Source organism: Lycium barbarum, chromosome 4, assembly GCF_019175385.1.
Source record: "Lycium barbarum isolate Lr01 chromosome 4, ASM1917538v2, whole genome shotgun sequence".
Taxonomy (NCBI): domain Eukaryota; kingdom Viridiplantae; phylum Streptophyta; class Magnoliopsida; order Solanales; family Solanaceae; genus Lycium; species Lycium barbarum.
The window spans coordinates 128,956,730-129,024,565 of record NC_083340.1 but is presented as its reverse complement, the minus strand read 5'-3'; the positions used below and the strand labels follow the sequence as shown (position 1 = coordinate 129,024,565).

Here is a 67,836-nt window from a genome sequence, read left to right as displayed (position 1 = left end):
TTCAGTCTAAATTGTCGCGGCTTTGGTAGGTTCACCACTACGGCTTTGTTGTTTAGTCTGCTGAACCTTAAAAGAAAGAGTAGTTTTTAACAGAAATGGATTTGAATATCAAAATCATTAAAAGGAATCATCTGGTTACATGGACTACTTAAGGCCTGTCTTTCAAAATGTAATTGATTGCCTGTCCTTTGCTCTTTCCTTTGATTTACAGCAAGTGTAAGTCTTGAATTTACCTGCGCACCTCCAATATCATTTTGAATCTATCTAGAACTTGATGTTGGTCCTATTATCATGCCAGAATAATTGAACATGTCTGCCTCTGACCAGTCTTGAGATGTTGAAAATTAGCTATCATCCTGTTGTACTCATTTGACCTCTGTTGATTCGTTTGGGTCTGTGACCGTAGCTGATGATTTTTGCCTGTGTTTATCTTCAGAAACTGCGCACCTCTCCCTTTGTTTGCTTATAGCTGCTGCTATCACTTGTTTCCGCCCCCCTCCCCCTCTAAATTGGTTTTGCTCACCCATTCATGCCTAAATCTTCGAAAGCTCGAATCTGTGACATCCCTTTCTCGAACTTAATTGTCGTCACATGCATATCTATGGAAAGAATTGATTTGTAACATTGGTTTTCTGTTGGTGGTATGATATACTTCAAGGTATATATGTAGTATATGAATCTTAGTATATACTTCAAGGTATATATGTAGTATATGAATCTTAGTATATATCAAATGTATACCGAGATCATATATCAGTGTATACCTCTTAGGCCTATCCGATATATTCTGAATACTGCGCATATATTAGTCACTGCATATGATCGAACTCTATATAAGTCTAATACCCAATGAAAGGTTATACAGCTCGATTCAGTTATATTCGGTCATTGCTCCGTTATATTATAATAAGTATATGGTGGCTGAGTCACGTATACACAAGATATACTTAATATACATAGTACATACATAATCCATCAAATTGTTTGAATTCACATTTTTACATGTTTAAGCCTCATTCATCGTATACTAATCTTTTTCTCTCATATCTTTTGTGCATGAACCTCATACGCGAGTCCGAGGGACTTGTCTTCCGTATTCGCCGATGTTGGGCCAAGGCCCAACGAAGCAGCCTTTTCTCTCGGTCCATCCCTGTCTACAGCAAAAAATAGAAATCAATATTCTGGGCCAAAGCCCGATACACAGGAACAGCAACAGCAGCCCAGAATCATAAATTAAAAAAAAAAAAGAACACTGCTGGGCCGGCCCAACAGTAGCAGATCAGTCATCCCTCAAAATGGGCTGAGCCCATGTCCGACTGCAGCAGCCCCTTTCTTACAAAAAAATGGGCTGAATCCATCTGAATTATTTCCCCCTTTATTTATTTATGCATTTAATTTGTATTATGCAACTAACTCTTTGTTTGTTTTGTTTTCTTAGTTTAGATAAATCCTAATAAATTAGGAGGTTAGTTTTAGTGATGGGTAGTTAGTTTAAGGAATACTAACAATTAATTTCATAAGTTAATACTATTCTTTTCATGCTTCATTTTATTTGGGATAATTAATTTGCAAAATGGCATGACTATATATTTTAAGTAAAGGGAATCATGTTTTCATTATAGATGTTTCAAAAACGTCACTAATATGCAAGTATAAATTCAACTATATTTTATAGATAACTCTTCAAGTTTGAATCAATCATGCATATTTTTAACTAAGCATAATTAATAAGCAAATTCACTTCCCTTTGAATTCTATTTATAAGCTTAGATTTTCTACATTGCTACCTTCACAGAAAGTTCAAAATTGCTAAATCTCTTTCTTGAAAGCTATTATTTACAGGCAAAAATTGTTATATTTCCTACAAGTTTTATCTTAAAATGCATTTATTATATTTCATATAAAGTCTTAGCAACATTTTAAGCCTTGTTTAAATAGCATCTAAAATCCTCTTTTATGCAAACCATCTTTTTATAAGTTTTATTGTTAAATTGCATTTGATTTAAAGCCTTAGTTATATTTATGAGTTTTATTTAAAATGACATCCAAAGTCCCTTTTTTTTTTATATGAATTTTCATCTTAATTAATTAACCTAAGTTGGTCGGATAACCGTAAGTTAACGGATCCTAAAGGATGCCTAACCCCTTCCCTTTAGGATAATATAGAGCCCTTACCTAGAATTACACTGGTTAAGCAGACTATTAACTGAGGTTTAGTTTTAACTTTGCCTTAGTTAACCTCTAGGTGTCCTAATTCACCGTTAAATTAATTAGGTGGCGACTCCTTAAAACAAAATAAACGGGAATCACCAATACGTCATACTCCTTAAATCAACCCGGTTAAAATGGGGTGTGACAGCTTGGCGACTCCACTGGGGACTTTAGGCTCTAACCATAACAACTTAGGTTAATAAATAATTTGTGAGATATTTTGTTTGTTTTATTTTATTTTGCCTGTATTGTAGTTTTATATGATTTCAAGTATTATTGTTCCATTCCTTATATGCATTTTTTTGTTCTATGTAATATGTATATTACTGCTTTCCTTAAACTGGCATTCCGTTCATATTTTCTCCACTTTTGGAAAATTCACACTATCACACATACACGCGAGGTGTGCTTAGCGCACCCGCAAATTTCTTCATAGAATCCAAATTTTAAGGGAGTTGGCGCATGCGCGGGGGTGCCCGAATAACGGGGACCGCGTAGCCTTCTCACTCGAGCAGTCCGCTCGGGAACCTTGTGTCTAGCAAAACCACTCTTAGTCTACCTAGGGTAGAGCGAAACCAAAACCTTGTAAGGACATGCATCATTTTAAACCTAGGAAGCTTAATACCCTTGGTGTATTAAGTTCATTAGTCAACCTTACCAAATGTCCAAATGAGTCTATGACTCTAACTGACACTACTCACTATCTATGTGCATTATTTGAAGGACAAATATGTGGAATATGTGGACCTAATACTCTATAGATAAATATTTCAAGGAAACTGACATTTTGTTGCAGGTTGCCGTGAAGCATTAATTAATGCCGGAGGTTGAAGACAACCAAAGGAAATTAGTGAAGTTGAAGTATTAGATATCTTAGGTTGATTTTGAGATGTATTATTGGCATGTAATAATTTTTATTCTTGCAAATTACTTTTAGGAGGAGTTGTGGAATGATACATAAAAGACATGTTTGTCCTTCAAATATTCGTTAGGCCTATCTCTGGCATAAAGAGGTCCCTTGCATTATAAAAACGCGATGTATTATGCGCAATAATGTGTTTATATGCAATAATATGTCCTTACCGTATACTGACTCATTTTCTTTTTTTCTTTTTCTTGTTTTATCTTTTTTCTTTTTAAAATTTATTTTCAAAAAAAAGGTTGACTTGTGCTAAAAGGGAACTGGCGGAGCATCCATATTTCACACGGTCTAAAGCCAAGAAATCAGATTCTGACTCATCACTAATCACCTGGTTAACTAAAAGGACTCGTTCTAAAATGGAGCAAAGTTTGATCAATGCAACCACTTCATCTGAGCCATCTCTTAGTTTACCAATCACGAGTGATCCCACATCCTCTAATGAACCAGAAACACATTTGGAGACCATTGCTCGTCTGGAGCGACGAGTTGCCGAACTAAGTCATATGGTACTTCACAACCGGTCATTTTCTCAAACGCCACCACATATGACTCCATCTCATGGGGTTCGTCAGACTTTGCCTATGCCACCTCCATTCCCAAATTTGGACGAATTTAACCAAGCAAATTATTTCACCACTTCTCAGCCAGTTCGTTCCGAACACCTCACTCAAAATGCTCCCTTTTTATTTACAACCACCTCTTCAAAAGCTCAATTCATACCGCCGGCACATGATACACATCAAGGTCCGCCAGTGTATACTTATACCACAGCTCCACCCATGACACAAATCCAGGGACAATGTCGCACAGATGTTGATCATTATGTCGAAGTTGAAAATGAGGCACGGTCAGTTAATGATGAAATGATAAATAGAAAGCTCAAAAGTTTGGAAGATGCCATGAGAAGTTTGATGGGTCAGGAAATCCTTTCTTTCATTTGAAAGTCTATTGTGAAAAGTTGATTGGCGTAGGAAAGAATGAAGGGATAAGAGTCAAACTATTCAATCAAAGTTTGAGTGGGAAAGCCTTGGAGTGGTATTCCAAGCAAGATACAACCAAATGGCGTACTTGGGATGATTTGGCAAATGCTTTTGTGGATCACTACAAGTTTCATGTTGAGATTGCTCCTGACAGAATCTCAATTACAAAGTTGCAGAAAAAGTCGGTCGAATCATTTCGAGAATATGCTATACGGTGGAGAGAAGAAGCATCTAGGGTACACCCACCCATGGAGGAGACAGAAATGGTTACTTTCTTCATTCAAGCACTAGAACCGGAATACTATGAACGTTTGGTGACAATGAGTGGAAAAACTTTTGCAGAAGTGATCAAAGCTGGGGACATGATCGAAGATGGCATTAAGACAGGGAGAATAACAAGTCTAGCAGCTTTGCAGTCTACCAGTAGGGCTATACAAACTGGTACTCTCGGAAATGGAAAGAAAAAAGAGAAAGAAGCAGCATCGGTGATGGCCTTGGGAAACACATCATACCGCCATCAACGGCCACCGCGATACCAGCCTAACGCTCACCACTCACAATATTTCCAATATTCTCCACATCCCTACGACCAAGCTTTGTCATCTTACCAACCTCAATCACCACAAATATCCTACCCTGTTTACAACACAAAACCAGCATATCGAGCTCCACGACCACCAACATATCCAGCTCCACCATCACAAACTCATCATCCAAACAATGCATCCGCACCTCGCCCAAATAAACCGTTCCGCAATTTCACACCATTGGGAGAACCACTGAGCGTTGTTTTCGAAAGACTGCAAGCTTCAGGCTTAGTATATCCCGTGGAAGGTAGAATTCCAGATCCATTACCCAGAAGCTTTGATCCCACTAAAACATGTGCATATCATTCGGGGGTAAAAGGCCATTCCACTGATCGTTGTTACGCATTGAAGCATAAGGTTGAGGATCTTATTGAAGCAAAACAGATCACGGTCAAACCACCAACACCAAATGTGGTTAACAATCCACTCCCGACCCATGATGGGGCCACGATAAATATGATTGGAATAGATGAAAATGTTGACGACCCAGCCGAATTTATAGTGCCTGTGGATCGTGTGGAGGATCATGATTTTGTAGCCGTTGCTTCTCCGGCTGTAGTGATAAAGGGTTGTGTGCCTGTCGAGATATTAGGAGCTTCATCAATACCTGTGGAAGTAGTTCGAGCACCAAATCAGTTGCCAGTGCTCGATACAAAAGCCGTACCATGGAATTATCAACAAACTGTGATGGAATGTCGAGGAAAGGACACGATCACTGACAAGGTTAAGACATCAGGAATGACAAGGTCTGGAAGATGCTATTCTCCAGAAGAGCTAGTTAGATTGGGACAAGTTAAGGAAGCCAATGTACCTCCCAAAAGGGTCGTGACTGAAACCGAAGCAGAAGAATTTTTGAGGAAGATCAAGGCTAGTGGGTACTCAGTTGTGGATCAGTTGAAAAAGACCAATGCTCAAATTCCTATTCTCTCTTTGCTTTTGAGTTCAGATATGCACAGGAATGCACTGTTGAGGATTTTGAATGAAGCATATGTTCCAAGCGAAACAACTAGTGAGGCGTTAGCTGGGATGATTGAGCGCGTGCTTGACAGTCATCGAATCAGCTTCGATAATGAAGAATTGCCGCCGGAAGGATGCATGCATAACAAAGCACTCCATATAACTGTCAAGTGTCGTAACATGTTTGTGGCTAAGGTATTAGTTGATGGGGGTTCTGGACTCAACATCTGTCCATTAACAAGTCTGAAGAAGATCGGATATAATGTTAGCGAGCTCAAGACCAGTGATATGAATATTCGAGCATTTGATGGGGCTCCAAGGCGTCCTATTGGGGAAATAGAGTTGAAAGTGTTGATTGGCCCTGTTGAATTCATTATGGACTTTCAAGTACTTGATATTTCCACGTCATACAATATGCTGTTAGGTAGGCCGTGGATTCATCTGGCTGGGGCTGTACCATCTACTTTGCACCAAACTGTCAAATTCGAGTGGGATCAACAACAAATATGTATACATGGAGAAGGAGACACGTCTTTCTATATAGAGCAATCCACTCCATTCATCGAGGCAGAAGGAGGTTTCGACGGAGCAGCTTACCACGCTTGGGAGGTTGTGAATGTCACTAAGGAGAGTGAAGTATGTCAAACTCAAGAGTTCAAAAGATCATGTGCCGCAATTATGGTTGCAAAAGAAATGGTGAGAAATGGGTACCAACCTGGATTTGGGCTAGGGGAAATACTAAATGGGCGGGTTGAGCCAGTCGTTCTCCCTACGCAACAGTTTACATTCGGTTTGGGATATGAGCCAACTGAGGAAGAAGTGAAGAAAGCACGAAAAAATAAAATGAAGGAGATTGCATTGCCAAAACCTATTCCTACCATTGATCAAACTTTCTCAAAACCTTCAGATCTGATTGTTGAAGTTGCCTATGATGATATCGTGGAAGGAGTCAAAAACCTGTTCGTGGAAGATGAAGATGATCATGCTATGATAATCAAAGACTTTGCTGAAATATTGACTTTATAGGCTGGTGAGCCAGGACCTGAGTTGCAAAATTGGACTTCTATCTTAGCCCCGGTTCGCCGGGAGCTTCAGTATTTTAAGTTTAAATTTCCTTTTGTAGTAGGCCGGAGGCATCAACTAGAACATTTAGTTCCTTTTGTCATGTTGCCTCTATGTTTGTTACGGCCTTTTTTAAATTAAGATTCTGTCATTTTGTTTGTAACGAACTACGTTTGGCCTGACTTCCTGTTGGATACGTAGGCAGCCCATATCGGGTTCGGCCACTCTTTTCAAATCATTCCAGTATCTTTGTTTGTGGTTGGAACTACGTTTGGCCTGACTTCCTGTTGGATACGTAGGCAGCCCACATCGGGTTCGGCCACTTTTTCAAAATATTTCAGTGTTTTGTTGTATGAACGAACTACGTTTGGCCTGACTTCCTGTTGGATACGTAGGCAGCCCACATCGGGTTCGGCCACTTTTTCAAAATATTTCAGTGTTTTGTTGTATGGGTGGAACTACGTGTGGCCTGATTTCCTTTTGGATACGTAGGCAACCCATATCGGGTTCGGCCCCCCCTTTAGTAAAAAACAAAACAAACTCAAAAATCTTTATGTTCATCACGAACTACGTCTGGCCTGATTCCTTTGGGATATGTAGGCAACCCGAGGCGGGTTCGGCCCTTCTATCTTAAAATTTTTATCTTCAGTTTGTTCAAACATTTTGGTTCCTATAAAATATATAAGGATTTTTATACAAAACTTGGTCTTCCCCACCGCTTAAATTCATGTGTCTTAATATCTTGAAACTGAGACAAATTTTTGAAATCGGTCAAATCACTTTCAAAATTTTCATTACAATTTTCTCACTTTTCGATCGTTTAGAACCAAGCGTTTCCAGGACTTGAAACTGGGACAAATTTCGAAGTCGGTCAAATCACTTTCGAAAACTTTCATTATAAGTTCTTATTTTTCAATTGTCCAGAATCAAGCATCTCTAAGACTGAAACTGTGATAAATTTTTAGAAGTAGCATAAAAGTGGTTTTAAACAAAAGTCCATCCATATTTCTAAAATGTGAGTAAATTCAAAAATCGAGTCTTCTTAATCATGTTACATATCAGAGCCACTAAGTATTTCCTTTCAAAGTCATCTAAATCTCATTACTTTTATTTTCAAAATACATTTTTTTTATAACTGAAACTCCCCGGCAAAGCAAGATATATGGTGAGACATCGAAGAACGTGGACGCGACCGAGACAAAAGTCAATTCAAGGGCCAAGTTCCCCGACATGCACAAGTCAACCAATTTTCTTTTAAACTCACAATTTTTCTTTGTTGAGACAGGTCCAATTAACATGAACACGGTGCATGTATTAAATTATGGGCGTGATCAAAAAGTTAACTTTCTTCAAAATGCAAATACTCTTCAGCGTGGATGCAAAGGCAGCTTATGCCGAACGGTGGGCGTCGTTCCACTCATCACGAAATTTCAATTGCAACAGTGGACACAAGTTCATCTTCTCAACCAAGGGCTGTAAGTATAATTCTTTTAGACCCAGCTATTGATTCTTATCACTAACAGTTGTTTTAGCTCGTGACATTCATCGATGGATCGAATACATATAATCATGGACACTGACCTTGATCACCTGTTATTGGTTAGAATTCCTCAATTTCGTCATCACTTCATACATGTTCAAATCATTATCAAATTCTTTTAGAATGAAGTATGTTAATAAGATAACAAGATCGAAATATTGTATCGTATATCAAATTGTGGGGGTTAATTGTAGATTTAACCCCCGTCACAATGGGACATCGAGTAAGATGTGGATATCTTTTTACAATATTATCTCTAAAGTGGACGTGGATTTACATTTATATTGTGGATACGAGTATGGGAGTGGGAGTAGAATTATATTACAAAAATATACATATAATTGTAGAAAGTGGATACAGATTTATGTTTCGAAAGTAAAAGTGAATTTATTTTTGCGCCGTATAATGCAGACGTGAAAGTAGATGTAAATTTATTGTTGTACCGTATAATACGGACGTCAAAGTCGACGTGGATTTATATTTTGTACCGTGAAATGCGGACATAGATTTATATTTTGAACTGTGAAAGTGGACTTGGATTTATTTTTCTACACCCTGAAAGTGGATGTGGATTTACATTTTTTGCACCATGGGAAGTGGACATGATACAGGCACCCACCTTAGAATGCGGGTATGTCAATTTTCAATTTAGGCACCCACCTTAGAATGCGGGTATTTCAATGTTCAAATTAGGCACCCACCTTAGAATGCGGGTATTTCAATGTTCAATTCAGGCACCCACCTTAGAATGCGGGTATGTCAATTTCAATCCAGGCACCCACCTTAGAATGCGGGTATGTCAATATTCAATTCAGGCACCCACCTTAGAATGCGGGTATTTCAATGTTCAAATTAGGCACCCACCTTAGAATGCGGGTATGTCAATTTCCAATTTAGGCGCCCACCTTAGAATGCGGGTATTTCAATGTTCAGTTCAGGCACCCACCTCCGAATGCGGGTATCTTATATTTCAAGTTCAGGCACCCACCTCCGAATGCGGGTATCTTATATTTCAGTTCAGGCGCCACCTCCGAATGCGGGTATCTTATATTTCAAGTTCAGGCACCCACCTCCGAATGCGGGTATCTTATATTTCAAGATCAGGCACCCACCTCCGAATGCGGGAATTTTATATTTCAGTTCAGGCGCCCACCTCCGAATGCGGGTATCTTATATTTCAAGTTCAGGCACCCACCTCCGAATGCGGGTATCTTATATTTCAAGTTCAGGCACCCACCTCCGAATGCGGGAATCTTATATTTCAGTTCCGGCATCCACCTCCGAATGTGGATTCAACTTTCGAAGCAGGGGTTGCAAGTGTAACTTCTCCAACCCTGCCTTATTTACATATATTTCTTTATTGCTAACATTTGTTTTTAGCTGATGGCTTTTGGCAATATCAAAGTTGGCATCACACATCAAATCGTGGAACTATTTCTTCGGCAACGAACTGGGGCAATTTGTCGGGAAGGATAGTCAAACTTCCCGACACGGGTCAAAGATCTACCTCGAACACTCGCCTCTAATTACAAGTATTCTATTGCATTCCAGCAATTCAATTTTCAGAATTCTCGAGTTTCTATCATAATACCCAGTGTTATCATAATTCAATACTGGGACAATATTTTGCAAGTTTCATGCCAATCGGGGTTCAGGTGTCGTAATTGTCCCAGAACTACACTCGACCCGATTCTCGTACAACCCGAGATATGTAGGCAACTCAGAGACCGGAGTTCGGTCATAATCCCCTCAAGTTTCCTTTAGCCGGGACAAAATAGGCTATTGAGTCAACGTCTTTGCCCGACAACTCTTTTCATCATTACCGGGCAAAGAGGGACAAGTTGTTGACACCCAATTTTGTCCCGCCTCTCCTCCGAAATACCTATTTGTGCTTCTAATATTTTTGAGAAAAATAAAATAAATATATATTATGTTACTATAATTATTAGCCTCTTATTAATACCGCCATTGCATTATTCTATCAATTATTATTATTACTATTACCGCATTTATTATAATTCACAATTTTATCATTTCGGCATTTTATCAGCTTACGCACACGCATCGCATTTACCTTTGCATAATTAAATAATAGTATTTATTTCACTGTGGATTTTCAAAAAATATTGTTGTACTGCTATTATAACACCATATGACTTTATTACCCGAGTCCTAATAATCACACATTTTGTATTAAACAATATTTTGTCACCCTCGGTATATCATTAATTAAAATGGGTCTTTTATTCAAATTTAAAGCCAAACTATTTCTTGCACTCGGTCCGCATTTTGACTTACCGGACTCCAAATTAAAGCCCGATTGACTCTTGGTAATTTTAGGACTAGTCCGTATCCCTTGTCTCAATTTTTTAGAATAATCCATGTTTAATTTACTAGTCCGTTCTTTTAATACCCAGTCTAAAATTTGACCCGGTCCACAAATGGACCGGGTCCAATTCATTTTTCAGCTGAATAAGGAAACCCTTTTAGGGTTTCCCCATCACTTTCCTCCATACCACCGCCGCAACTCCCTCGTCTCCCTCCCCATTTTCATCGTCATCTCCACCATCGCACCTCCCTCCGCCTCCCATCTCCGCCGTCTCCATCTATCTCTCCGTCGCCACCCACCTCGTCATCACCCACCTCCATCGCCATCGCCCTAACTCCACCCACCTTCCACCATCTCCACCGCACCTGTACCCCCCACGTGATTTCCACTTCCTCTGACTTCGCCCATACCTCTGCCATCCATCTGTTCCACTCAACTTCATCACTGACACCATCACGCCCCCCATACCCCCACGCTCCTCTGCCACTCCACTCCTTCTTGTCCCCGCTCCTCTCAAATTCAAACAAAAATTAGTCTATAAATATTGGTTTCATCATCCATGTTAAGGAGGATTTTTTTGAATTCGGGAAAACCCCCACCCTTTTCCCTTCAACATACGATATTTTGGAACCCAGGAGACCCCCTGAAAAGAAAGATTTTCGGATTCAGGAAATTCCCCAAGAAACAAAGTCCTCAAATCATCAAAATTTCCCTTAAAAATACGAGTCTTTGATTGTTCCAGTTCTTCTTTTAAAACATCGATTTTTAATTTTCTCGATATCGGCACAAGAATATCAAATCTGGTTCTGTTCTTGCTTCGAGTGTTCGTTCAAACTTGAGCACCCACGATTTCGAATTTCGAAGTGTTTCGAGGTATATCGGAAGCTCGAGTCCCATTTCGCTGCACCCGAAGGAGGTAATGCTCCATTTCTTTTTTTTCCATCTCTGTTGCATTTTTCTTTGCTCTGTGTATTTTAGTTATTGTTCCATGATTCAAGTATGTCAGTTTGAGTTATTCTAGTTTGATATATAAGTCGCTTTGCATGTTCTTCTTTGTTAACCTGTTATACGTTTAAGTGTGCTTATATATGATAATTTGGTTTAGTTTGCTTGAGTATGAAAACCACTTTTCTTTAGTCAATAATTCCAGTCGGGTAGCTAAGTAGGTGTTTCATGTATCCATTATTGATTGTTATTTCAGTGGCTTATTTTCAGCATTAGCTTGGCTTGGCAGCATTATACATATTCCTGTTTTAGTTAGTCTGGTTTCGTTTTAAGTAGTTAAATTGTTTAGATACTCATGTTTAATGTTGGTTTAGTTTCTAGACTGGCAGTTGATTTGTTGGTATCATTTGTTGTTCAGCAGACTTAGGATACGTTAATAAGGATGATAAACATCTTAGATTCCGTTTTCAGTATCTTCAGATGTATGTTGGATCTCTGCTAAATTCCGAAAGTACATTTGAGTTTCCTTATGGATAAAACATGCTAATTGTGTGCTATGTGATCATTCCCTGTGGAGTTGAATCTGTCTAAATTTGCTTCGGAGCATTGTTGAATCATATGAGTATACATCCTTAGGGATGTTCATTTAAACTTGTATGAATGTTGATATCGCTGCATCTAGCTAACATGTTGAATGGAATGCCAAATGCTTGTTTGTTGGATTACCTATTTGAAACATATTAAGACATCTGGGTATCCTCTCTGTTCCAGTTAGCTGTTGCTCGCATGCTTCTAAGAATCGTAGTAAATAATTCTAAATCTCTTTAAGTTTCAGTCTAAATTGTCGCTGCTTTGGTAGGTTCACCACTACGGCTTTGTTGTTTAGTCTGCTGAACCTTAAAAGAAAGAGTAGTTTTTAACAGAAATGGATTTGAATATCAAAATCATTAAAAGGAATCATCTGGTTACATGGACTACTTAAGGCCTGTCTTTCAAAATGTAATTGATTGCCTGTCCTTTGCTCTTTCCTTTGATTTACAGCAAGTGTAAGTCTTGAATTTACCTGCGCACCTCCAATATCATTTTGAATCTATCTAGAACTTGATGTTGGTCCTATTATCATGCCAGAATAATTGAACATGTCTGCCTCTGACCAGTCTTGAGATGTTGAAAATTAGCTATCATCCTGTTGTACTCATTTGACCTCTGTTGATTCGTTTGGGTCTGTGACCGTAGCTGATGATTTTTGCCTGTGTTTATCTTCAGAAACTGCGCACCTCTCCCTTTGTTTGCTTATAGCTGCTGCTATCACTTGTTTCCGCCCCCCTCCCCCTCTAAATTGGTTTTGCTCACCCATTCATGCCTAAATCTTCGAAAGCTCGAATCTGTGACATCCCTTTCTCGAACTTAATTGTCGTCACATGCATATCTATGGAAAGAATTGATTTGTAACATTGGTTTTCTGTTGGTGGTATGATATACTTCAAGGTATATATGTAGTATATGAATCTTAGTATATACTTCAAGGTATATATGTAGTATATGAATCTTAGTATATATCAAATGTATACCGAGATCATATATCAGTGTATACCTCTTAGGCCTATCCGATATATTCTGAATACTGCGCATATATTAGTCACTGCATATGATCGAACTCTATATAAGTCTAATACCCAATGAAAGGTTATACAGCTCGATTCAGTTATATTCGGTCATTGCTCCGTTATATTATAATAAGTATATGGTGGCTGAGTCACGTATACACAAGATATACTTAATATACATAGTACATACATAATCCATCAAATTGTTTGAATTCACATTTTTACATGTTTAAGCCTCATTCATCGTATACTAATCTTTTTCTCTCATATCTTTTGTGCATGAACCTCATACGCGAGTCCGAGGGACTTGTCTTCCGTATTCGCCGATGTTGGGCCAAGGCCCAACGAAGCAGCCTTTTCTCTCGGTCCATCCCTGTCTACAGCAAAAAATAGAAATCAATATTCTGGGCCAAAGCCCGATACACAGGAACAGCAACAGCAGCCCAGAATCATAAATTAAAAAAAAAAAGAACACTGCTGGGCCGGCCCAACAGTAGCAGATCAGTCATCCCTCAAAATGGGCTGAGCCCATGTCCGACTGCAGCAGCCCCTTTCTTACAAAAAAATGGGCTGAATCCATCTGAATTATTTCCCCCTTTATTTATTTATGCATTTAATTTGTATTATGCAACTAACTCTTTGTTTGTTTTGTTTTCTTAGTTTAGATAAATCCTAATAAATTAGGAGGTTAGTTTTAGTGATGGGTAGTTAGTTTAAGGAATACTAACAATTAATTTCATAAGTTAATACTATTCTTTTCATGCTTCATTTTATTTGGGATAATTAATTTGCAAAATGGCATGACTATATATTTTAAGTAAAGGGAATCATGTTTTCATTATAGATGTTTCAAAAACGTCACTAATATGCAAGTATAAATTCAACTATATTTTATAGATAACTCTTCAAGTTTGAATCAATCATGCATATTTTTAACTAAGCATAATTAATAAGCAAATTCACTTCCCTTTGAATTCTATTTATAAGCTTAGATTTTCTACATTGCTACCTTCACAGAAAGTTCAAAATTGCTAAATCTCTTTCTTGAAAGCTATTATTTACAGGCAAAAATTGTTATATTTCCTACAAGTTTTATCTTAAAATGCATTTATTATATTTCATATAAAGTCTTAGCAACATTTTAAGCCTTGTTTAAATAGCATCTAAAATCCTCTTTTATGCAAACCATCTTTTTATAAGTTTTATTGTTAAATTGCATTTGATTTAAAGCCTTAGTTATATTTATGAGTTTTATTTAAAATGACATCCAAAGTCCCTTTTTTTTTTATATGAATTTTCATCTTAATTAATTAACCTAAGTTGGTCGGATAACCGTAAGTTAACGGATCCTAAAGGATGCCTAACCCCTTCCCTTTAGGATAATATAGAGCCCTTACCTAGAATTACACTGGTTAAGCAGACTATTAACTGAGGTTTAGTTTTAACTTTGCCTTAGTTAACCTCTAGGTGTCCTAATTCACCGTTAAATTAATTAGGTGGCGACTCCTTAAAACAAAATAAACGGGAATCACCAATACGTCATACTCCTTAAATCAACCCGGTTAAAATGGGGTGTGACATTTACAACACTCAACCTCACAACCCCAATCCCAATTACACTCAAGAATTTTACCACAGAAAATTCTCTCAAAGACCTTCTCTTACTTAGGCCTTTCACTAAGAGTATTTCTCTTAGATTTTTTCTCTCTTGGGATGTGTATAGCAAATGATCTTAATGATAGCTTACAAATGAACCATAAGCTACCTATTTATAGGAGTGAATTTCCTATGATGAGGTAAGCGCTTACATCACGACTATCATGAGGTAAGCTCTTACATCACGACTATGTGAACAAAAGAATTGACTTGTTTGGCCAATTCCACACCCAACAAATCTCCCACTTGAAGACTAATTTTAATTTGTCTTCACACTTTGATCGATGCAGCAGCTCTTTCCTAGTTTCATACTTCGTGCAGGCCAACTGAAGCTGAGCATAGCTTCAGTTTGTCTATCGTCACTGCCTTTGTCAGCATGTCTGCTGGATTCTGACTCCCTGCGATCTTCTCAAGCACTAGCGCTCCATCTTCCAAAGCTGAACTAATGAAATGGTACCGGAGTTGTATGTGCTTCGTTCGAGCATGGTAGACCGGGTTCTTTGCCAAATGAATGGCACTTTGGCTATCACAATATAGCACACTTCCCTCGTGGTCCTGATCCAATTCCCGCAGAAAAGATTGTAGCCACATCATTTCCTTTGTGGCCTCCGTCACAGCAACGTACTCAGCCTCACAACTAGAGAGAGCTACTATCTTTTGCAACTTGGAAACCCAAGAGATTGCAGTACCTCCGAAGGTGTAAACATACCCGGATGTGCTATTTCTGCTATCAATATCACCACCGTTGTCAGCATCAACATATCCTTGCAATCTTGTTTTTGATTTTCGGAAATACAGAGCTGAACTCGAGCTGCCTTTCAGATATCTGAATATCCACTTCACAGCCTCCCAGTGTTGCTTTCCCGGATTGCTCATAAATCGGCTGACAACTCCCACTGCATGTGCAATGTCTGGCCTTGTACATATCATTGCATACATAAGACTACCGATTGCAGATGCATAAGGTATCTTGTCCATCTGCTTCTTCTCATCCTCGGTTGTCGGCGACTGATCCTTTGACAACCGAAAGTGTCCAGCCAAGGGAGTGCTGACTGGCTTGGCATCATGCATGTTAAACCTTTTGATAACTTTCCTCACATATTCTTCTTGTGAGAGTTTGATGCCCTCCTTGCTTCGGTCGATTCTCATCCCAAGGATTTGCTTTGCTACTCCCAAATCCTTCATTGCAAACTCTTCCGATAACCCTTTTTTCAACCAATCAATCTCCTGTAGGTTTGCTCCTACGATTAGCATGTCGTCGACATAGAGTAGCAGTATCATGTACGAGTCTTCAAATTTTTTGAAGTAACAGCAGTGATCTGCCTCGCACCTTGAAAAATCAGCTTTCTTCATAAAGCTGTCAAACTTTAAATACCACTGTCTTGGAGCCTGTTTTAGTCCGTACAGACTCTTTTGAAGTTTGCACACCAGATTCTCCTTTCCTTTGATTTTGAATCCCTCTGGCTGTCGCATGTAGATTTCCTCGTCTAGATCACCGTGAAGAAATGCAGTTTTCACGTCCATCTGTTGCAGATGTAGATTTTCCTTTGCTACCAGCCCAAGAACAGTTCTGATAGTCACCATCTTGACTACGGGAGAGAAGATCTCCGTATAGTCAATGCCTTCTTTCTGTTGAAATCCCTTTGCAACCAGCCTTGCTTTATAACGCTTGCTTCCATTGGGTTCTTCCTTTATCCGATAAACCCATTTGTTTTGCAATGCCTTTTTATCCTTTGGCAACTCGGATAATTCCCATGTATGATTTGCCGATAGTGAATCCATTTCATCCTTCATTGCCAGCTCCCACTTAGTCGATTCATCGACTTGCATTGCTTCTTCATAATATTCCGGCTCCCCTCTATCAGTGAGTAGAATGTAGTTGAGGGATGGAGAGTACCTGTGAAGCGGCTTCCTGATCCTGGATGATCTACGCAGCTCTGTGATTGGCGTCTGTTCATTTGTTTCAGAATCAGCACTTTCATCAGCACCTTCTCGGATTGTTTGTTCCTCTGCCTCGGTTGTACCTGGCTGCGGCTCAGGTGTCGGAAAGTCCCTCAAATCGACTATTTCCGATTCCTTGTCCTGACATTCTGAATTCTTTTGCAGCTTGTCTTTGTACAATACCTCTTCGTTGAAGACAACATTCCTGCTTCGGATGATCTTCCGATTTTGTTCATCCCAAAATCGGTAACCAAGCTCGGTGTCACCATAGCCAATAAAGTAACACTTCTTTGATTTTGGATCAAGCTTGCTTCTAGCTGTATCATCATTATGAACATATGATAAGCAGCCGAACACTTTCAGAAATGAAAGATTTACCTTCTTGCCACTCCAGACTTCTTCTGGAATTCTGAAATCCAAGGGAACTGACGGTCCTCGGTTAATTAAGAAGGCCGCGGTATTGACTGCATCTGCCCAGAATGTCTTGGGCAGTCCAGAGTGTATTCTCATACTCCGAGCACGCTCGTTCAACGTTCGGTTCATTCTTTCGGCTATTCCATTTTGTTGCGGCGTTCCAGGAATAGTCTTCATCATCTTGATCCCATTATCGGCACAGTACCGTTTGAAATCACCATCAGTGTATTCTCCGCCGTTGTCGGACCTCAAACACTTCAACTTGAGGTTTGTTTCATTCTCGACCATGGCTTTCCATCTTTTGAATACTCTAAACACATCGGATTTATTTTTCATAAAATAAACCCATACCTTCCTGGTTGAATCATCAATGAAGGTCACGTAGTAGTGTGATCCTCCAAGGGAGGGGACAATGGTAGGTCCCCACACGTCTGTGTGCACCAATTCCAGCTTCTCGACCTTCAACTCCCTGCCTGCATTTGAGAAGCTTACTCGTTTTTGTTTTCCGAGAATGCAGCTCTCACACGTATGAAGGTCCACCGTCTTCAGCTCCGGAATTAAGCCATTTGTCACCAACAGCTTCATCCCCTTCTGGCTGATATGCCCCAGCCGACAATGCCACAAATCTGTCTTCTTTGTGTTGTCAACCACAGCAATAGTATCACGACAGCTAGTCGTCATGTAGAGAGTGCCAATCTTCTTTCCTCGGCCAACTACCATAGCACCTTTCGCCACCTTCCAAGACCCATTACCAAAATTGAGATCATATCCCTCATCATCAAGCTGACCTACTGAGATCAGGTTTCGCATCAGCTTTGGAACATGTCTAACTTTTGTAATCTTCCACGAGGATCCATTTGACATCTTCAAATTAATGTCTCCCGTGCCAACAACATCTAGCGGCTCTCCATCGGCTAAATAAACTTTGCCGAGATTCCCAGCCACGTAGTTTGTCATTATATCATGATGTGGGGTGGTATGAAAGGACGCTCCTGAGTCAAGCACCCAAGAGTCTATCGGGCTGTCAACCGATAGCAACAACGCATCGTCAATGCCTTCCGTAGCAGCGTTGATTCCAGCCCCCTTGTTGTCCTCCTTCTTTGGCGCCCTGCAGTTCTTCTTGAAGTGACCTGGTTTTCCACAGTTCCAACACTCATGTGTTCGTCCTGGTCTGGATTGACCCCTGCCATTCCTTGACTTCGATCTGCCCCTATTTCGGTTGTAGTTTCTGTCATAATTTCTGCTTCTGTTTTCAACATTAAAAACAGAACTCGTCGATGCCTCTCCCGAATCTGTCCTGCGCACCTCCTCAGCAAGGATACGATCCCTAACATCGTTGAACTTTAGTTTGTCACTGCCGACAGAATTACTAACCGCTGCTCTCATTGGCTCCCAGCTATTTGGTAGGGATGCCAACAAAATTAGAGCTTGCACTTCATCATCGAAGTCAATTTTTACCGATGACAATTGATTTACAATGGTATTGAATTCATTTACGTGTGCAGCAACATGAGCATTTTCCATCATCGTTAGATGAAATAGTTTCTTCATGAAAAATACCTTATTATTTGCCGAAGGTTTCTCATACATGTCAGACAATACCTTCATCATATCTGCGGTGGTCTTCTCCTTTGCCACGTTGTGAGCAACGTTCTTCGACAGCGTCAGCCGAATGACTCCCAGAACTTGTCTGTCGAGGAGATTCCAATCTGCTTGCTTCATCTCCTCTGGTTTCGGACTCAGAGGTTCATGAAGCTTTCTGCCATATAAATAATCTTCAATTTGCATTCTCCAGAACGCAAAATCTGTACCATCGAATTTACCGATGCCGTGCGTCGTACCATCTTCGCCTCCCATCGTTTCTAAATCACAACACAACCTGTTGCTCTGATACCAGTTGTTAGGATTTAAATCCCAAATCCGACCTTTGTAAGCAGGTTCCCAGGAAAGATTGGAGGGTCACAGCTGGACCACTTAAATACCAACCTCCTTAGACAGAACCTACTTACGCCGTGATGTAAGCGAAGAATAAATAGCACACACAGATTTATAGTGGTTCACCCTCAATGTGAGAGCTACGTCCACGTTGCTGCTGCAGATCTTATTAAAGAAGAAATATTACAAGTGTTTACAACACTCAACCTCACAACCCCAATCCCAATTACACTCAAGAATTTTACCACAGAAAATTCTCTCAAAGACCTTCTCTTACTTAGGCCTTTCACTAAGAGTATTTCTCTTAGATTTTTTCTCTCTTGGGATGTGTATAGCAAATGATCTTAATGATAGCTTACAAATGAACCATAAGCTACCTATTTATAGGAGTGAATTTCCTATGATGAGGTAAGCGCTTACATCACGACTATCATGAGGTAAGCTCTTACATCACGACTATGTGAACAAAAGAATTGACTTGTTTGGCCAATTCCACACCCAACATGATATTCATCGTTTGAGCGAAATCGTGCATGATATTCAATGTCTCTTGGAAGAAATTTTGGCAAGAAACTTACCTCTTGCTGATGTTGCTTTCAATTTATACATGATTGCTTTGTGTTTAGGGGGAAACCTTATTGATACTGCTCGGCTCTGCAGGGATAAGATGGCAACCCTTTCTCTTCAGCTTTCACCGTCCGCTTATAATTCCTTGATCATGTGCCATTACCAAAAGGGACTAGTTGAGGATGCCAAGTCCCTTGTTGAAGTTATGCAAGATGAAGGTCAAGTCCCAAATCAAGCAACATTCTTGATTATGATAAATGAATGCTGTAAAAAGGGTGACATACAATCAGCATTTGAAGTTCTGGACCAAATGGATGAGAGCGGATTGAAGCCTAGTATTGCTATATATGACTCCATCATTCGGTGTTTGGGCAGAAAAAAGAGAATAAATGAGGCCCACGACATTTTCTGGACAATGCTAGAGGCTGGAATTTGTCCTGACAAAACTATGTATGTGACAATGATTAATGCTCTATCAAGAAATGGGCAAGCTATTCCAGCCCTTAAGCTCTTCGACGAAATGTTGGAAGCTGGAGTTCAACCAAGCCACTATGCTTATACTCTCTTATAAGTGGGCTAGTAAAAAAAAAACATGAGAGAGAAGGCATGTGCATACCTCGATCGAATGATAGAAGAGGGTTTCAAGCCAAATACTGTTCTTTGCACTTCTCTTATAAAACACTTCTTCTGGAATAGAGATCCCGAATTTGCATTTAGGTTGGTTGATTTGATGACAAGAAGTGGGGTTGAGCTAGACCTGGTAACTTATATTACGTTGGTCAGTGGTGTTTCTAGAAATATTAGCTCACTTGATCGGAAATGGCTTCTTCCACAGGGACAGTACGAAGAATCTAAGGAAAGGTTGTTCAGTCTACTTCAGAGTGCTATGTTGCCTGAGAAAAAATTAACCTCAGTTATCTCTCAGGAAGAAGTTAAATCTCGTGCACTTCGGCTGATAAACGAAGTGAACAACAGTCCCCTAATGCATAATTTGTACTTGTATAATGGCATAATTTCTTGCTTTTGCAGGACAAAGATGATGAAAGACGCATACAACCGCTTTAAGTTGATGCAAAATGAAGGCCTCCAACCAAATCAAGTTACTTTTACTATTCTAATTGATGGGCATTTCCGAAGTGGGGAGGTTGATTGTGCGGTTACTCTTTTCAACATTATGATTGAGCGGAATTGTCCTCCAGATAACATTGTGTACAACACTTTAATAAGAGGTCTATGCAAGCATGGAAGGCTCATTGATGCTCTATCGCTCTCATACACACTAATGCTAAAAAAAGGATTGGCCCCTTCTAAGGCATCATATGAAAATCTTCTCAGTTCTCTTTGTGCTAATAATTGGAGTGGTGATGCAGTGAAGATATGTCAAGATATGCTTGCAAATGAATATGTCCCTTGTACCCGTAATCTTGAGTTGTTGCTTTGTATACTAAATGAAAAAGAGAAGTGAGACGAAGCTCGTTTTGTGCATGATTTGCTTCTTAAGAAAAGAATATTTAGGATGAAGACAAGCAAGAGGCTGGATATGCAATCTCTCTGATATTGCTGGGATTCCTTCCCTTTCTGGTCCGTGTGTATCAACAAAATATGGACTTTTGTATGGAGCTTCACATTATAGCTTGTGTACCCTTGGAATTCCCTTTGGTATGTTGATAATATGTCTCAGGATATTTGAAATTCAAAAAGATATTAACTGTATATATAAGTTGCTAAATGGCAGAACTTTGAAAGGAGTGACTTCTTAACTATATTCATTAGGTAAAAGAGTTGAATATATATCTTTTTATGTAGTCATGGTGACCAGAATCTATCCATATCCAGTCACATTCATGACAACTGTTTTCCTTTTCTCCTCGTCCTGTGTGTTTTGTCTTCCGTGCTTATGCATTTCGCCTTGGATTCTTGATTCATTTTGAAATATCTCTGCATGTGAATTTGGCGATTGTTTTTCTCTGTTTCTTCGACATGAGCATATTAATGTTCAATTTAATTTTTTGAACAGATTATTCATTTACAATTATTTGTTAAACCTCTTATAGGGGAATACACTGAATTGCTATGGGGAACAATTGAACAAAATATTAGGTTGCGGGGGAGGGGAAGAACTTTGATGCATCAAAATTGTTTGACTATAACCTGAAACAACTTTGTATTCCATTATGTTTTTTAATTATTCTGTAACACAAACGTCTATCATTCAGCAAAACTGAAGGTACATTTTACTTCCACAAGACAGAATTATTGAACAATATCTTATGCATTATATATACTCTTGTTAATTCACTATGAATTGAAAGCCAATTAATGTCTCGGAAAAATCTATTTGGTTTTTTGCTAGCAGGTAACTATAGGGAGTTCACATGACAAAATGACCCATTTAGAAGTAAGTAGCCATACATTGCTTAGGTGCGATCAACAGCAAACCAGTTAATGTGCTTAGAAGGGTCAGGACATGAGCTTCACTTTATTCTTGTGTTAATTTCTATTTATAATATCACTTTATTTGCTCTCATAATTTCTTATTCAGTTAAATGAACATGCACTTTTTCTAGGAATTTGGCTTCAGTAAGGGAAAACCTGGACTTTTTTAACAGGAAAAACCTCGACTCTTGATTTAACTTTGGTTTATCTGCCTTTTCTACAAATGCTTTGTTGATTTATCTAACCGGGGTAGGATTATCATTCAATTTTCTCTTTGTTCTTACAAAGTCTTAGGCTGATTCATTTCCTTTTTACTCTCTTTTCATTTGAGGGTGTGGGAAGATTTCACTGTAGTTCTGGGATTATGAAGCTTTATTTAGACTATTTGATACTCTGTTTATCACATAAATTGGGATAGAAGGAGTATATTATTCAGACTAATCAACCTGAGATTATTATATCTATGGTTGCAGGCTATTTCAGGAGAACTGCAGTTGTTATTATGAACTGCCATAGTTATCAAGGAGTGGACTTGGTTCCATCGTTAATAGGTAATATACATGTCAGTGATTTTCTAGAGAGCCAATATTCCTTTAATATCTTTAACACATTATTCACTTCCTTCAAGTCACTTGCAGCTTAAAGTAAGAAGCAATATATATTCCTATGAACCTCTATCCTAATTCACAGGTACATTGCATTTATTGTTCACTTTTTCCCTCTTTAGACTAGAAAAAGAGCTAGCTTGGCCAGATTTCTCCTAGAGTATTGTATCTGTTGCATCGCAAGTTTGATGACATTCTTCAAAAAAAATAAAAAATTCCAGCTTCTTCAAAGAAAGCATTATTATTATAAATCTTCAACTAATAGTGTGGAAATAAATTCCTGTTTAGAAAGGCTAAGCTGTTAGGAAAAGTAGATTGTTATGATAGTTTAGATGATTAATATATGAGGTGGAAAGGTAAGAGATCTACTATTGTGTGCTTGTCATATCAGAGTCAACACACTGTTTAAAAGTAAGTTTTTAATAATTTTTGCAGCTTGAAATAGAGCAGACAGTTCGTTTGACCGTTACGGGTATGTGAACAATTAGGTAAAGCAACCTAAAATGTATAATATACAAATATTGTAATTAACTAAGAAAAACCTGTTTACTGTTGCATCACCCAAAAACTAACCCTTACTAGGTAGGGGATAAAAGAAAAGTAAAAGACTACAAAATTTGCATGAAACCCAAGTGAGAACTCATGCCTTTTGATTTGCTTCATATCTTCTGTTCCAATATCATCTACTGGTAGGTAAATCTATAGTGAAGAACTCCTACCTGGTTTTACAAAGTTTTTTCCTGGAGGTGAAATCGAGTTTGACTTGTTCTATTGGTTTAATTATATGTAGGATTTTCTTGATATCTTTTTTAGCTTATTAGCTTCTGTAGACTGTCTCTATTTGTTGTCGCACATGTTTTAGTACAGAGACAAAACATGACTTGATGGAGGTACAGAGACATTATTCAGTGGTGGTGATCAATCATTATAGAGTAAAAGGATGATTATGCTGATTTGGAGAGCTCTTGATTGCTTTAATATTTTGGATTTACAGGTAAAGCAATGTGTCATCTTCTTTTAAGTGGTTTCCAATAATTTTTGCCTTGATCATGCGGGGCAAATTCATGCATATTGGATGTGAATATCAGTTGTCAGGTATGTTAACTGTGATACCAACAATTTTTTACTTAACAATATGGGGCCAATTTGTTCTAGTAAATATCAGGTAAATATGTTAACTGTGTTGGTGAAACTTTGTAAAGATGACCCTTTTTTGCAGATGTACTGATAAGCCACGTATATTTCATACTTATTCAAGGAGGAAGAAGCAAAAAAACATACAAGTCCTGGAGGATTGAGCAGTTACTTATAAGTTACTGAAAGTTATCTGCTAGGCAATTTCTTACAGATACTAGAAGATATACCTATACCCAACATCGATGAACTACTTGACGAACTCCATGTGTCAACCATATTTTCTGTCTTCTGGATACCACCAAATTCGTGTCAATCTGTCACGACCCAAACCCCGCGGGCCGTGACTAGTGCCCGAATTGGGCACCCGAACACAATCACAAATCCGAGCGGCAAACAGATGACTTATACCGTTACAAATATCAAACGCTGCCTCAGATTATATCAAACACATCCAGGTATATAACAGAAGCCGACAAGGCGGTGTTTCAAATTTACAAGATTTTCAAAGAAAATTTCGGCAGAGTTTCCTTTGTTTTTCGGACTATCCAAAATAACCCTGTACACAGCAAATACCAACAAAGGCCACACAGTGCCAACAGAACAACATATACATGTGCGAGCCGACAAGGCTGCCATAACGAAAGAGATCATATGGACATAACTGTACAGTAGTAGGCACACACACCCACAAATAAGTCTACAGACCTCTAAACAGACCAAACGAATCATATGGCGGAACAGGGCCCCGCCGTACCCATGAACGAATATATACAACATAGATAACGAACAAAAGTATATACCAAAAGTGTATGCTCTGAAATGAGAAGAGCACTCCAAACAGCTGAAGGGGATATCCTAAACTGGGGGATCACCGAACTGCGCGTCTGTACCTGCGGGCATGAAACGCAGCCCCCGAAGAAAGGGGGTCAGTACGAAATATGTACTGAGTATGCAAAGCAGAATGTACAGAAAGCCAATCTGAGACATAACGAAATGGGAGTATCAAACATAAGTGCAAATCCAATCTTATCAAATTATTTAGTTTCAAATATGTGAGTCATGCATAGGGTATAGAAGAATATGGTCGTCCGCCTGTCGATGGCGCCATAAACACAGCATAACACCAGAAAGATTTCAAATCTCCGTATCCCCGTCACATATCACATCACAACATAACGCCATATACAACACATCACCAAACATAAGTGGAACCCGACCCTCATTAGCGAGTAGCTCGGAGAACCATAACACAGCATAACTCCGGAGTATATCAAAATGCGCACGATAACAGAACCGGCCCGGGACTCGGCGAAACGAATAACAGAATGCACGAATAGAGTCGTGAGCAGTCATATGCATAAAATCATTATCATAAATTCAAACATAAGTAAAATGATCATATTTGGAAATCGAAATAATAGTCTTAACAAATTCTTTCAAAAGTTTCCGAATTTCATAAAGGAAAGTCGCGGGGCCCACGGATGGTTATTTACCCGAGTCGGGCTCGCCTATAGAAAACATACATATCACATGCCATATAGGCTCCTACAAAAGTATTGAGGTAATCCGAGCATTTATGTGCAAGAAATGGCATTTAAGAATTACGAAAAATCCTTAAAGTGAAACCTTTCTATACAAAGTTCAAAAAGCGATTATTTCAAAGACGTGAAGGTTCATACTTTTATCAAATCATGCATAAGAGTGCCAAAGAATACATATGGATCATATCATGCTCGGATTTCGAATCATAGGAATTTCCTTAAGGCTTTAATCTAGCCTATGTAAAACTAAGACATGCCAAAAAGAAAGGAGGTTGCTTTACATACCTCGAACGCACTTCCAAGCTAGCCAATCTAAAGCTACTCCAAATCTACGCCTCGGGCTCCCCAAGGTCTACAATACGCCAACGAATACCAAACATTAGTTAAGGCACTTAAGCCATTCTTTCCAACTAACCATTAAATTCTACAAAAAATTCGGCAGCATTTCCCCTGTAAATAGGTCATCCCGAGAATTTGTCTCGCTCAAAATCAACAACAACAACCACAATAACCAACCTAGTACATTGATAACCAATTCGAAAGGCAAAACAACATTAATAGCTTTCTTTTACATCTTTCAACAACTTTCCAAATATTCGTTTCGACGGCTTGCATTCAAGCCACATTATCGCTCATACATTCGATTATTAACCCAAACCCATACTAACAACATTCAAGAACATTCTAAACAATTCACATAATATTTCCAACGATCCGAAAATTTTTCCACTGTTGGCCGAAAACAGTCCCCTTTAGCCGAGCAGCCCTCTTTTCATTTTTCCTCATTTTCAAGTCATGTTTTGCGTCACAATCCACAATATAACGATATGATTTTCATAAAATATACAAATTACGTCAACGCACAATGACTCTCCAATCAGCCCGCACAATCTTAATATTAATCTTAAGTCATTTAAAGCTCATTTCCAAACTAGAATTCATATCGACGATAAGCGATATTAACTCATCCTTCGTCACGCATTAGAGGCTATATACACGGCTAATCCACACATACATATATATGTTGATGATTTTTATTCTCTTCCCCACTCTACAACAATTCTAACATGATATAAGAATTAATTCATCAATTCAATCACAACACCCATTTACACAATCACACCCACACTACACGGCTAGCACACCCATCACACAACCCACTTCCAACATTTCATATTTCATGATTTTTATCCATTTTAGCATACTACAACATGAATAAAATGTCCACAACACAATAAACAAGATCAAACTTACCTTTCTTCTTCAACTCCACAAAGGGGTTAGGGTTTGTAATCTCTTAAATGAATGACTTGATCGCTCCAACAATGCTTCCACGCTACTTAGGGACCTCTAAATAGTTGATTTATACCAAGGAAAAAATTTTGGGGTGGCTTGATTTGGATTTGGTTTTCTTGGTTTCTTGGCCGAGAATGGTTGTTGAAGTTGTCTTCAACTTCTTGATAGTTTGCTTAGTGTAAATGAAAGAAGATGACTTGAAAGTCATTTTTAAGTCCCACTAAATTTTGTCCATGTGTCCTTGGGCCCACACATGTGTTGGACCAATTAAATTTGGCCACACAATGTGGGGACCCTTTTAAATTCACACGGCCACATGGCCCTTTTTGCACAAGATTTTTAAGTCCCAATTTTATGAATTGTGGTCCCAATTTTTCCTAAGTGTTCAATGTCATCAATTTCATATATAACTTGTGTCTCAAAATAAAATCAAATGGTCAAAAATCCCGACTTCAAATCCCGAAATAATCTTGACCTTAAATTATCATAGTTAATCCGGGTTATTCCAATGTATAAAAATACGGGACTTAACACAATCCTTCCGATATTCCTAAAACTGCTTTTCGCACTCATTCTGTCCATTATGAGTATGTTGTCATGCCTTTTGGTTTGACTAATGCTCCGTCCACATTCCAAGCCGCCATGAATGATCTTTTCCGCCCCTACTTGCGAAAATTCATCCTTGTCTTCTTAGATGATATTCTAGTCTACAGTCCTAACTCCCAGCAACATTATGGGCATCTTCGGACAACCCTTAGCCTTTTGTCTAGCCATTCTTACTATGCCAATCCAAAGAAATGTTTATTTGACCAACCACAAATTGGGTTTCTGGGTCACATAGTATCACGTGAAGGTGTGGGGGTTGATCCTGAAAAGGTTGCTGCTGTCTTGGAATGGCCATTACCTAAATCTATTAAGGAGCTACGTGGTTTTTTGGGCTTAACCGGGTATTACCGACGCTTTGTGCCTAATTATGGCATGCGGGCTCGTCCTTTGACTGACTTGACTAAGAAGGATGCATTTCATTGGAATGATGATGCTATTGATGCTTTCCACCAGTTAAAAGAAGCTTTGATTTCAGTTCCTGTTTTATGTCTTCCAGATTTTACCCAACCTTTTACGGTGGAATGTGATGCTTCTACAACAGGAATTGGTGCCATTTTGTTACAGAAGGATCATCCCATCACATACTTCAGCAAAGGCTTGTCTTTTTCCAGCAGAATCATATCTGCCTATGACAGGGAACTCTTAGCCTTGGTGTTGGCTTTACAGAAATGGAAACATTGTTTATTGGGGCGTCATTGTTTTTGTGAAAACTGATCATTATAGTCTGAAATTCTTATTGGATCAGCGGATTACCACAGCCGAACAACAACGCCTTTTGTTGAAGCTTCTGCCTTTTGACTTCACTATCATTCATAAGGCTGGGCGTGAAAATATAGGAGCAGATGCTCTTTCTCGCAGGCCACATTCCGCCAGTCTTTTGGCTTTGGTGGTTCCTATTTCCATGGATTTCAGGAAATTTGCAAGCCAAGTTGCAATCAGATCCTTATACAAAGGAACTTCTTTTACAGAAACTTGATGATCCCACTTCTCTACCCGACTTTCAGATATCATCTAATCTTTTATACTACAAGTCCCGTCTGGTCATTCCTGATGATTCTTCTCTTAAAGCTAAGATATTAGCCGAGGTTCATGATTCTCATGTTGGAGGACATGGTGGTTTCTTAAAATCTCTTAAACGGGTTTCAGAGAGTTTTTATTGGCCCCATTTGAAGAAAGATGTCAAGCACTATGTCCAACGTTGTTTGATATGCCAGAAAAATAAGTATCAGACACTTGCTCCAGCCGGTCTTCTACAACCTTTTCCTATTCCCGAGCCTGTTGCTGTCCTCTTTTGCAAGGAAATTATCCGGCATCATGGCATCCCACGTTCAATTTTGTCTGATCATGATGTTGTTTTCCTTACTGCTTTTTGGCAAGAGCTCTTTCGCCTCAGTAATACTCGGCTTCGCATGGGCACTTCCTATCATCCTCAATCTGATGGCCAAACTGAGGTTGTCAATCGTTGTTTAGAGGCATACTTGCGCTGCTTTGCTCATGACCAGCCTCACCAATGGAGTAAGTTTGTTGCTTGGGCTGAATATTCCTTCAATACCGGGTTTCACACATCTACCGGTTATTCTCCATTCAAGATTGTGTATGGACGCGATCCCCCACCGCTGCATCCTTATCATCCTGGCGACACCAATATTGCAGACCTTGAAGAACAGATGTTGACTAGAGATGCTATGCTGAAACTTATGAAGGACAACCTTCTGAAAGCCCAATCTAGGATGAAAGCACAGGTCGATTCTAAGCGCAGAGATCTGTCTTTTAATGTTGGTGAGCTGTCCTTTTACGTCTTCAGCCATATCGCCAAAAGTCCTTGGCCAACCGCCCATTTCAGAAACTGTCCCCTCCTGTCTTTGGCCCTTACAAAGTCATTTGTAAAGTGGGACCTGTATCCTATGAGCTTGAACTTCCAGCCAGTTCCAAAATCCATCCTATCTTCCATGTTTCTCTCTTAAGGCCTGCCCTTGGTTCTGACATTCCTTCCCAGCCGCTGGAACTACCATTAAATGATGAGGGCGAGCTCATTCTCTAACCTGCACAGGTGCTAGATCATCGTTGGAGACCACCAACAGAGAATCCTCAACTTGAGTTGTTGATTCAATGGGTTGGTCAACCTCTCGAAAAAGCTAGCTGGGAAAATTATGACTTGTTAGCTGCCCAGTTTCCAGATTCTCGCCTTGAGGACATGTGGCCTTTCCAGGAAGGGTGCACTGATAAGCCACGTATATTTCATACTTATTCAAGGTGGAAGAAGCAAAGAAATATAGAAGTCCTGGAGGATTGAGCAGTTACTTGTAAGTTACTGAAAGTTATCTGCTAGGCAGTTTCTTACAGTTACTAGAAGTTATGTGTCATCCTATTATATAAATAATGCATATTAGTAATGTAGGATTGTATTGTAATCATCTATTGTATGCAGCCAGATTGTTCTAAGAGATATGAGATGCTTGTGTCTCTCTATTATTAAAATATCAGTATAACTTCTATTTATTTACCATTTCTGAACCTCTGTTCCTATTATTTATACAGTAGTATTTGTCAACTTGTGTTTGGATAAGTATATAATTTGCAGAAATGAACTTATAATAAACATAACAAAAAGATAAGGTATGATGTAGGAGCTTACAAAGTGAACTTTTGTCCATTCTTGGAATGATTTTAAGGTCATTGGGCCAAACACTACCCTCCAGTATAAAATGAGATTGCTTTTAATGCTGATAAAAGGGCAGCCCGGTGTACTAAGCTCCCACTATGCATGGAGTCCGAGGAAAGGCCGGACCACAAGTGTCTATTATACGCAGCCTTACCTTGCATTTCTGCAAATGACTGTTTCCACGGCTCAAATCCGTGACCTCCTGGTCACATGCAGTGTAAATGTATTAGCTCACTCAGCTTCTGACTGTAGATTTCTCTTAGAAGTTATTCTTTACCCAAGAACAAAAGTACTTCTCACCCATGTACCTGAGGATGTTATCCAGACATTCGGAAATCAAGAAAGATAAGTTCGGAATACATACAACTAAATAACTAAGACTGCAACATAACTGAAACTTCAGCAGTAATAAAGCTTCATTGATAGATTTAGTAGAAGAACTATCTGTAACTCTGTTGGTGAAACTGCTAAGGCTTGACAGTTTCAGCAAACATATGAACAAAAGATTTAGCAGTAGAATAGTCTTCACATTGGCTAAAACCTCAACATTTATATGTGAAAAATAAATATATTTTTCGACAGAAAATTGTAGCAGAACTTGTACTTCAACACTGTTCCTTTAGCTAGTGGTTGATATTATTATATGGAGGTAGTTTGTGATAACAGTGAGACAATATTTGAATATGAGCATGTGTCCAATGATATGAAGATGTGCGTTAGAACAAAATTGACACGTAACCACATAGTCTAAAAGATAAAGAAGAGGCGACGACAGTGCTACTTTGGTTATTCTATTTGCAACAGTAACCACAGATTATATGCACACATTCAGAGAGTGGATAGTCTATAGACATTAAACATCTTTCAAAGAAGTATACCTGTTGGCGCAAGTACTGATATGTATACCTGCAGCAAGAGCTTTCAGGTTTTCAAGTAACCAAACCCCAAGATTTCTAGATTTAGTTAGGTGTTTCTCGATAAACATGGCCTTGCTGAATAAATAGAAGTGTGCTCACGCTGGGAAGTGCTTTTTTTGGTGGTTTTGTTTGTCTCTCTGTCATACATTTTTTCTATTAAGGTTGCTTTAACAGCTCTTTATAGAATCATGATGCCTTTGGCACAAGGTTAAAATATAATAATCAGTTGGCATAAGAAGTTGCTACAAAAAATTATTTAGAGCTTAGAGTATTTAGAGCATGCTGTCAGATTCACGGACCCCAGACCTCACCTGGTGGGATTATACTGGGTATGTTGTTGTTGTGGTGTCAGATTCACGGATAACGAAACTATCAAGAATTGATTGCATAAGGACATTACTATATTACCATAGCTCGTTAGTAAAATTGATACATAAAATTGTTTTAGAAAAAATATTATATTCACCAACTATCTATATGTCGTCATTTATGTAAGAAAGAATGAGCGTCTTTCAATAGACTATAAAGAGGCAACCCACTATCTATTGATTGTTTATTGTATTTTGCGATAACTTCTTTACTTCTATTAATTCTTGTCTTCTTTGAAATGTCTTTTCTTGACCGAGGGTCTATTGGAAACAGCCTCTAACCTCCCAAGGTAGAGGCAAGGTCTGCGTAGACTCTACCCTCTCTAGACCCCACTTGTGGGAACATACTGGCTATGTTGTTGGTGTTGCTTTCTATTGATTGTTTATAGTTAAAGTGTTTATTCTTTTTAGTGATAGGAGTAATGTACTATAGAGGCTTTAAAGTTTCAAGCATTTCTTTTCATGCCTACAGATGGTGGGAAACCAAATATCTTTCTATATATGCCATTTTTATACCAAGATTTTTATTTTCAGGTAGAAACTTGAATGTTCTTGTTGAGACACTTGCATGAGATTTCTTATTTCTTCAATAAGACACAATTATTCCTTGCTTGAACTTTCAGTGTGGCACATTGACAAAGTCGAAGAGTTAAAAGGTGAATTAAGGTTTTATTATACCAAAGTTTGCCAAAGCAATAGATAATTTTGATTACTTTATCATCTTTCTTCATCTTAAGTACTGACTTTAATCGATTTTTAGCAGAGGAGGCGAAGTATAAATCACACCAAATAATGCCAGTCATCAAATTGCTCGTGTGGTATAGAAAACTGCAACAGCTAGGATTGCAAGATGCAACGACACTTACAATGCTCAAGAGTCCTCCAATAAATATAGAAATGTGAGCATCCAGTAAATTTGTGAGTACAAATGCAGAAAAGGAGAAGTGTATCCACTGTGGAGCTTTATTTATTTGGTCTGTGATGTGTAATTCCCAGAGACAAAATACTAGGTGATTTCTTCTCATATGTTCTAGTCTTGATGGATAGAATTACCTGGTACCTGTTACTGGTGGGAGGTGGCAGGTATGAGGTGTCCCGCAGAATTAGTCGAGATGCGAGCAAGCTGGCCCGGACACCGCGGTTATAAAGAAATGTGAGGAACCAGAAGAGACGCTGGATAATTTGGTTGGTGCATTTCGATCTCTCCAACATGCCTATTCAGTAACTTTTGCAGATCTATTGAATTTTTGTATAACTCAAGTTTTTGCATAGATTCTAAAATAGTTGTACACACACGCTATTCATGTCAGGTCAAGTGAAATATAATTATAACTTTTATACATAAATTTTTTGATCTTAGAGACTGAACAAACCTTTGCTTGAAGGCATATCTATGTTGGAGCTAAATTGCCCGATTTGGCTTTTACTCGTGTTGGGCCCGTGCATTGCACGTGCTATCCCTTCTAGTTATAGGAATAAAATAGATAGTTGCATTATATTACACATGGCTTTCCAAACAGACCGTAAAAGATTTGCAGTAAATCTATCAATAGCTAACCTTCAGGACTTCAAATTATTTTTTGTTGAGTCCTCTGCGGCTTGAAAGTAGGAGTTAGTTTCCTACTTCTTCGTGATTTGATTTTGCAACGGTAAATGTATGTCTCCTAGTTATTAGTAAAATTACTTTAGTGTTCCGCACCCTATCTTAATGAGTAAAGTTTATTTTAGAAAGCATATAAATATTATATTAAAAATTGTGTTTGAGTTATAACGTAAAAGAGTAACTTCCTGAAAATGATGAATGGTAATCCTATTAGCTAACTCAATAAAGAAAAAAATATGCTTCAAAGAAGTCCTCAATCTTCAATCAATACATTTAGCTTGAAATTTGTTCCAGATTTATAATTTCATCACAAATTATCTATTTCCTTTTTAGTTCCGTTAAGAACACATAACCCTTTGACAAATTAAATATCGTTGAAGGATAGAATATTACACATATGAGTTTGATGACAGTTCTTTAAGGTAAAGTGTTTAAATGCTAATAATTTGTACCCACAAACCATTAACTGCTCTGCAAGAGATAAACACAAGGTATTGATGTTGAGAAAGAATCGAGTCAGGTCTAACGGTGGGTTGGATTTAATTGTAATCAGATTTAGATTGGATGAAAATAATATCCATGTAGGCACCCGTACAATAATAAAAGTAAGGACAAGGAAATTAACCGTCAGGAGTAGATATGTGTCAAAAGCTAGATGGTAAGGACAAATATATCAAAAAAAAATAATGAATGGCAAATATAATCTTTATTGAGAGTACAGAAGCAAATCCGACCATTTTTTATATTTTTAATCATAAACTGGCCCAATACCCAGTTTACACAAAAAGTTGGAACAAATAGTCATTACAGAAGAAATTTAAAAAATACAAAAATGAATAAAATATGCATTATATATTTGAAGCATCTATGTGGTGATTAAAGGATATGTGGTGATTACAAAAGAGTATAGCCACCTTTACCCCCATCAACATCGAAAGGAGTAAAACCTACTCCATTAAATAAGTAAGTCCACAAAAGCAAATAAAACTACAATCAGTTCAAGTCTGCCACTTATAATCCGTACCCTGCCTATTAATTTTCGTCTAACAAACCAAACAGGTAATAGTAGTTCCTTTCACAGTGACTTTCTTCTCCTTTTATTTTTTTATTTTTTTTTAATTTTTTTAAGAAACGTTAATTTCTGTGAATATTTAGACATAAATTATCTCAAACATACCTCTACACTGAGAACCCAAAAAAGCACCAAACGGAGCCCCAAAACAATAACATAATCAAAGATTTTAAACGTTAAAAACAAAATTTCATTGAAAGCTGCTAAACACCTAACGAATATAAGCAATCAAATTATCGAAAAGCAACAACCCTTTAGGAGAAGGAACATTTGAACTTCGTTCATTGCAAGTTCTTATATTTCATTTCCCATTAATAGAGTACAGTACAGCAAGGTTGCTGCCCTTTCTCACCCACATCAACTGTCCAGCCATTTACTGACCATAATCGCATGCATGTAGTATGTTCAACGCTATCGATTATTGAAGCAAAATGCATCAATCACAAGTCTGCCAATGATTATTTTCGACAAATATATGGTTATATCTAACGTCTACTATCTCGAACTAAAAGCTAAATCTAATAGCCTCAGGCAGCAAGGAACTCGCAAAGGATTAACCCAAGCACTCAAATGTATTCAAAATTGGAACTCGGAAACTTGAAAATAGACTTCTTTTTTGTTTAATTGTCGTTGGCAAATTTGATTCCCTTCTCAATGGACGATTTCAGCTCTGGTTTAAGAGCTTCAAGTCCTTGTTTCTCGAAGTCTGAAAGTGGGCCTAATCCGAGGATTTCCTCAACACCATTTTTCCCAAGTCTCACCTGAAAAGAGTTAAAAGACGTGCCAAAATCAGAACCAACCAGAGGAGACTTATCATATCAGTCAATTGGGCCAATCAATCAACTAAATCTTAACCCCAAACAAGTTGGAGTAAAATAGGAGATTATTATAGAGCATGAATATCATGTTAGACGTAATATTATTTGCCTAAGAATGTTTTACAGTGAAATTACCCTTAGTCTTTAGTTCATAGATGACAGAGTACCAACTTTTGCGGGGCTGTAAACTCAAGGTTATCAACTGACAAAACTATCAACAATTTGTGGATGCATATTACTTGCGCATACCATTGGTGGTACCTCGACTCATAAAACTATGTACTCTTAACATTTTGAAAAAAACAATCTGTTCTGGCAGAATGCAACCTGTCAAAACTCACACGACAGATTGAATAGAAAGACGAAGCCCGACTTCATATCCTAGGAAATCAAAATTTGATAGTTTCTATCTTTTTTCTACATCCTCAATCTCCCAATTTAATACCCTCATCATGAGAGGAATCACCAATTTATTCTCACAGTTGAAATAATGTCAGCGACTGACAGAAGATGAAGATCCCTCTATACAGATGCAAAATAGAGCGATGGCAAGACAGATATGTTTAATAGAAAATAGGCACTCAAGTATCATTTAGGGTTAGAAGAGGATATCATTACCTTGGATGCAAAGAAAGGCAGGTCTGTCACAGTTGACTGTACGAATGAACACTCTACAACATCTGGAACCCCATTCAGCCCCTTCAAGCAAGCATCCGCGAAGATGGCACCAGCATAGCTGCGGAAGTGAAAGAAATTGATCAAAACCCGGTAATCACACAGGGAGAGGAGAATACGCAATAAGGTGGTATACTACCACTAACAACAAAGAGAAGTCTCTTTTTAATTTTTATCACCACATCTTCTACCCGTATCCTGAATGGACAACTTCTCTTCAATACTTTATGTTTGATAAGTAGTTCTCTACAACACTAGGTGCATGCAAACTTTATATTCAAGACATAACCAAGATTTTGCGATGTTGGTCACTATGCACAGCATGTGCTATTTCCAGTTTTGGCATGCGACAACACATGCAGAAAAGGTTGGTGTGATCATCATCATGTCATATATTAGTATTGTGAAAACCTGTTGAAATATATTCCCTCTATAACATTTGTGTGGCTATAAAAGCTTCTCACAAAGGGTAACATGGAAAGTTTCTTAAATTATCCCTGATTTAGAAAGAGGTCTTTCTTTTTTAAAGGACTAGAAAGGAAATATGCTCACATAAAGTGGAACCGGCAGAGAATAGTTTTTGCTTTGATAAAGCTTGTTGAAGTATAGAGTAGAAACGTAGTTGTCGAGCAACTCTAGACCCTCTTTACAAGAATTTGACTCTCGTTGGCAGCACGACACTTATTCAGGTGTTCCTTGTCAATACCAAAAAGGTCTTGCCACCAAATAGAGACTTTCATGAAAACATCGAAACCTAAATATGTAAAAAAGAGCATGAATAGAAACATACGCCATCGAGAGGGTGGCTGAACCCTTTCCAGCCTTGGCCTCCACAACTTCAGTGCCACCATCTTGGGTGCGCTTGGTGAGTGCCTCAATTTCTTCACTTCCCAAATTTCCGTTTGGAGTGGCCTATTTGCAACATTTAGAGATAACAAGACAAGAATTAGTAAAGTTACAAGGTGGAATTAATCCTTTTTGAGTCAATACAAGGTAGACGTAATTTTTAAATAACTTGTCTAAGACAGAAGAAAAGAAATATTACTTGGGAAAATAACGGGAGGATAGTTATGCCAGCATGACCACCAACAACGGGGACATTGACATCTGGAACAAAACACCAAAATTTCAAGTAGGGAATAAGAACTTTCATGAATTGATGGTTTAATAAGAAAAAAAAATAGTAGCAAATCCAAACCGGGAAATTACTAAGATGCATACCAGCAACATTAACTTTAGCTTTTCCAGCATAGAAAGTCTTTGCCCTAACAACATCAAGCATGGTCACTCCAAAGAGTCTCTTTTCATCATAGGTTCCGGCCTTCTTGAACACCTCAGATGCAATTGGGACAGTGGAATTCACGGGGTTGCTGATCATATTGATAAGTGCCTTTTGGAGATTTGAGGGGAGGCATTAGAGGAAAGAGGAAAAATCAGTATTTGCTACGCCAACAACTAAACTCGTATGTAAACCAATATGGGCACTTACATGAGGACAATACTTTGCGATGGCTGTGCAAAGAGACTTAACAATACCAGCGTTAATGTTGAACAGATCATCACGGGTCATACCAGGCTTTCGTGGCACACCAGCCGGAATGATGACAACATCAGCTCCCTCCAAAGCTTTCCCTAGCTGTTCTTCCCCTGCAAAACCCAAAACCTGCGAATCCAGGAAAAAATCAATGGTCAAGGAACTGCAAGGAACTGCAAGGAATAGGATCAGACACTGACAGGTTGTTTAGTTTGTGGATTGCAGGTGACATAAGTGGGATAAAAAGTACTCCATTGTTTGGGTTATTGTGCAGAGGATTACATCATTAGGATAAAAGTTAGGGGTCTTCCGGAGATCCATGTTATTGAAAATAAACCCCCAACTAAATTCTGCATTAGTTGTTTAGCATTTGGTTTCACTTTTACTCTCATATTCACAATATCTACATTAATTATGTAGCTGTATTACTGAATACCAAATTCAGTGATGTATAACATTACAAGTATTAGCAATAGATGCATAAATCAGAAAAGAATTAACTTTATATTTTATCACTTGTTCAGTTAACAATTTCTGACTTGTTATCTCTCCGTATAGGCGTATATTTTGAGAAACGTTTGTATATTGACTATAAAGTAATAAAAACATCAGGCGATTAATCAACTATAACTGAATCTCTAACTCGCAGGAGTCAACGATATAAATCCTCTATATATCTTGCTCTAGCTGGGTCCATTTCATTTTAATATTAGTAAGTAATTTGTCTTTTATGGTAAATTAGGAGTTCCTAAAACTTAAAGTTCTCCAAACCTCACACTTATTCCTATTTGGAGCTAAAGCTAGTGTAACAATGGCAAAGACTTAATCCAGCTAGTTGGTATCCCTTACAGGTAGCTTTTGTTTTCATTGTTCTATATTCTTAGATAAATCTGTATTGATGCTGGGAGATGGTGCGACTCTTAAAACAACTTTCCTCCACATGATTTTAGTTCAACCTAATCTCCTTTTAGCATCTTCAATCACCACAACGACGCACATAACAACTAGTGTTTGTAGGTTTATGTAAGGCATAGTCAAACAAACTAATGGCAACTTTTTACTATTTTATCCTGTGTGATACTAGCATTTTTTGTCTGATGTGATCATTTCTAATTTAGTCCAGTCTTATATGACCGCACATCTATATTAGAATCTAAAGTTTCAGGGACACTTATCTTGTGGATATGATAAGCAGTTGAGACCAAAATTCACCCCATATAACATTGTTGATCAGTTGATCTCATAACCATTCTATAAATTTACCTTTTACTTTGTTAGGTATTTTCTCATCATGTAGGAATCTCGTAGCACTCTTTCACTTCAATCAATATATCAATCATCCAATATACTACATTTTCATCTATCACGTCATTCTCTGCAAAAGATTGAGCACTTCAATCTATATATTTCGATGTAGCACTTGTGCCAAGGGTCTATCGGAAACAGCCTCTCCACCTCCACGAGGTAGGGCTAAGGTCTGCACCCAGTCTACCCTCCCTAGACCCCACTCGTGGGATTACACTGGTATATTATTGTTTTTGTACTTCAATCTATATATTTCGATCAACCGATCACGTCATTCTCATCAAGAGATTGAGTGACACCACGATTTTATCCAATCTCATTTCACCTTCGTCCTTCCGGTAGCAGAGCTAAACGTGCACATATTATGTCTTGCTTCTACTTATCCTAAAACCTTATTTTGTGAAACGCTTCTCCATAGTCCCAACTTTGAATCAATTCCCATGTTAGCAAAGTAAAGTTTTCATCTTTACTCGAGGAATGTAATATTTATCTCACATTTTTGTAGCGTTATGCTAACGAGTTTTTGCTTGAAATTTTTTCAAGGATTAAAGTATAGAGATTCTAGTATTAAGAATAATCACTGGAGTACATGTATTTATCATTGAATGTTAAAGTCATATTAAAACCAAAAAATACATGTATTAGCTACATCAAATGCTTAGATGAAATTTGGTAAAAGTTTGTTTATGATAAATCTTGGCCTACTGACGACATCATACTTTAAAATTGAGCTTATTATCATACCTAACATTAACTTAGCACAATATAATAAGAATCAAAATAAAACTCGACGAAATAACAGTACAGGTTGATCAACTTGTGAGACAAACGCAACGAGAAATCAATCAAAAGAGGAGATCATGTCCTCTAAATTAACAGAAATTAACCTCAGATCTGGTGTTGATAAATTTTAATTTAAATTTTAATTTTTTTAAAGATCTAACTATGTAATTACATTTCCGCAACCAAACAGTAAGTTTGTAATTACATTGTAATTACATTATAACAAAGAAGCGGGTGATTGTAATTACTACCCTAGTAGTTACACCAATTCCAATTGCAGGGTGGCTTTCCAAACAGACCTTAAATAATTGAGAATTCGTGAAAGTAACACAACATAAAACGAGAATTAGGAGTAATTAACCTCAGATCTGGTGTTGATATGGCTAACATCAGCAGCAACACCAGGAGTTCCAGCAATATCGTAAAGTGCGAGTCTGGAAACTAAAGGATTCAGTTTCATGAGAAGTGATAAAGGCTGCCCGATCCCTCCGGCTGCTCCTAAAATGGCGACTTTCCTGTCCGGAGCGGATTCCGATGCGAATGCACGGCGCGTGAGGTACGATGTGCCGGCGGTTGAGGATCTGCGAGCCAGAGATCTCAACATGATGGATAATTTGGTGCAGAAAAACGTAGAGCCGGAAAATGAGAGCAATGTTCGAAGTGGTGCGGGGTCTTTGACAGGTGAGTCAGTGTTGATAGAGTTGCGTTAAGATGACTACTGTATTTATTGTATTTTGCCAATATATTCTTGTTTTTAATACTCCCTCCGCCTCCGGACCAAAAACAGTGTGACTTATATTTTTTTTTTTTTCTTGGGTAAAACAAATGTCCATTTATTAAATTAAGAAATAATTAATTTTATTTTTAAAAATTTACTTTTATTAAGTGTTAAGCTTATGTTTGGATGGTGGTTTTCCGTGGTTCATTAATGTACGGTATAGTATCGTTTATTGTGATTTAATAACATTTTTATTGTTTGGTTTGACTGTATCATACTGTATAGTAACATTTAAGTTTACTAAAATATCCTTAACTAATATAACTATTTAAAATATCAATAACTACTAGGATAACCCAAGTAAAAGATAGAATAATAACTGTGTTCATCTCTTCTTTTTTAGTTTGACTCTTTCAGTTTAAAAAAACCAAATCATAAAGTTGCTTGAGAATATTTATATCATTTTGATTACTTAAGTTGGCTGCTGCACTAAGTTCCATCCACAAATAGATGGGAACTTTCAGCTCTACTTCATTTTGTTGATTTTTCATTCCTAGACCGTTATTATCTAGTAGGTTAATTTCATGAATGCACAGAGCATAAGATATTAGATACCTAATAGATTTTATCTGAAATAAGTCCCATATGATTAGCATATTTGACTCTACCATTCATAACGATGTGATGATCTGTTAGAGCATTGCCTTGTATATGTCATACCCCAACCTTGGGGGTTGTCACGATCCAGCCCCGTGGGCCGCGACTAGCACCCTACCTGGGTACCCAGACCGAATCACATATTCATTATCAAATCCAAACTTATTTCCGAATTTTTTTGAAATCATATCAAACGTAGTTTATATCAAAATATGTCTTAAGCGGTCGCACCAAATCAAAATGCCATATCAAATACAAACTGAGCGGCGGAATAGACATCGCCGGTCAAAAGTGCAAACGTAAGCATAAGGGCCATTTGGGGCCATCATAATGAACAGACCGCTTTAAGACCAGAAAACGAAATCAAACCAACACATACAGGACCCTCATCCCACATATATGACTACAGGCCTCTACGAATTCAAAACAAAGACATATGGCGAGACAGGGCCCCGCCGTACCCAAATAGTCAAATGTACAGAATATATACAAAGCAAAAGGAGTCTGTACCAAAAGTGGACTCCGGATCAAAGAGGAGTACTCCGGAACGGCAAAGAGTGAAGCCTACTGTGGAGGATCACCAATGTCTGTACCTGCGGGCATAAAACGCAGCCCCCGAAGAAAGGGGGTCAGTACGAAATATGTACTGAGTATGTAAAGCACGGAGTACAGAAATATGGATCAAAACCGAAAGCAAACCGAATGACAAAGTGGGGTACAAATCGGTATGTCAAAATCCGTATCAAAATCATATATGTATACATAATGCAAACGAAATCATGCAAACGCTTAGGAACGTGGTCGCCACACACAGCATAACACCAGAAGGTTTCAAATCTCCGTACATCCCCGAACACAAACATAATCATAGGTGAGCGTATCGCATCACGAGCCATATCACAGCATAACTCCAAACGGAACCCGGCCCTATGGCGAAGCCTCGGGAACCGTAACACAGCATACGGCCGAATTATCATAAAGCGCACGAATCAAAACCGGCCCGGGAACCGGTGAACGAAGTCATAATAAGGCACGAGCGGAGTCGTGAGCAAACAAATGCAAATCATACTTCAAAATAGTCTTTCAAAGCAGAGTAATCCCATAAGTCATTTCATAATACAAAATAATCGAATACTTAGTCGATATAAGGTTTCATTTCACAAGACGTTTCCAAAATAGTACGTATAGCTCAAAACGTAACCTAGCGCATCGTAATATTCAAAACATATCCCGTAGGAGGAAGTTCCAAAATCGAAAGTAGCATGTCAAACTTTATTTACAAAGATAGCCCAATAAGACAAATAGGGCGTTTCGGGGTAGCGGGCCCACCTCGAGTCAAATTGAGGTGGCGAACATATTTATCGAACGTTTATAGGCCAAAGGTCATACATAATCATTTCTAAGTTACCCGATCACATTTCGATAGGTTTCGGACGAGTGGTGGCATTCTAGCCAAAATAGAGCCCTTAGGCTTCAATTGAATTGAATGAATAGTAACTTTTCTGTGGATCGGGTTTCGAGGAGCAGAAATGCTCCGGAAGTTCTCATATTCGCCTATCATACTAAGATATGCCAAACGAAGGAGTGGGAAGCTTTACATACCTTACGGACATCTTACGCTCTCCCAAATGTCAAGTCCCGTTTCGTCCGAAATCTGCAAATGGTCAAAGTTACCAATTGAGATTCTTAGGCTTAAAAATGCCTTTAACTTCATTTTTTTGTCTACCGCAATTTCGGCAGCACTTCCCCTATAAATCTAACACCCTCGAGACTTAGCTCGGCTCAAAATACATCAACAACAACAACCCAAACATCATCAAACAATATAAACCATATTCAACTTCGAAAGCCTACCTTACTACACAAGTTGGAAATCTTTCATTCAAACTTCAAAATTCCAAATCTATATCCATATTATTGTATTCATTCACTCATTCAAGATTATGCCATTACATTCCAAATACATTCCAAGCCATACACGAAATTGCCCAAAATCCATTACTTTCCATAATTCTCCCAAAACACCAAAACTTACAACGAACGTTCTAACTTGCGTCGTTTCATTCCGAATTCATTAACATCAACTATAAGTCATATTTAAAGTCTTTTGCATCAAAGATATACAATGATATACGCGAATATACAAAAGGTATATACTTTCCGATAACGTTCCGAAATCATTTTCCAATACCAATCCAATTCATCAATCAATCATTTACGACACAAAGGTCACAACGACACATTATACAAACTAAACAAGATCAATTCACATCACTTTCTTCTTCCTAGGGCTCATGGCCAACATGCAATATACACACACACTCACGGCTTTCTATATACATCAAAGTTACGGGATTCTCGTCTATTCCCAATCCTTAACATATTCATATCAATTCCATAACATTAAAGGGGAAAAATTCTTACCTTTTCTCGAATTTCCGACTTGTCGCAAACGAGGCTCTTGTGCCAAACTAACTATACCCCGTTGAAGAGGGTCTTGAGCACTTCACAACTATGTAGAAAGTAAGATTTTTGGATCAACAACAAGGCTTGGGAAATTTTTCTTTCTCTCTATTCTTGCCTTCGGCCGAACCCCTATTTTGTGTGGTGTTCTTGAATTTGCTTTGTTTCTTGATAATTACTAAGTGTTGCTCTAGTATATATCCATATAGGGGTCATGTGCATAGCACATGACCCTTTAAAAGTGGGCTTGGGCCAATGCTATGGCCGGCCACCCCTTCAAAATCTTGGGCCTCATTTTGTGTTGTATTTCCTTGGCCCAACTCATAAAACGTCCCGTTTTGTAATTCCCGAAACTAATTTCCGAAATTCCAAATTTACCCTCGGCCTTCCCCGAGGTCTTGACATTAATGATTCCATAACCAACATAATCATATTCACTAAAATCAAATTATGTCCTTATAACACACAAGTCGTAATTATTTCTCGATTTCCAATTATACCAAAACACGGGACATAACAGGGGTGTTGCCGGCACCCGAAGGGCCGAGCGAACCAACTGTGATATCTGAACTTTGTAACGTGAATCATAGGCCGACAAGGCCGCTGAATACAATTGTAAGAAGTATATCATAACAACCTGCAAGCAGAAAAGACCCAACAACTCATATATGCATAACTAGGGCTGACAAGGCCACAACTAAGAAAGACAACTAGTCAGAAGGCCGGCAAGACCAAACACAATACTTGTACACTGACTGAAAGTTTGTAAGCCTCCAAGAGCACTAATATGCATCAACTAGTCGGGACAATGGCCCCGACGTACCCATAGCCATACTCTATATATACATATATGCATGCATCCTATTTAATGACTCTGACCAGTAACTCCGGAGAATAGAGTGCGAACACCCCTGCTGAACTTTGGTATCCTACCGAGAAAGGTACACCAATCCGTCTACCGTACCTTTGGGCATGATCACAGCGCACAAAATGCGTCAGTACGAAATATGTACCGAGTATGTAAGGCGGTAAGCGTAAACATAACATAAGCATAAGAGATAAGGATAATCATGGAAAGAGATCTAGAGACAACCTGAAACTCTGAACGAGGCCACTGAGGGCGACCATAATCATAACATAAATGTAAATGCATGCCCGTAAAATCATTCCTCACTGTGGAGGCATATATCATATCATATAACAATAATAAATCCCTCTGTGGGGTGAGCTCATCATCATCTCTGCCCAACTGATCAGTGGAAATGCACAGCTACGTGCCTACCCGGCCGCCTACAACACGGCTCGGTAAAGAAAGAAATACATTTAGGTGCACAGCTACGTGCCTACCCGACCGCCTACAACACGGCTCGGTAAAGAAAGAAATACATCTAGGTGCACAGCTACGTGCCTACCCGGCCGCCTACAACACGACTCGGTAAAGAAAGAAACATGTCTAGGTGCACATATAAGTGCCTACCCGGCTGACTATAGCGCGGCTCGGTAATGAAAATAAATACATATATATAAGTGCAATGAAAGACTGACCTCAGAAGAAATATCATGGAAAGAGTCGGGGTGACCTATCGTCGTTATCTTGCGACTATCATTATTGTCGCTACGTTTATCATTATTTGATCATTAGGCCAAAGAAGTAAAAGTACAAGGAAACATCTTGTTATGAATTATTCACGAAGCCAAAGTCTCTTATGAAATATGATCGACACAACTTTTATCGGAAAGAGTGTGCCAACGAGGGGTTCGTCACCTTGGAGCAATAGACAAGAAGATAAGGATTAACTCAATTAAAGGAAGTACAATCAACTCAACTTTGATGTAAACAGCACCATAACTAATATCATTCTTCATTCGATAAACAAGAGGGACACGAAATATGAAAGGTGCTTCAATACAAGTTATTCATGAGAAAAGGGTAAACTTAACCATTTTGGGACATAATCGACACAAGTTGAAAGGAAAGTATTTTAATCGATAGCCAAAAGGAGATGTGGACCATAATTTGGTACAAGTCATAGATGAGTATGTATCAGCTCAATTATCATAGAACGTGATCGATCCAAGTTAGCGGAACAATTTTTCAATGAAAGGTCATTTGAATTCTAGTCATGCCACAAAGAGAATAGAAAGCCCTACATACCTCGTCAATGGAGTTATATATGTTTCCCGAGTCCTCGAACGCCTTACGAACGATCTCCTACATAATACGGACTATTCAAGATCAAAACCAAGGTCATAGCTTATAGAAATCTTCATTTAGACATTTAATCGAGCAGCTCATGGGCGTGAATTTATAGGCCCTTTTTGTAGCGAAATTTTCCCGTAAAACGCTACCAAATTCTACTTTTATACTTATCCTCTTCAATATGATCCCATCCATATCACCATAACTCCAAACAACGCCACAAAACCATATAAAACAACCCAACAAATAAGCTAAGTTCATGAAAGTTTCATAAGAATATAGAAGAGCTTGTTTTATGGGGTTTTTCATTAATTTCTATGATCAATTACTTGTAGAAGTTCAAAGAGATCAAAAGGAAGTTAAAATATACCTAAATCATGAAAATCACTTCAAACCCCAAGTTACTTCAAAGCAAGGTTTTCCTCCAAAAGGTGAAATAGTGAAGAAATCACAATTTCGAAGTTGTCATGTTGTTCTTCATGTTAAAGTTGATATATTTGCTCTTGGTTTGGATTGAGACTGATGGAGGATTAATTGGAGAGGGTTTGAGGGTTTTCTAGGTTGGGGATGGTGAGAAAATGGAAGAAAAATTCGTGCAAGGGCCTATATATACTTGGGCAAATTTAAAGCAGCAAACTGTTCCGTGACAGTTTATGTCCCTGAACGGAAACGTGAATATCTCTCTACTCCGATGTTGTATCGATGAACGGTAAAATGTTATGGAAACTAGATTCGTATACCTTCGATTTTGTAGGTGGGTCACCCCATAAATCCAAGTATATTGAGAGAAAAGCTCTGAGACATCTGACCCAAATTTCAGTGAAATTTACAAACTTAACTTGCGACGCTCTTTGTCGACTTTCGTATTACAACTCGTTTGACTTCCAAACTTAACAAGAGACCATTATACAATTCAAATACTTCATATCATTACTTGCTTAGCATGTGGAGCACTCCTAATCTCATCCAAAAGTACAAGTTATTGTATTCCCAACTTGCCGACTTTTGACGAAACTCGTGCTTCTTTGATTCATTCACCCTCCAAATCTTCCGCTACTTACTAATATTATTTAGAGACTCTTGTAACCATTTTTTATTAATAAAATCAATCCCTTTTATCCTCAACATAATTTCTTTTGAACTTGTGTCGACTAACTCATGATGCGACTTTAACGTGCAAAAAAATCCGGAGTGCAACAGTATATACCCCTACATTCAATCCTAAACCTCATATTCGACAACAAAACTTAAAATGAGAAGTATCAATAATGAGAATAGAATTATTGATTTTCGCCACAGAAGTTCACCAATGGAGGAACAGACCACTGCTTACGTTAAAAAGGAGTTGGAGGCAAAATTGAACGTAGTAATTTATATATTAATAAAACTAGGGTAAAGGATAAAATAGAAACTTTAAATAATAAGTGGAGGTATAATGGGTAAATGAAACACGTAACCACGAAAAAATCACCAAATCCGTGGTTACAAAAATTAAGGTTTTTCATGGTTATTTAACCATGGGATTACCATGAATTTACAATGTCATACCACGTAATTTTAAGAACAATGGAAACAAACATGGTTTCATAGAAAACCATACATTAATGAACCACGGGAAACCACCATCCAAACAGGGGGTAAGTGATCAAATCATAATATCTACTTAATTAGGGATATTTTAGTCAAATTATCTATTTTTATTTAGAAGTTAATATTTTATTAAGAGATGTGTAAATGGCTAAATGGGCACTCTTTTTGATCCGGAGGGAGTAATGTCTAGGCAATACAAAATCGTGAGTTTCGAGGAGTTGGCCTCTTTTTGGTTTGTGTTGTAGAATTCCCCTCGCTTTCCAATGCGTTTAAAAATCAAGTTTCTATAATTAGCTAAGGTTTTTCGGAATTAATTTTTTATATTATATTTTACTTTAATATAACATCAACGATCAACTTTATAACAGTACGCTTTAATATTAACTTCATATAACAATTATCTTTTTTTTATAATAGAATAAATATATCATGTTAAAAAAAATCTATGATTATCAATATTTATTTATAAAAATTGAAATTGCATTAACTTTCTTTGATGTTTAGTTAGTGAAGTATGCATATATTTGAGATTTAAAATTTAAATAATTTTGTTATTTTAATAAAATTGAAAATTAAACTTTTTGCATCTTTTTTGCCTGTAATATCCAACTATTGTTAAAATATTAAATATTGTTATATATGTGTGTAACAATCATTCTCAATAATAATTAAAAAAAATCGGACCCGATGATGCTACGACAGAGAGGTTTAACTGTATCTCCCTCTAATTTTCTGTCTGTAGTAAAATGGAGTATATTGAGTTATTGACTACACCACTGAAGCAACTTAAAATCCTTGATTTAAAAAGTTTACTGTTTGCCTTAAACAATTTTTAATTTTTAATTTGTGATTATGATTTTGTTTTTGTATGCTTAAAAATTGATGGAGGGTAATCTTTATGTTTATTATTGTTTACCCCGAATTTAGGTAATCAATTAAATTTATGAATGAGGTATAGGATATATGGTTGAACTTTGATTTATTTGGTTGAAAAAAGATATATAAAGATATGTTATGAAGGAGCGAATAATAATCAGTGATTTACACTAAATATATGTGTCTAATAATATATGAGTATTGTTTAATTGAACGAAGCTAAAGAATAACAATTGAATCCGGACCAAAGTCAGAGAATGAGAGAGATTTTATATATTTTGCTATTACAATGTTCTAGAACTCAAGAAGCCAACCCTTGAAAGTAAAATAATGCCTCCTATTTATAGTTTTGCCTTATGGGCCTCTTACAACATAAGCCCTTTTGAATAAAGAAAAACCCTAAAAAGGATAAGGTTGAGTCGTACGGTCTGACACCCGTACGATTGGTAGTACAATGTGGCAGAATGGTATTGACGCGTGGCAATTGTGTAATGGATCACCCGGACCAATGGCCACGATCAACCGGACCAACGGCCACGATAAACCGGACCAACGGCCACGATCAACTCGGCTATGGAGAAATCGGACCAAACGATGCCCTTCGTTTTCTTTGGTTCAAGCACCCCTTCGGTCCCGAAAGAAAGTCTTCATGCTCGTGCTGGCTTCTTTCTTCCCTCGGTCTCCGGTCTTATCGGTTTAATATATATCCGATTTTTACCGTATACAAATAGTCCCCACACTTTCCGGGTCGTAGTTTATCGGAGTAACGGGAAGTGGATGAATCAAAAAACCGGTGGTTCCATATGCTCGTTCTTATCTTTTCATTTTAGCAGGAACAGTTGCGCCACGTCCCTCTGTCATCAGCCACGTGTCTCGCACCGGACGGTCAGCTCTAACAACCGCCGTAACGCACGTCGTTTCAAGTCACTTCTCATTAATTATGGGACACGTGGCACTCCCCGGTTGGCTGGGATCTGCAACCGCCTCGATCCCATGTCTATATAATGTCTTCTTCCACTTCACTTTTTAATTTTACGATCTATTCTATTTCATCATCTTCAGTTCTTCATTTCACATCTTCATTTTGTTTCTTCTAATTACCTTTCATCTCATATTTCTCGTTGATTATTTGCTTGTATTACGTGAAAGGAAACAACTTTGCCAACTTCTTCACTTAGCCATTTTTGTTGAGTGTGTTGCTGCTGCTTCTTCTTACTCTTTTGCCATTTCGAATTCTTTCTTGACTGTTTTCTCCCTCCTATTTTTTAACTTCTTTTTCGAATTCACCCAATCTCCTTTTCCATATTTTCAAATGTCTGCTAACACCGAAACCACCTCCCATGATGTTCTCTCGGTTTCTTCTCAAGGAACCGAACCAACTTCTCAACCCAAGGGGAAGGCCACCTTCGAACCCACTGCCTTGGACATTGTATCGTCCAAACCTAACTACAACAAAGATTTCGAGGTCGAGAAACCTTATCTGGTTTCCGATAGAGGGTTTGATGTAAGGCGGTACCCCTAGTCCATTACTGAGGACAAACTTGATTTAGTCCGGGCCGATTGCGGATGGGATAACCATCCGGTTCAAGGTTTCGCCCCCGGACCAGATGAGTCAATCACCGACCATCGGGAGGGCTTCTTGTACGTTTATACTTATCCTTTCACCCTCAAGCTTGACCCCCCGATTGATCCGGTCATTTTGGAGATGTGCAAGACTTACAATGTAACCCTGGCCCAGATTGGTCCGATTGTCTGGAGGACCGTGGCCTGCCTCCGGCTGTTGGCCAATAATTCGAGGAAGGAGTTCACGCTTGCTCACTTCATCCGGTTATATTCCCCGAGGTTGTTCCGGGGAGGTGTAATAAAACTCGCTAAGCGTAGCCGGAATCCGATTTTTTCAAAAATGGACGAAGACAGAGACCGGGGCTGGTTGGAGCGTTATGTCCGGGTGAGGACCAAGGACATTATTCCAGCCAATTACATGCCCTTTCCGGAGCGGTGGAATGATAATCATAAGTTCCAGTTCTTCTAATAATTGCTTTTGAATGCTTTGTCAAACTCCAGTTCTTCCACATTCTCACTACTTGTCCTCTTATTTATACTAGCCGTGGGTTGGATACCTCCGGCTATCCGGAACCTCAACGAATGGGTTACTGCTCTCCTCAGCCAAAATACCCACAAAGCTCGGACATGGGGACTCCCTTCTTGTGGCCGATGGATCGCTCAAAACCATGGTAATACTTTGCTTCTATTGGTATTCATGACATTTTTCTACCTCTCCTTTGTGTAATATCTTCGGCTTTCAGGTTTGCCCAAGGGCTCGGTGGACCCGAGACCGGAATCAGTAGCTGAACCCGCTACGTCGGCACCCGAGTTCGACTCAGCGGGTACATCCCGTATCCTTGTTGCCGCCAACAAGAGAAAAAAGCCCTCGGACAAAGGGCAGAAACCGAAGAAGAGGGTGAGGAGCGTCGTTAGGACTTTAAGGGATGAAACAGAGCCCGAGATCCTCGTTCGGAGGATCGGTGTGGCCCCTTTCATGGCTTCCATTCCGGAGGAGGGTATCATCGTTTCATCACTTCCTTCAGCCGGGGAAGGACCTTCAGCTCCGGCATTACACATAGGTAGGGAAGAAATTCATTATCCGACTCCTCTAAGGTCGATTGAATTCGTTGATATTACAGGTGATGCTTCTTTCGAAGAAACCCCCCTGCAAAGGACAAGAAGATTCGGGAAGGCACCTGCGGCCGAAGACAATCAAAGAACTGAGCCGGTCCCCGAGACCGAAGTTCCAACTGATGTTGGCCCGCTGCCCGACTGTGAGACTGCTGCGACTTCGGAGATCCCTACCTATGCCGAAGCTGCTGAGGCCGCTCTGAGTTATCCAACTCCAGCTTCAAGGTCGGATGAGTTTGATGACATGTTCTCGGACACTCCTCCTGCTACCGGCGAAGCTGCTGGCTTCGGACATCTCCCGATCCCTCTAGCCACGAGGGCGGCCAGCCGGACCACCGAGACTGGAGCTAGGGATAGCCTGGTGCGTGTCTTCCCGGCCCTAAGCGTGGAACCCAGGAGGACCAGATCAACCATAATCACCGTTTCTGAGGATTGTAGCTTTTTGTCTCGCCCGGTGGGGGTAGCAAGCTACCTAAGGCCGCTCGTCTCGGACTCGTACAAACGGAAGATGAATGGAGTCCCCTGGCAATGTCTCATTAACGAGGGCATGCACGCGGGCAATCGAGTAAGTTTATCAGCCATCCTTTGCATAATTCATTGAGAATTTTAGTTTCTCGTTTATCTGAGTTTTAACTTGCTTCTTTTACAGAGTGTGGTGCTTGTTAACGAAGCCTTCGTCTGTGCCCAGCAAGAGGTTGACGATCTCAAGGGCCAACTGGATGCCCAAGGTCGAGAAACGGAGAAGTTTTAGCACCTTTTACGGGTGAAGGAAGATGAGTTGAACCGAGCAGTTACTCTTTCCAACCTCCAACCCAAGCTCGATGCAACGAAGGCCGAAAACCTTCGATTAAAGGATGAGCTGGCAGAGATGGTCGAAAAGAACCGGCTTCTAGAAGCGGACAAAGTTGGCCTTGGCCAGGACAATGCTCGTTTTTCTTCAAGGCTTGGTGAGCTCGAAACCACCATCTCTTAACTCCGGAGGAAGCTGGATTCGATCAAGTTCGATGCCACGAGCATGGCCGAAAGGCATCGGCTGCTCGAATCTGAGAGTGCCCAGTACAAAGAGCGGATGAGGGTGTTTGAGCGGAAGGCAGAGGACCGAGCCCGGAAATATGATGCCGAACTTGAGGGGACGGCCGAAGCTAATGACCTTCTCCAGGCCGAGCTCGAGTCGGCCACTCAAATCCAAAGGGTCCTCGAAGAAGATCGGGATGAACTGATGGCAAAATTAGCCCAGGCTGAGGCCGATTTGGCAGAAGCCCTTCGGAGCGTGGAGGCCGCCGAGGCTCATACTACGATATCTGTGGAGTATGAACGGTGGAAGTCTCGAAGGATCACCCTTGAGCAAGCCTGCATGGTTTTGCGGATCTTCCGGCCATGATACTCGAAGCTAAAAGGGTCGAGGAAGAAGCTAAAAGAGCCCTCGATGCTGACTCCGACGACTCCGAGCGGACAATGTCTGAGCACTCCGGATCCAGCCATACCGGATAGACCTAGGTCTGTACTTAGCCTTTGTTTTTTGCTTTTGTAGAGGTTCCCGGTGTAAAAACCTTTGTATAAATAGAAGATGCATTTTTCTTTTCTTTATTCTTTTGTTGGATGTTTGTTATGACTTTTTCCTGAATTGTCTGTCCGTTTTAAGGACATGCAGACTCGGAGTCATTATTTCGAACTGCGCCTAAATATCGGATTTTCTCTTTGTCCGGTACATTTTGTCCGGGAATTTGATGAAGTTTTTTGCCCGTGGGACTTATCCAATGCTTTGTGAATTCAGACGTCTTCGAATCACGATAGGCATTTTTTAAGGCCGGTATTTTCCGTCTATTTTTTAGGGCCGGTATTTTTTACAGCCTTAGCAAAATTTGATGTAGCAGTCCCCGTTCGAGGGAGTTGAAAGATTTTGGCTCGGTTCATTGTGACCTTGTTGCCTTTGTCGAATTTCGACCGTAGTGCCCGGAATAGGGTATATGAATAAAGCGATGCCAAAATACGACGATAATCACCGAGGTAGGGTGTTTTAACAAAAAGATATCCAAAATATCGTAATCTAAATTTTCGATAAATTTTTGTATTACAAGTATTTTGTACATACATGATATGAGAATTTGTTTCCTTCTGCTTTTGCCGTAGCAAATACTAAATGGACACGATTCATTCTGATCGTTTGGTCCTTACATCGAAACCTAATGCAGAAGGTCCGGTCTTGGTTTTGCCGTAGCAAATATTATGTGGACACGATTCATTCTGATCATTTGGTCCTTACATCGAAACCTAATATAGAAGGTCCGGTTTTGATTTGTTGAGTTCCTTCGTTTTCAACTAACCGGGGTATAATAGTCCCCTAGCGCTTATCCGAGCTGCAAGATCGGGTAAGCGCTATTAAGCTCCCACTTGTAGGCCGTGACCTCGAGTTTCCGGGTGTTTGTCCTTGTCTTTGTCAAGTAACACGTTGTACTTGTTGCCTCATTAAAAACCTTGTCGAAAAACCCATTTTGGGACAAAACCGTACTAAGGAAAAGAGTGCAACACGTGTTTTCAGACCTAGATTCTAGCTTTATCCGGTACTTCCTGCAAAAAAGAAAAAGGGTTAATAGTAAAACACGGGGTGTCCATACCTTAGCAGTAGTATCTCTTCAAATGAGCCACATTCCAGTTATTGCGCAATCGTTGTCCATCCATGGATTCCAGCTGATACAATCCTTTGCCCGTTACCTCGGTTATCTTGTACGGTCCTTCCCAGTTCGGACCCAATTTTCCTTCGTTGGGGTTCTTGGTGTTCAAGGTAACTTTTCGAAGCACCAAGTCCCCAACTTGGAAATGTCGAAAATTGGCTCTCTGATTATAGTACCTCTCCATTCTCTGCTTCTGGGCTGCAATACGGACCAACGCGTTTTCACGAAGTTCATCCGTGAGATCGAGTTTTATGGCCATGGCCTCCTCGTTTGACTCCTCGGTGGTATACCTGAACCGGAGACTCGGTTCACCAACTTCTACGGGAATGAGGGCTTCGACGCCGTAGACCAACGAGAAAGGTGTTTCCCCCGTACTTGATTTCGATGTGGTTCTGTAAGCCCACAATACCTCCGGTAGTATTTCCCTCCAGTGATGCTTTGACGCTTCAAGTCTTTTCCTCAGATTTTGAATTATTGTTTTATTCGTTGATTCCGCCTGTCCGTTCACACACGAGTGGTATGGAGTTGATACGATTTTCTTCATCTTCAACCCTTCGAGAAAATCATTGACTTTACCGCCCACGAACTGAGGACCATTATCACAAGTTATCTCGGCCGGGATGCCGAAACGACATATGATGTGGTCCCATATGAAGTCAATGAATTCCTTCTCTCTAATTTTTTCGAAGGCCCGCGCTTCAACCCATTTGGAGAAATAGTCAGTCATAAACATAATAAAACGGGCTTTACCCGGTGCCCATGGCAGTGGACCAACGATGTCCATTCCCCACTGCATGAAAGGCCAAGGTGACACAACCGAATGCAGCAACTCCCCGGGCTGATGAATCATCGGGGCATGTCTTTAGCACTCGTCGCTTTTTTCGGACAAAATTCTTCGAATCTTCCTCCATCCGGTTCTAGTAATAACCGATTCTGATAATCTTTCGGACTAGGGCTTCAGCACCGGAGTGGTTGTCGCAGGTCCCTTCGTGCACCTCTCTCATCACATACTCCGTTTCTCCGGGACCCAAACACTTGGCCAGGGGTCCGAAGAAAGACCGTCGATATAGTTGGTCGTCTACTAAGCAGAAACACGCAACTTTTGTCCTTAGCGATTGTGATTCTTTTGGGTCACTCGGGAGCTTTCCATCTTGCAAGTAGTCGATGTACTTGTTGCGCCAATCCTAAGTTAAACCCATTGTGTTTATTTTAGCATGTCCGTTTTCTATCGCCGAATTCATCAAGTGCACCATAGTCCCGGGGTTGATCTCTTCCCCTTCGACTGAAGATCCCAAATTGGCCAATGCATCTGCTTCGCTGTTCTGCTCCCTCGGTACATGCTGCATGGTCCACTCTTTAAACCGGTGTAGTATCACTTGGATTTTTCCAGATACCTTTGCATCCGTTCGTCCTTGACCTCGAAGACGCCATTCACCTGGTTAACGACTAGAAGAGAATCGCACTTTGCCTCGATTATTTCGGCCCCCATACTCCGGGCTAATTCCAAACCTGCAATCATAGCCTCATACTTGGCTTCATTGTTAGTCAATTTAACAGTTCTAATGGATTGTCGAACGGCATCCCCGACCAGGGTTCTAAGGACGATTCCTAGCCCGGAACCTTTGAGGTTCGAGGCTCCGTCCGTGTATAGCGACCAAATACCCGAAGCTTTTCCCGAGGTTAGCAGATGTTCTTTCTCAACCTCGGGGACCATAGCCGGGGTGAAGTCCGCCACAAAATCGGCCAAGATCTGGGACTTGATGGCCGTCCGAGGCTTGTATTCGATATCATATCCGCTAATTTCTACGGCCCATTTAGTTAGTCTACCCGATAATTCTGGTTTGTGCATGATGTTTTTTAGGGGATAAGTAGTCACTACACATATCGGATGGCATTGAAAGTAGGGCTTGAGCTTTCTAGAAGCACTTACCAATTCCAATGCCAATTTTTCCAAGTGGAGATAACGGGTCTCCGCATCCCCCAAAGTTCTACTTACATAATATATAGGGAATTGTGTACCTGATTCTTCTCAGACCAAAACCCCACTTACCGCTACCTCGGAGACAGCAAGGTAGAGAAAAAGCTGCTCGTCCGCTTTTGGTGTGTGCAATAGCGGTGGGCTGGACAAGTACCCTTTTAATTCTTGTAAAGCCCTTTGACACTCCGGTGTCCAAACGAAGTCGTTCTTCTTCCTCAGTAAGGAGAAGAAGCGATGACTCTTGTCCGAGGACCTCGATATGAAATGACTCAGCGCCGCTATCCTTCCGGTGAGCCTCTGTACTCCTTTGACATTATTCACCACCTCAATGTCCTCGATGGCTTTGATCTTGTCTGGGTTGATTTCAATCCCCCGGTTCGACACCATGAAACCCAAGAATTTACCAGACCGGACATCGAAGGTACATTTTTCCGGGTTGAGCTTCATGTTATACTTGCGGAGTACATCGAAGGTTTCTTGCAAATGCTTTAAATGGTCTTCTGTTTCCAGGGACTTGACCACCATGTCGTCAATATAAATTTCTATTGTTTTCCCTATTTGTTCTTCGAACATCCCATTAACTAGGCGTTGGTAAGTTGCACCGGCAGTTTTTAATCCAAAAGGTATCACATTGTAACAGTAAGTCCCATATCGGGTAATAAAGGATGTTTTCTCTTGATCCTCCGAGTGCATCCGGATTTGGTTATACCCGGAGTAAGCATCGAGAAAACTTAACATCTCATGCCCGGCCGTCGCATCGATCATTCTATTGATGTGAGGCAACAAAAATGAATCCTTCGGGCATGCTTTGTTTAGATCCTTATAATCAACGCACATTCGAAATTTATTACCTTTTTTCGGCACCACTACTACGTTAGCTAGCCAGTCCGGGTATTTTACCTTCCAGATAGAGCCTATTTTTAAAGCTTAGTTACCTCGTTCTTTACGAAGGCATGTTTTGCCTCTGCCATGGGCCTTCTCTTCTGCTTCATCGGGGGAAACCTCCCGTATAAGCTGAGCTTGTGAGTTGTTACTTCCGGTGGCACACCTGTCATATCTATATGGGACCATGCGAAGTAATCGACATTAGCTCGAAGAAATTCAATTAACTTGTTCCTGAGCTCTGAGGTTAACCCCGTGCCCAGGTATACCTTTCTGTCCGGTAGATATTCGAACAAGATGATCTGCTCCAGCTCCTCTACTGTTGACTTGGTTGCATTCGATTCATCCGGCATGACGAACGATCAGGGTACACCAAAATCATCCTCTTCATACCCCGGATCCAACCCCGTGTGCTTTGATTGCTATTTGGTGTCCTTTTCCCCGGTTGAATCTTCTTCCTTTTGATCCGATTTTTTTGGCTGAGGTGTCGCTTCCTCGACCACGAACATCTCCCTTGCAACGGGTTGTTCACCTCAGATAGATTTTATCCCCTCCAGTGTCGGGAATTTCAGCAGCTGATGCAATGTCGACGGGACGACCTTCATGCTATGTATCCAAGGTCTACCCAACAATGCATTATACTTCATATCTCCTTTGATTATGTAGAACACCGTTTGCTGGATAGTGCCATCAATGTTTACCGGCAATGAGATCTCCCCTTTTGTGGTTTCGCTTGCCATGTTGAACCCGCTGAGTACCCGGGCTACCGGCACGATCTGATCGAGTAGCCTTAGCTGTTCGACCACTCTCCACCGGATGATGTTGGCCGAGCTACCTGGGTCAATCAAAATACGTTTAATTTGAGTTTTAAAAATAAGTACAGAGATTACCAATGCATCATTGTGCGGTTGGATGATGCCTTCTGCATCCTCGTTGCTGAAAGAGATGGAACCCTCGGATAAATAATCCCGGCTGCGCTTCTCACGCACAATAGAAACCTTGGTCTGTTTCATCACCAGCCCTCGTAGGGTATCGGTACCCCCGATTATCATGTTGATTATATGCTGAGGTTCCACTGGTTCTACCCGTTTATAAGTCTTTCTTTCCTTGTAGTGACTTTTGGCTCGTTCACTTAGCAATTCTCGGAGATGGTCGTTCTTTAGTAACCGAGCCACCTCCTCTCTTAGTTGGCGACAATCTTCAGTTCTGTGTCCATGAGTTCCATGATATTCACACATTACGCTCAGGTCTCGTTGGCTCGGGTCCGACCTTAGTGGTCTCGGCCATCTTACATCTGCTATACGGCCAATAGCCGAGACGAGGTCCGAAGTGTTGACATTGAAGTTGTACTTCGATATCCTCGGCAAGTCTTTGTTGCTGGCCGAGCTTCCGGCATCGCTCCTGAATGAGAGACCTCGACTGTTCAACGGGCGTTCAGCCCGTTTATCACCTCGACCGGAGAAATGACTCGGGCCAGCCCTTGATTTTTTCGATTTGAAGCTTAGTTTTTCCGAATGAGAATTTGGCCGATACCTTTCCCTCGATGATCTGGCCTCCGGTTCGTAGTTCTTCCTTGGTCTTTCCAAACTTTTGTTCATATTTACGGGCCCCGGGGGAAGCTCGAGTTGGTCATCCTCCACCGAATCTTTGACTCGTATCGGTTATGGACATCCGCCCAGGTCACAGCCTCGTATTCCAGTAAGTTTTCCTTTAATTTGAACGAAGCCGTCGAGCTCCGAGGATTGAGCCCCTTTGTGAAAGCTTGTGCAGCCCATTCCTCCGGAACCGGAGGGAGCTCCATTCGTTCCCTTTGGAATTGGTTGACAAATTCACGCAATAACTCATCATCTCTTTGGGTTATACGGAAAATATCTGCCTTACGGGCCTGCATCGTTTTGGCACCGGCGTGAGCTTTTATTAAAGCATCGGCGAGCATTTCGAAAGAAGTGATCGAATGCTCTGGCAGATGGTCGTACCAAGTCAATGCTCCCTTTGACAGAGTTTCCCCGAACGTTTTTAGCAACAGGGACTCAATTTCATCCTCTTCCACATCATTGCCTTTTATAGCGCAAGTGTATGAAGTCACGTGTTCCTGAGGGTCCGTTGTGCCGTCATATTTCTGGATATCCGGCATCTTGAACCTCTTCGGGATCAATTTCGGAGCCGCACTCGGAGGAACAGGCCTCTGAATGTAACTCTTCGAATCCGGTCCTTTCAGAATAGGCGGAGCCCCCGGTATTTGATCCACCCGAGAGTTATATGTTTCCACCCTCTTTTCGGTTGAGTCTACCCGCTTCGCCAATGTTTCGAGCATTCTCAGAACCTCGGTGGATGAACCAGCTCCGGACCCATTGCTCTCAACCATCCGTGCCTCATCCCTTCTGGGTTCAACAACACCCTTCGCCTTCTCCGGGGTCGTTTTATCTCTTCTGTTTTGCAACTGGGCTATTGCGATTCCTTGTTCGGCAATCGCTACTCTCTGTTCCTGCAACATTTCAAAAATTAAACGTAAGTCAATATTATCATTCTGGGTATCTGGTTCTTTCCGGCCTTGTGTCCGGGACAAAGTAATTGAATTGTGAGTATTTAAAGGATCGGTGGCCGGCTGGGCGGCATTCTCCTGGTTCACGGTGTTTTGCCGGTTGAGGCCCTCCCTCGAATTAACGGGGTTCGGGTCAGCGGGGTTTGTTGGTAATCCTCGTGGCCCGCTGTCTTCATTTTCAGCCACAATCTCGTTGTTGTTGACGTGAGCAGATTGTCCACTGTTAACCATTTGGTCCGTTTTTACAGAGACGAACAAAAGATATTTTTGATTCTGACGGGTAAGATAGAGATCAAGATCAAAGACCACTATTATCCTAGCCCCACAGTGGGCGCCAAACTGTTTACCCCGAATTTAGGTAATCAATTAAATTTATAAATGAGGTATAGGATATATGGTTGAACTTTGATCTATTTGGTTGAAAAAAGGTATATAAAGATATGTTATGAAGGAGCGAATAATAATTAGTGATTTACTCTAAATATATGTGTCTAATAATATATGAGTATTGTTTAATTGAACGAAGCTAAAGAATAACAATTGAATTCGGACCAAAGTCAGAGAATGAGAGAGATTTTATATATTTTGCTATTACAATGTTCTAGAACTCAAGAAGCCAACCCTTGAAAGTAAAATAATGCCTCCTATTTGTAGTTTTGCCTTATGGGCCTCTTACAACATAAGCCCCTTTGAATAAAGAAAAATCCTAAAAAGGATAAGGTTGGGTCATACGGTCTGACACCCGTACGATTGGTAGTACAATGTGGCTGAACGGTATTGACGCGTGGCAATTGTGTAACGGATCACCCGGACCAACGACCACGATCAACCGGATCAACGGCCACGATAAACCGGACCAATGGCCACGATCAACTAGGCTATGGAGAAACTGGACCAAATGATGTCCTTCGCTTTCTTCGGTTCAAGCACCCCTTCGGTCCCGAAAGAAAGTCTTCATGCTCGTGCTGGCTTCTTTCTTCCCTCGGTCTCCGATCTTATCGGTTTAACATATATCCGATTTTTACCGTATACAATTACCACAGATTAAAACTTCATTAAAGTACTAAACTTATTATTGGGTTTTTAAAAGCTTGAAAACTCACAAATATATGTTGTGATTTGTTAAAGGTTTCAACATGGATGTCCTCATTGGGATAATTGGTGGAGAAAAATGTGAGTAGAAAATTGAGAGAAATGTTCAAGTGGTGCGGGGTCTTTGAGAGGTGAGTGTTGATAAGTCGCGTGAAGATGACTGCAGTATTTATTGTATTGGCGATATATATATATATATAGTTACTTCTTACCTTAAATAATTCTATAATTTATAATATGATTTTTTTTTTCCGTTCAAAAATTGATTGAGGATAATATTCATATTTATCATCATAAATTTAAACATTTTTGCGTGAAAGTAAAAAAAAATTAAAACTTCATTATTGGCGTTTTTAGAAGCTTGAAAACTCACAAATTGATTTTGTGATTTGCTGAATCTTTTGTCAAATTGATGATTGCGTTTGTGGGGGTGCTATTTGAAGTTGTGGTTAAAATTTGAAGCTATTCAATTAAGATTTGAGCTATTGTTGGTGTTTTTGACCCATTTCAAATGAATTTTTGTGGAAATTCATAGGTGACGAAATTCAATTTTTGTATAATATTATATATCGAGTGTATAAACACAATAGCAGAAAAAAGTTAATAATACAGGTGTAAGCTAAAACTATTACTGCCTCCATCCCATTTTATAGAAGGTATTTGATTCGATACAAAAGTTTCACGAGTAATGAAAGACTTTTCAAACTTATGGTCTAAAAGAAATGATTGAAACTTGTGTGGCTAGAAAACAAAAAAAGGGTGAAAGTTGAATTGTTACTAAATATAGAAATGTGTCATTTGTTTAGATTGACTAAAAAGGAAAGAGTATCATATAAATTGGGACGGGGAAGTATATTACACTGGTGCAATGTATTGTGCAGTCAAACCTCTCTATAATTGCTATTCATTATAAAAACATTTCACTATAACAACCTGATTTTCTTCGGAACCGATTTTTCATGTTATAATTTACTTCTCTATAATAACATTCTACTTATAACAGCAGTGACATTCATTATACTGGTACACTCTTTGTAAAATTACCTCTCTATAATAGCCACAATCAAATATTATATAATAATATTTTGTAAGAAATATATTATGTATAACCATAAAATATTAAAATATTTATGGTAATCATCAAGGGAAAGCTATTGAATTCCTTTTTGTGAAAGTCCGGATAAAAATTTCCGTCAATTCAAGTGTTATATTATCACTAAGAGACTGGAATTTACGAAACAACTGACAATTGTAGATTTCTTACGTCAAACTTGAAATATTTATATTTTCAATTAATTTTAAATGTATTTGTTCCGTGTATTTTAATTCTTTTTCGGTACGGTACAACTAGTTATGAATTTATTGGTTACTTCAGTTGTTTTAATTAATGAAATATAAAATAAATGAAGATTTTTAAAATTAACAAGTATTTTGTTTTTGTTTATAACATAAAAAGTACATTTTTTTTTTTTGCGTACTTTCGTTTATTAGCTAAATGAGATCCAAATACCAAATGCTAGTATACATACATAACGGCACCTTACTATAGCAGCCATAAAATTTTCGGACAAACGCTACAACTAGAGAGATTTGACTTTCGAACAAACGCTGCCACTAGAGAGGTTTAACTTTCGGATAAACGCTGACACTAGAAAGATTTGACTTACTGATTTTATATTTTTTAAAATATTACCTTTAATATTTCCTAGTTCACTAGCAAATGAAGCATATTCTTTTTTCTTGATCTACCACAATCAAGCATATTCTCTGTACATACAGTTGCGCATGCTTTCATAGCGGACCAGGTTCTCATCTTTACACTAAGAGCCTGTTTGGATGGGCTTATGCCTTTAAGCTGAAAATAGCTTATAAGTCAAAAAAAATAAGTTGGGGTAGTCCAACTTATTTTTTTTGGCTTATAAGTTGTTTTCAGCTTATAAGCTGCTTTAGATAAGCTAAGTCAAAAGGACTCAATTATTTTTTTGAGCTTATTTTAAGTACAAAATGACTTTAAGCTGATCAGCCAAACACTCAAAAAAGTTAAAAACAGCTTATAAGCCAACTTATAGCCAATCCAAACGGGCTCTAAACCGGAAAAAAGGCTCATCACGCAGTGTAATGGCCAGAAAGAGACAACACAACTTCATAACCACAGTTGGGGAAAGTCATTTTCATTGGATTTCACGAGAAACCTTAATTTTGTGCTGAAAGATTTTCGTTTCACAAATCTTACTCAAATCTTACACTTTTTGGTCGATAAACATTGGATCCACCAATTTGCGAAGTAAAAATAAAATAAAAATGACTGGAATCTAAATTAATAATTTGTCTATGTTCAATGACTTTTTAATACAAAAATAAGTTTTGGACCAAAGCTATGGGTTCGACCGAACCCACACCCGATGAGCTAGCTCCGCCCCTGCTTGCAGTGGCATTTACGAAGTGACATGCCACAACCTTCTGTTGGTCCTTGGTTAACCCGCCTTGTTCAAAAAATCTGCCAGCCAGCGTGATGCGAGTATTCAAATGCAGAAAATATAGAAAAAACTTAAGTGCATTAGTTTATGGAACTTCAATAAGCTGCAAGTACATCTGGCTCAAATAAAAGACTCAAGAATTTGGCATCACAGTGGGAGGCCAGCGATGTGTTCATGTGACTGTTATACTGAAAATGAATATACAATAATCAAACATCCTTTCCAGATTCTCGCATATGGAGAATGTATGATTTTCCAAAAAACAAAGTGCTTGTACAGAGTCATACATTTACAAAATTTTCCAGATGCAGATTGACATCCCCAGCCACAACCCGACTGCCTCAATAACGGCAACCCTCTACATTTGTAACAACCTCAACCTTCGCAATACTACAAAAATCGAGACAGACAAGCTCTCTAGTCCACATCTTAAATCCAAATATTAAGGAAATAGTAGTAATCAAATAAGAGAGGGGAGCTCGGTTAAGTGAAGCATCCCCGCTTCATGCAGGGTCCGGTAAAGGGCCGCCATTCCAAGGGAGTGTAGGCAGTCTACCCAGGCGCAAGCATCAATGGCTGATTCCACGGTTCGAACCAAATCCAAATACTAAGGAAAAAGTTGTCCGTTAGCTAATCTCAATAACAATGAGAACAACTTCTGGATGTTTTGACTTTTGACAACTCAAAGTGAAAGACAAAGCCCTTTAATTGTTGGTTAACGAAGAGACAGTGGCTTCTCCATAACTTTTCTTTATCCAGTCTAGAACATCCACACAATCCTCACGCCCAATGAAATGCCTTCACATACAGAGAGAGACTTTAGCTTAGGAGAAAGGAGTGAAGATTTTTGTTTCTACATTTCAAGTTCGTACCTGTTTCTTGTACGATAGGCCTTCAATTCTGCAACTTGACGGGCGTTTCTTATCTCTTTCCTCATACGAAGTGACTCAGGCATCTGGAGATGGCTATCCTGACTGTTATATGAATCACATATGAAGTTAAGCACCTTTTCCTGTAAATGGCATTTTCAGATGTCAGAAGGAGAATATTGAGGAACTTCATGGCTCATGCTATTCAGAGATAAGGCCTCAAAAACGGTAAGATTAAACAATTTCTCATAGGGGAAAAAACACGACTGCCTCTATACATGAAATCGAAAGATAACAAATACGTTTTCCTTGAAAAATGAAAAACTGAAAATTATCACATGCTAATTCCATGTCAAAGAATCCCTATTATGCTTACAATTGTCACTGCCTATATTTACCCTCAAGGCATGCTTTTGGAAAAAGAGAAGTCTCAGGGCAAGAATAAGCATCTAAAATCAAAGAAAGTCATCGTGAAACTGATAGTAACTCTATGAACAAAACACGGAAACAATTTGAAAGAATCCTCCCATACTATGGTGATTATTGCTTTGAAAAGGATCTATTATTGTTCTGGATCTTCCAGAATCAGCTTTTCATAATCACAAATTTGCACCATACAGAACATACCAACCACGGCATGGTGGCATACACAACGAGATACATGCAAATATCCACATATAAATGCATGCATGACTTATATATATCATAGTGGCAATAAAAGGAATCATGAGTAACTGTGAGAACCCAGGAGAAAACTCAGCTACTGCATCCAGAATGAAGAGAAATGTCCAACTTGATAAAAGTTCTATCTAACAAAGACAAAGGCAGAGCAATTCCTTAAGGAACAGAAATGGCATACCAAAGGTTTAGAAGCATCTATCCACTCATAAATCTGTTCATTGCGAAACCATGTCATCTGCCTTTTTGCAAAGTTTCTGCTCAGGAATATAAGAATCAGTCAAACAGCTTATAAAATTAGAAGCAATAATATTATAGACAATCCAATCAGATCAAGAAAACCTACTGAAAGCTCCCAAATCTATGAAAAGGACCAGACAGGAGTAAGAGTGGACCAATTTAGGCAGCGATACCAGGAGTTCCTCACATTTGCATCCACAATCATTCATACTGCTCTTTTCTACTCTTGACAAGTAACAATAGTCTCATAAAATGTAGCTCGGTCAGCAGACAAGGAGGTGAGGGTTAAGTATAAAGTAAGTTGTCTTCATAAGTGATGGGGAAGACATGATTAAAACTCTGTCAAGAATAGTTGTGGACCTTTCTGCTGATATATGGAAAATCCGCATACAATGACTACAACATTTAAGCATCCAGAACTAAACTGTGATGCTAGAGAAAAATTGCAGATAAATGCTACATCTAAATGTCAAGAAAGAAAGGTTGTCTTAGTATGTGAAATAAAATAATAATATAGGGAGTGTTTGTTATGACGAAGTCATTTTTCATAAGGAGGTCATATACTGCTGGTGCTTTGGTTATGTTTGGGGGAAGGGGTGCGGATTGACTTCTCTCACTTATGGATGAAAGCCATTTTCAGAAGAGGCAAAGGTAGGCCGTAGAAGTACTGTGGGGAGGTGATTAGACGGGATATGGCGCAGGTGCAGCTTACCGAGAGCATGACCTTAGATAGGCGGTTATGGAGGACACGAATTAGGGTAGATGGTTAGTATGCCCTTGAGTGTTGTCCTATTTACCCTTTCATACTAGTAGTCGTAGTAGTATTCTAGTATTTCCAATATCTGCTGTCTCTTGTACTTCGGTTATTGTATTAGTTTGCAGTTACTGTTACTTTCTTCACAATGCTTAGCTATAGTATTTTGTCATTGCTTCTTTTCTTTCGCCATTTCTTATCTGACCCCTTTTTGTCATGCTTTCTTTTGAGCCGAGGGTCTTTCGGAAACAGCCTCCCTACCTCCCAAGGTAGGGATAAGGTCTGTGGGATTACACTAGGTATGTTGTTGTCGTACCGACCATACACCAGAAAACATTTTCTGGGAAAATAATTTTCCATGAAAAACATTCTCCTGAAAACATTTTCCATAAAATAATTTCTGTCATACCAAACATGTCAATGGGGCCTTGAGGGTTCTTAATATATTGAAAGATAACATTTTGAAAAATTATATACTTTTTCAGAAGCAAAAAAAAAAAAAAATGATCATCACCATTTGAGAACAACACATAATCATAGTGAAAGTAAAATACCGTGATGCTTTCTGGAATTCAGATAAAAATCTATAGAAGTCACCAGCAGAACTCCATCCTCCATTTTCTCTACATCTTAGAAGGTATTCCATTGCCTGAAAGATTTTGAACAAACACATATTAGGAAACAAACTACTGGATTTCGTTCAGGTTATAGGGATCCAGATATACTTGTCGGTAACCAATTGCTCGAGTAGCAGAATTAGAGTTCGGCAAAAGACCCAAATCAAGAAGCCACCTTGCCTCAGATAGAATTCCATCTGTTCCTGCAGTATGCCACCATCATAATGAATTAATTAGCATAAAGGTATTCTAACTAAAGTTGTTAAGGAACTAAAATAGAAAGCTCTTATTTGAAAGTTTTTTTTTTTTTTTTTTTTGGGATGCAAAGATTAAGGCTTGTGAAAATGATAAGGAAAAGCAGAATATCAAGCAGCATCCTTCGAGAAGATAAATTTTGCATGTATATTTAATTCAAGAAGTGATACTGTGGTTTAAGAATTCAAAACCTTGAAACAATGTAAAACAAGCAAATTAATCATAAAAATCCATTAATCTTTTACCTAAGAGCATATCCTCACACCGGAAATCAATTGATCTATAGAGATCCAGCCTATCGGTGGAAAGGAAATAACAAAGAAAATCATACTCCAAATCCTTTATTTCACTTTGCTGCAATCTGTCAGCAAAACTCTTGACATCGGCAGCATCTGTTGCACCTGAATCAAGCTGTTCTCTGAAAGAATTATATGGTACTTCAAAAGCCGATGGAGGTGACCCAGTAGACTGCAAGCCAAAAGTATATATAGCTTTTTCATCAACATATAGACTGAAAAGGCAACGACAATATGGAGACAGTGTGCACATCTCAATCCAGTCTCAACTACTTCATAACCAGAAAGAGTTCTTATAAAACCAATATAAGTTCTCTCTACAAGCACATCAATAGTTGACAAGAAAACATGGATTCTCCCTGCAAGTACATCACTAAGTGACAAGCCATAACACAGAAATCTCTAATGTCCACCATATCATACAACACATGATCTTGCCTACAGAAAGGGGGGTTAAAATCAGAGGGATCACAGGTGAAAGTTAAACATTTTTTAACAATTACCTTAATAATTTCAAGCCTGCGACGCAAGCGGTACCAATCATTTGCCGCTAAAGACAGGGCTCCAGGATCACCAGCTTTAACCAACAACTGAACAGCAGCATCCCAGTCATAATCATTCTGTAAGTTTGCAAGCTCTGAATAGACTTCAGCACTAATCTCCCTCGAGGCTTTTGGAACATCTGGCTTCCCATAAATAAACCTTAAATGTTGGATAGAATTTATTATATGAGTTGGAAGATCATGCCCCTTTAGGTTAAGTGACTCAGTTGTAGAGACTGCATGAAAACCGAATTCTTGTACATCCAAGATCCAATTCTATCACCAGTTACAGGATATATGTAAGCTTCAATTATAAGTATAATAAAGCTCGTAAATAGATAGATCTCCTTTTTGGGGTTAAGAGATAGATCTCTTAGCCTTTATTCGCATAACCTCAGTCTTGCTCTCTCACAGTCTGTAGTTTTAAAAATTTCTTGTTAAACAAGTTGCAACCAAAAATTTTAGCTTTAGTTTGAACTGTGTCCTCAATCTAACCAAAAGCTTTCAATTATGAGCTATAATATTCTACACATACCACCGCAAATATAATCCAGTACCACCCGCGACTATTGGAACACGGCCCCTATCTAGGATATCTCTGGTAGTTTGTCTTGCATCCTCAAAAAATTGTCCAACTGAATAATCTGATGACATATCCAAAGAAAATGAGAACAGTGTCCTGTGTTAGCATTAAAAGACAAAAAGTTTAAGGACACATCACATAGGGCATACCAGCAGTTTACTAAATTTGAGCGAAGTAGACAATAGAAAATTCACTTCAGTTTACAGCCCCATGCCTCCACCCCACCCAGCTGGCACAGGGTGTTCCGTTGAAAAAGGACTCCTGAGTCTTGATCACAGTGAGAGTTTGGATTGTTGTTTTATTCTAAATTAAAAATACCAGTGATTCACTTCAACGATTTGTAGAAAACACGCAAATGCCTTGAGCATAAACAAACAAAGGTGAAATGTTAGTTCATTGCCGAAAATGATAACAGACCTATAAAAAGCTTTGCGAAATTATCTTATACTGAGTAGGGAAATATACAAAGGCTTTGTCTAGTCCGGATGTGAAACAAAATTAGCAAGAGAAGCCATCAAATATTTGTGAACTCTTATTGAACATTTGAGTAGTTTGGAGAGAATTCACATTATTTACTGTAATAGTCAGGCCTTTTATTACTTTGGAGCTTGTTCATCAAGTAAAAGATAATGCGGTCAATTTGAGGGTTTCAACAAACTGAAGAATTTTGATGTGTTCCCTTCATTGATTTTAATTCCTGGATGTTCCTCAAAAATGGAAAGCAGAGGGCTTTTATCGCTAATGAAGGTCACAACTCACAAGCAGCAAACACACGCAACAAATCACAATTCATGAAAATGTAGAGGGCATAGATCATGCATCATTGAGTCACGGGGTGTGCGGCACAGCTATTGAAATTCATCCAAAATATTGTGACATTGCTTCAGACCAGCTAATTTAGACAGAAATACCTTCGGATGGATGCAATATGTCAACCAGATGATGTACCACTTCCTGCAAACCATACAGAAAAAATAAGCACCTGCCATGGCGGTACTCTGACACATGCTTCTATCAAAATTCAAAAAGTATTTTACATTCCTCAGACGGAACAACGGATAGTAATAAAGCTCCAGAAGTTAGTCACTCAGTACACATCCACAGATGAACCCCAAAAGAACCAAACTTATGCAAAAATAAGTATAAACATTTTTTTTTTTTGAGTCAA

At 39.2% G+C, this 67,836-nt stretch overlaps 3 protein-coding genes and 1 long non-coding RNA gene across 4 annotated transcripts in view; 1 reads left to right on the top strand and 3 right to left on the bottom strand.

Moving 5' to 3' along the window:
* The first annotated feature begins 20,278 nt into the window (after positions 1-20,278).
* LOC132637775 (pentatricopeptide repeat-containing protein At5g62370-like) lies at positions 20,279-21,118 on the top strand. The gene has a single exon (XM_060354813.1). The coding sequence runs from the start codon at positions 20,279-20,281 to the stop codon at positions 21,116-21,118; it is 840 nt and encodes a 279-aa protein (XP_060210796.1).
* Positions 21,119-23,984: 2,866 nt separating this feature from the next.
* LOC132638585 (uncharacterized) lies at positions 23,985-26,842 on the bottom strand. Its single transcript, XR_009581811.1, has 3 exons — positions 26,627-26,842; positions 25,658-25,724; positions 23,985-24,721 (listed from the first exon to the last, which is right to left on the bottom strand). It is a non-coding gene; the product is annotated as an uncharacterized LOC132638585 (long non-coding RNA).
* A 7,330-nt stretch (positions 26,843-34,172) lies between these two features.
* Positions 34,173-39,740, bottom strand: LOC132636434 (malate dehydrogenase, mitochondrial-like). Its single transcript, XM_060353301.1, has 7 exons — positions 39,373-39,740; positions 36,879-37,052; positions 36,611-36,779; positions 36,435-36,496; positions 36,180-36,301; positions 35,333-35,450; positions 34,173-34,657 (listed from the first exon to the last, which is right to left on the bottom strand). Exons 1-7 carry the CDS (start codon positions 39,613-39,615, stop codon positions 34,517-34,519), a joined length of 1,029 nt encoding a protein of 342 aa, XP_060209284.1. The 5' UTR covers positions 39,616-39,740; the 3' UTR covers positions 34,173-34,516.
* Positions 39,741-61,933: 22,193 nt separating this feature from the next.
* Positions 61,934-67,836, bottom strand: part of LOC132636433 (tRNA dimethylallyltransferase 9) — a 10,525-nt gene continuing 4,622 nt past the window's right edge. The window contains exons 3-11 of the mRNA XM_060353300.1: positions 67,580-67,622; positions 66,621-66,729; positions 66,047-66,245; positions 65,493-65,715; positions 65,101-65,195; positions 64,930-65,024; positions 63,563-63,638; positions 62,707-62,846; positions 61,934-62,632 (exon numbers count right to left, since the gene is read on the bottom strand). Coding sequence (XP_060209283.1) covers positions 62,539-62,632; positions 62,707-62,846; positions 63,563-63,638; positions 64,930-65,024; positions 65,101-65,195; positions 65,493-65,715; positions 66,047-66,245; positions 66,621-66,729; positions 67,580-67,622 — 1,074 coding nt within the window. The 3' untranslated portion in view covers positions 61,934-62,538. The remainder of the gene's footprint in view (positions 62,633-62,706; positions 62,847-63,562; positions 63,639-64,929; positions 65,025-65,100; positions 65,196-65,492; positions 65,716-66,046; positions 66,246-66,620; positions 66,730-67,579; positions 67,623-67,836) is intronic.

Excerpts from the sequence above, each read along its gene's own strand:
- LOC132636434 (XM_060353301.1), bottom strand. The coding sequence starts at position 39,615 with ATGTTGAGATCTCTGGCTCGCAGATCCTCAACCGCCGGCACATCGTAC. Across the intron at positions 36,497-36,610 it reads AGCTAAAGTTAATGTTGCTG|ATGTCAATGTCCCCGTTGTT; the intron begins GTATGCATCTTA and ends GTTTTGTTCCAG. Across the intron at positions 35,451-36,179 it reads TCAGCCACCCTCTCGATGGC|CTATGCTGGTGCCATCTTCG; the intron begins GTATGTTTCTAT and ends TCACTTCCGCAG.
- LOC132637775 (XM_060354813.1), top strand. The coding sequence starts at position 20,279 with ATGATAGAAGAGGGTTTCAAGCCAAATACTGTTCTTTGCACTTCTCTT.